The sequence below is a fragment of the Gorilla gorilla genome, chromosome 11, assembly GCF_029281585.2.
Source record: "Gorilla gorilla gorilla isolate KB3781 chromosome 11, NHGRI_mGorGor1-v2.1_pri, whole genome shotgun sequence".
NCBI classification, from domain to species: Eukaryota; Metazoa; Chordata; class Mammalia; order Primates; family Hominidae; genus Gorilla; species Gorilla gorilla.
In genome coordinates, this window is record NC_073235.2 from 38,596,486 (window position 1) to 38,668,114 (window position 71,629).

Consider the following 71,629-nt stretch of genomic DNA (forward strand, 5'->3'; position numbering starts at 1 on the left):
AAATGTAAACCTCATCCAAAACCCTCACAGAAACATCCAGAGTCATGTTTGACCAAATATCTAGGCACTGTGGTTCAGCCAAGTTGACCCATAAAATTAAACTTCACATTAGCTTAAGCAGAAAAGAAATTCACTGGAAGTGTATTAGGGACCTCCCCTGATCCCTAGGAAGACTGAAAAACCTGGTTGGAAATAGAATGGGAACTGACATAGCCTAGGGAGTCAGTACCCCCAACTCACGCCTAACTAGCAAGACTACTACTGCCACAGCCACAGCACCTGCTGCACTGCCAATGTCACCAATGTTGCTGAATCCTGAACCCTCTCTGTGTCATTTGCTTCAAATCCAAAGTCCTGGATAGGAGCATCCAGTTGGCTGAGCCTAGTCCATGTACTGCAGCTACTAGGGGACAAGATGGTGAGTGTGTGACATTTTCAGCATTGTGGTTGGAGGCAGGTCCTACTTCCCACCAAGACACACACTGGGGAGATTCCCAAGCAGAGGAAGGAGACTCAGCTATTGGACAGTCAAAGAAATCATGAAGGTCTACTATATGTATTTCCACTCCTGACCTAACTGAATGTAAGTGTTGGAAGGCAGATATGTAATTTCAAAAATCTCCCCCAGATGATTCTAAATCACTTCCCTTCCATCTCCGCTCCCATCATTGTATGTCTTGCTGTTTTAGAAACGATGATTTTTAACAATTGTTCTCTTCCATTTTCTTATGTCTAGATAACTGTGAAACCATCATCAGGGGATCTGGCTAACAGTGTGAGAAGCTGCCTAATTCTGACTACACCTTCTGACCTCACTCTGGTGTGGACTTGAAGAGGGTGCTCTTGGATCCAAGAACTTGAGACCAACTCTAACTACCTTAATCTATTTATTGACAGTGCATCAGAGCTTGCAGAACCAACCTAATGTGTGGGTTTGGGTGTGGAGAGCAAACACAGTAGTCCTGAAGGCTGGAAAGCTGGTCTTTCACCTGGAATGGGTGGGCTTGGACATCACCTCTGCATTGCTGGCCTGTGGTATGGTCTCACACCACAAGAAGATTTAAGCAACCTTATTAACTTAATAAAGATTTAAAGATGTCGAGCCTGTCCATGTCACTTGCCTGTGCCTTAATTCCTTTGGGTGGCAAGAGAAGACATTTGGCCTCAGGCTCTTCCCCTAAGTTTACACCAAGGGAGAAATCTCCCCAAATAGGAAGGGAAGCCAGATGCTGTACAATAAAAACCAAATGCAAACAAAATAACATAAGACACACACACGCATACACACAAACATCCATGACCTCTCCTCCAGTAAACAAAATAATGAGTGATCCTGTTTCTGTTTTGCGTGGGCAGCCCCTACATTGAGCTGTTTCACCACCTATCTCTGAAATGTAGAGTCTAAACCATCTGACTCTGTCTCTTCTACTGGTTCCTGTTCTTCCTCATCTCCTGTGGTTATCATTAATGCTGTTTACCAAATATCTCCATTTCTACCCCTGTGTGGGTGTGTGATTGGATTATACCTTCTCATCCCCTGGAGGCTGAGTGTGGACGTATGTTTTACACTGGCCAATAAAAGGTGAATGGAAGTGGCTTCTCTGTGCGGAAGCTTCAAGAGCCTGTGCCTGATTTGCCACACTCATTTCTCCCTGACAATCATCACTGTAATCTCGGGAGCACACTTCGAGTTGAAGCCTCCGTCAGCCTGGAGCCCGGAGGGATTATGGTGAGTGAAGGCACCAGCCAACATTCGTACACGTGAACCGGGACAAGAAATAAACCTTTATGTCTTTTAGGGCTTTTTGTTACTGCAACAAAGATTAGATCACTCTAACTGATTGAGCTGATCTGTCCCCTTCCTACTGCCTCCCCTGGACTTTCTCAAGATCTTGCATCTCTGCCCCTCAAACTGCTATCCTTCTTACAGCTTCAGCTTTTACCTCCACACACTAGAGTTTAGCTGCATGTCCTGCCTCAGACTCCCACTTCTAATATCCATTTGGATACCACTATATCTTCAAAATGTACAGAATGGAACCCCTCCCAGAGTTAATTCTTTGTGCAACTTCTCTCTCTTTTTACTATGTCACTATCAATTTTCCAGCCCCTGAATTCTAAATCTGCGAGATCTTTGACTCACTCTCTGCCTTCACTACCCCACCCCCCAATCAATTACCAAATCCTCTTTTATCTTATTTTTGAGGTCTCTTGAATTTGTTCTTAGTGCTACCAGTGCTCTTACCTCCCAGGCTCCTTACAGCTAAGGAAAAGGCACAGGCCTCAATCCACTGTATTTGTTTATTACAGGGCATTCCATAACCAGATACTACAGACTGGCTGGCTTAGACAACAGGAATCTATTTTCTCACAGCTCTGGAGGCTGAAAGTCCAAGATCAGTGTGCCAGCAGAGATGATTTCTCTGAGGCCTCTCTGCTTGGCTTGCCGATGGCCACCTTCCTGCTGTGTCTTCACATGGCCTTTTCTCTGTGCACACTCACCCCTTGTATCTCTTCCTCTTCTTAGGACACCAGTCATATTGGATTAGGGCCCCACCCTTATGGCCCTATTTAACTTTAATTATCTCTTTAAAGGCCCTATGTCCAAATACAGTTCACATTGGTGGTTAAGGCTTCAACATGTGAATTTTGGGAGGACAAAATTCAGTCCATAACATGGTACCAATCAGCCATGCTGGGGCCAGGTTTAGACTCAGGAGCTGGTGAGGAAAGGATACCATACCAGCAACAATGGCAGAGGCCAAGGTCACATTGCTCCTGGTTTGGAAGTCACAACGTGGTTGGCAGCAGTGGAGACTGGTGTAAATTTGCGTTCCAGGCTCAAAAGTTACTCAGAAGTGGTGCATAAATGGCAGTGCAAGCTGACATGCCTGGTGGTAGTAGTTGTGATGATCTTATCAGACCAGTTCTGCAAGGAAGTGGGCACTATTTCTAGAAGTTTGGCTTTAAGGGTATTCTCCAGTCTTCTTAACAATTTTATTTGGCCCTATATCATGTGATGTTTATGATACATGAGAAAAATAATATGGTTCTTGTAGCTTATTTGGTATTAATAATTAGTTATTCAATATGACTCATGTCATGAATATGCCTACAGCACATTTTTAAATAAATGTATTTTTATATCTGTTGAAATCATAGCAGTTCAGATACTTTCAAGAACAAGAAAATACGTTTGTGAGTGGGGTCATCTAAATGTTAGAAATGACTTGAGCAAGTTGTAGAACCTGGGTCTCCCATATCCTTTAAACAAACTCCCTTTCTACCTAATCATTTAGAGTTGAGTTTGCTTAAAATGAAAAAGACTGATGACTAAATTATGGCAACAGGGTCCCAACCTGGTGCCTACACTGCAATTTATCTTAAAAACCATTGTCAAGCATATATTCCTTAATCATGTCCATCTCTTTCCACAAATTCTGAAGGCAACTTGGATTTTTTTTTTTTTTTTAAGGCAAAGTTTCACTCTTGTTGCCCAGGTTGGAATGCAATGGCGCTGTCTTGGCTCACTGCAACCTTCACCTTCAGGGTTCAAGCGATTCTCCTGCCACAGCCTCCCAAGTAGCTGGGATTACAGGTGTGTGCCAGTATGCCCGGCTAACTTTTGTAGTTTTAGTAGAGACAGGGTTTCGCCATGTCGGCCAGGCTGGTCTCGAACTCCTGACCTCAGGTGATCTGCCCACCTCGGCCTCCCAAAGTGCTGGGATTTACAGACATGAGCCACCGCACCTGGCCTTGGATATTATTCTTTCAGCTTTATGACCCCTCAGTTGCAAGTGTCAGAATACCGATTCAAAATAGCCTAAGCAAAAAAAGATTACTTATTAAGCAGACATAGCTATGAAGTCCAAAGGAGTAGATAAAGCTCCAGCCTTTCAGGCGTGGCTGTATTCAGGGGCTCAGATTATGTCCTTAGGGCTGTGTCTGTCTTCATCTCCTAACTCCCTTCGTGTGTCAGCAAAGAGAGACTCTGGCTACTTGAACTTTGAAGGAGAAAGATGGAGGTATCTCCCTCTCAACCTCTCTCTCTCTCCAACAAAACTCTGCATTCTGACTGGTCCTGGGTGAATTTTGTGTTATTCACTGGAACAGTGTCCAGAAGGATGAGATTCTAATGAGCTGGCCTGGACTATGTAACAGGTGCCAAGGTAGGAGAAGTGGGCACGGTCCCACAAGGTCAAGGACAGCCAATTTCCCAAAGGAAAAAAAGTCTCAACAGAATAATTTCCTAAACATACCAGCTTTGGGCACCAGTATATGCTCCACCCCTTGAAATCACACTGGCTAGTTCCCTGTTCTGCCAGTGGGAGGTGGGCTCTGGTGTTCGGACAGGAAAGATGACCCTGGCCTTTCCCAGGAAGAGGCTGCTCTGTGTCTGAGGGAAGCAAGCTTCCTCTGGAGGGATTGTGAGGCTTGTCCTACTGGACCCAAGGCCTGTGTGCTGTAGCTCTGCTTTCCCCTCTAGGTCACTGCTTTTGAAGCTGGATGAGTTCACTTTTCACTAGTGCTGGGAGCATCACCAACCCTTGTTGTCTCTCATGGCCCTGCAGGAAGCCCTATGTGGTCCTTTGACAGCTCACTCCCTGCATCCAGGGAGAATCGAGCCCATTGTTTCAGGGGGTTTCCTTTAGGCTAATCTGAGGAGTGTGAAAGAACCCATTTAGAGAGGCCTGATGAATAAGGACAAAATAAAGATCAAACTCAGGCAAAATCAAAAGCTATTTGTTAACAGGCAAGATGTTCTTCAAAGTCTTTATCAGGAGCAAGGAAGACTTGCAGCATTATGTGGAGAAAGTAGGGTCTGGTTGTGGGGGCATTCATTTGAAGTTCCAAACAGATGACTGCTGGCCCAGCCGCTGGGCTCAGCATTATCAGTAAGTCTCTTGGGTTAAGTGGGCAGTGCTGGTGGATAAGGGTCTGGGAAAAATAATAAGTCATCCAGTAGTAGGTAATGTTTATTGGAGAAACTCTCCAAGCCCTCCTGTCCTTGCACTCACCCTCAGGAAGGAACCCCATGCTGCAAATTAGAGAAACTTTCCTAATCCAGGGTTCCTGGTGTAGGAAATCGAGCTATCCTGGTGTCATGTAAACCATGCAATTACTTTTCAGATGATAAACAAATACACGGAGGCATCAGCTTCCTTAAACCAACACTAGAATGAGAGCATGATGGTGCTTCCAGAGTTGGTCTCCTGAATGTCGGCTTAAATGCCTACCATATGCCAGGTAGGCATTGTGCCCACATGATCTCATTTGATTCTCAACACACCCTAGACTCTTATTTTCTCCACTTTACAGATGTAGGAACTGAGAGAAGTGCATGCAGCTCACTTAAGTCTTCACAGCTAATACATAGAAGAAGTGGGAGTTGAACCCCTGTGATTTGCTCTATCCAAAGCCTGTGTTCCTAATCACTTACCATACTGCCATTCTCACTAGACCCAACAGGGACATCATCTCCTTTTTCCTTAGAAAATGGAATGGAGGTAGTCTCATGCCAAACATTGGTCCTAGATGGAAAGACTGAGGCACACAGAGATTAAAGTGAGATTAAAGTGACTATCATGGTTCACGAAATTGACCATAAAGAATGGATTTTGCTTTCTTACTGTAAAACACAACAAGCTATGTGTCAAACAACAACAGATGTAAGGATGTTGGGGTGGTGGTGGCCGAAAGAGTCACCCAGAAGCCAGAGTTACTCAGGCCCATCAGGTTAATGCATGTAATGATTACTATCAGGATACAGGTGTGTCTTAATATCATTCCTTAAAAGAATGACAACTACTGCCGGGAGCGGTGGCTCACACCTGTAATTCCAGCACTTTGGGAGGCCAAAGCGGGCAGATCACGAGATCAGGAGTTCAAGACCAGCCTGACCAACATGACAAAACCCTGTCTCTACTAAAAATACAAAAATTATCCAGGCGTGGTGGCACATGTCTGCAATCCCAGCTACTGGGAGGCTGAGGCATGAGGATTGCTTGAACCTGGGAGGTGGAGGTTGCAGTGAGCCGAGATTGTGTCATTGCACTCCAGCCTGGGCAACAAGAGCAAGACTCCATCTCAAAAAAAAAAAAAAAAAAAAAAAAATGACAACTACAAACTGTGTTACACAAAACAGTAGCTATAATCCTTGTTACATGTAGCTATTTAAATTTAAATTTGAATTAATTGAAATGAAATGAAATTTAAACTTCCGGTTCTCAGTTCTACCAGCCCCCTTCCGAGTGTCCAGTAGCAGATACAGAGCATTTGCATCATTACAGAAGGTTCTACTGGATGACGCTGCTACAAAACCTCCCTTGACCACACTCCGTGTTAGTGACAGCCCCATTTCTGTTGTTCTTCACAGCAAAACTCTTTGAAAGAGTCGGCTGTACTTGTTATCTCCACTTACTCACCTCCTTTTCTCTCCTCATCCCACTCCATTCAGGCTTTCCACATACCTCACTTGTCTGAACTCTCTTTGTTCAAAGTCATTAATGATCTTCATTTTGCCAAAGCCCACAGTTAAATGTCCTGATCTAGTTCACCCTTTCAGCTGTGTTGGATGCTGTTGATCACATCCTCCTTCTTCAAGCACTTTCTTCCCTGAGCTTCCCAAAGACCCCAGTGTCTTGGTTCTCCTCCTCCCTAGATGAGACACATGGCAGTCTCCTTTATTGTCTTCTGCCTACAAGGCCTATCAATTCTGGGTTCTCCAGGGCTTCATCCTCAGACCGTCTTCCTCAGGTATCCATGTTCTCTCCATGGGTGAACCCAACAGCCAGAAGGTGGAAAGCACAGCACTCAGCTCCCAGGCTTACAGGCCTCCCATTGCTTCTCACGATAACCCGAGTAAAACCCACTGTGGCCCCCAAGGGCCTGCCTGAGTTCGCCTCTGCCTACCTCTCCCTTGCCTCTGTCTCTGCTTGTTTTCCTCTGTTCTTTGGACAGGCCATTTGTTTCTGCTGAGTCTTTGGATTAGAACACTTCCCCCAGATCTTTCAATGGCTGTTCCTTGTCGTCATTTGGATCTTTTTTTTTTTTGAGATGGAGTCTCACTCTGTCACCGGACTGGAGTGCAGTGGCACGATCTCAGCTCACTGCAACCTCCGCCTCCCAGGTTCAAGTGATTCTCCTGCCTCAGCCTCCCAAGTAGCTGGGACTACAGGAATGTGCCACCATGCCCAGCTAATTTTTGTATTTTTAGTAGAGATGGGGTTTCACCATGTTGGCCAGAATGGTCTCAATCTCTTGACCTCATGATCCACCCGCCTCGGCCTCCCAAAGTGCTGGGATTACAGGTGTGAGCAACTGTGTCCAGCTGTCATTTAGGTCTTAACTCAAACATTACCTTCTCAGAAAAGTCATGCTTGACCACTCTAGATACAGCCGCTCTCCCCATTATGGCAAATATATCTTGTCTAATTTTATTTAGTTATAGCATTGGTCACTAATTGAACTTACCTTATTTACATTTTGTGGTCGGTTTTCTAACATTAGCATAAAAGCCCTTTAGGGGCAGAGCCTCTGTCTCTCTTGCTCACCATTCTGTCCTCAATACCTATCACAAGGTTTGGCACCTAGTAGGTGCTCAATTAAACCTTCCTGACCTAAGATATTTGCAGACTGATAATCTGGCCAGGATCAAGGTGGGGATATGACTGTAGCTGACTCCCTTGAGAGTCAGTCAGAGACAGAGGAGGACCCAAGTTATTGGGAAGAGGAGGACTGTACAGTTAGAAACAGAGAGCTTCACGGAATGTGCTTTTTGCCCTTGGCCAGATGAGCATGGCCCGTGTTTTAAACTAATTTCTCTGGTATTTTGTGACTCTACTTATATCTTAAGAATGTCAATTCCTCTTAATATTTTTTTATTTCTTCTTAAATATGTTAACCCAATGTCAGTGTGACTTTTTCCAAACCATTCTTGGGCCTTAGTTTCCCCATCCATAAAGTGATTTGGTTTTTGGTAGATAATTCTTAAACTTCCTCTCAGTATTATATTCTTAATCGCCTCATGTCATTAAAAAAAAAATTCAGACTATATTCTTTCAGGAAAGCCATTTAACAATAATGTGTAAAAGACTCAAAATAATTTCACTTGTAGAACTTTATCCTACAGAAATAGTCAGAAATTTGAACAGAGATTCATCCACAACTATGTTAGTCTTAGGTTTATAAATGATAAGTCAGAAACAACAGTAAGAAAGGCTGAATATATTAGGATACTTATACATGTTTGAATATTATAATGTTGGCATGTATTTGAATATTTAAATACAAATTCCCAGTATCATTGGAAATGAGGATTTAAAAAAAAACGATAATGAGGAAAGATGTTTAGAGTCCAATGTTAAATCATTTATAATCTCAGTCTATAGAACATATATTCATGGGAGAAAAGCTGGAGGAAATATCTCAAAATGTAGCTTGTAATTATCTCTGCATCATGAGATTTGCCTCTTTACATTTTTAAAATATTTGTCATTGTTTTCTAAGTAATTTTCAGTAAATATAGAATACTTCTTGCAGCCAGTGACTTGGCTGAAACAGATTCCAGTACTATGAGTTTAGAGTCAGAAGTCTCGGGTTTAGTTCAATTTATTCAACAAGTATTTATTGAACACCTTGTATGAGTCAGACACTGTGCCATGAGCTGGGGATCACAGGATAACGCAGGGTCTAGCCTAAGAGACCGACTGAAGGCTGAAAATCTGCCATGGGGGTGCTTGCAGCACGGTAGGGGAGCACCAGGAACTGGAAGGGGGTGTCTGGGGAGAGGAATTCACAGGACACAGGGTTTCAGAGACAGCATCCCGAGGGTACACCAGATCCCACTTACTTGCTTGTGATCTTGGATCAGACATTTAACCTCTCATCTCCCCATCTGTAAAATAAAAACACCACTGGTTGCCTCTACTAAAGCAGATGGTGATTGCTGAGAAAATCACATATTGAGAAGGCATATAGAAGGCTGTTGGCACCTGAGAAATGCTATCAGAGGCCTATGGACTTAACCTACAGATGGCAGGAAGGGGTTGTGGAGGGGCCTTGATTTAACGATTAGCAGAGCAGCGAGGCCTGGGGCCAGTTAGATGACAATCCTCTTGTGTCTTCAGTGAGACTGCCACTTCTCCCTTCTCTTAGGTATTCTGAGGTGTGTTATGGCTCAAGGGAAGGGCAAAAAAGCTGATGCTGGAATAAAATGGGGCTCTGTGGGAGATTCTCAGCTTCCACATTGCAGCGTCCCCTCCTACCCTCTTCCTGCTTCAGCTCTGAGAGTGACCTGAAATTGTCACGTTTGATCACCCAGAGGAAACTGTGCTCCCACTGAGGACTTGCTATGTTAAAATGAGCAAGCCCCTGTACTGTCTGGAGTTAGACTGGGGCACTTGTGGGGCTGGTAGTGCTGATGTTCAGTTTGCAGCTGTCCCTGGTAGATTCTTATGTGTCAGTGGCATCCCTCACTGGTTGCAGATCCTGGGTCACTACACATTTCAGAACTAAGGGGAAAGGCTCCAGCTCCTCCTCGAGTGGCTGGATTTTAAACCTGGTTAGATCTGTGTGCTCAGAAAGGCATGGAAACCGGAGATGGAGCCGGCTGGTTTCCTAAAAATAGGCAGATCGGGTGCTTCTCCTGATCATTCTTTCAGGGTGGCTCTGGCTCTCTTCTAGGGTTCGTATAGAGAATATTTGGTTCATTCTCACTCATTTTCTCTTCCCCTCTGTTCTTTCCTCCGCTCTTCCATCTCTTTCCTTTATTCATTTTCAACAAATATGTACTGAGACCTGTTGTGCATCTGGCACTGTGGGGAAAACAAAGTGAAATTGTGTCCATAATTGGTGGGTGCTTGGTCTCACTGACTTCAAGAATAAACCCACTGACCCTCGTGGTGAGTGTTACAGTTCTTAAAGGCGGTGTGTCCAGGGTTTGTTCCTTCTGACGTTCGGATGTGTTTGAAGTTTCTTCCTTCTGGTGGGTTCGTGGTCTCCCAGCTACACACCTTCCTGGTGAGTATTACAGCTCTTAAGGCGGTGCGTCTGGAGTTGTTCGTTCTTCCCGGTCGGTTCGTGGTTTCGCCGGCTGCAAGAAAAAAGCTAAAGACTTTAGTGGTGAGTGTTACAGCTCATAAAGGCAGTACAGACCCAAAGAGCAAAAGAGCAAAAGAGCAAAAGAACAAAGCCCCCACAGCTTAAAAGGAGACCCCAGCGGGTTATCACTAGGGTCTCCGGGCAGTCTGCTTTTATTCTCTTATCTGGCCCCACCCACATCCTGCTGATTGGTCCATTTTATAGAGAGCCGATTGGTCTGTTTTACAGAGAGCTCATTGGTCCATTTTGACAGGGTGCTGATTGGTGCGTTTATAATCCCTGAGCTAGACACAAAAGTTCTTCACATCCCCACTAGATTAGCTAGATACAGAGTGCTGATTGGTGCATTCACAAACCCTGAGCTAGACACAGGGTGCTGATTGGTGTGTTTACAAACCTTGAGCTAGATACAGAGTGCTGATTGGTGTATTTACAATCCCTTGGCTAGACATAAAGGTTCTCCAAGTCCCCGCCAGACTCAGGAGCCCAGCTGGCTTCACCCAGTGGATCCCCCACGGGGGGCTGTAGGTGGAGCTGCCTGCAAGTCCTGCGCCGTGCGCCCACACTCCTCAGCCCTTGGGAGGTCGATGGGACTGGGCACCCGTGGAGCAGGGGGCGGTGCTCGTTGGGGAGGCTCCACCCCGCAGGAGCCCACCCGGCCGGGAGGCTCAGGCATGGTGGGCTGCAGGTCCCAAGCCCTGCCTTGCAGGAAGGCAGCTAAGGCCCCGCGAGAAGTCGAGCACAGCAGCTGCTGGCCCAGGTGCTAAGCCCCTCACTTCCCGGGCCGGCAGGGCCGGCTGGCCGCTCGGGGTGCGGAGCCCGCGGAGCTCACGCCCACCTGGAACTCGCGCTGGCGCGCAAGCGCCGCGCACAACCCCTGCTCCCGCCCGCGCCTCTCCCTCCACACCTCCCCGCAAGCTGAGGGAGCCGGCTCCGGCCTCGGCCAGCCCAGGAAGGGGCTCCCACAGTGCAGCGGCGGGCTAAAGGTCTCCTACAGCGCTGCCAAAGTGTGAGCCCAGGCAGAGGAGGCGCCGAGAGTGAGCAAGGGCTGCCAGGGCTGTCAGCATGCTGTCACCTCTCAAAATGGTACCAGAAATTTGAGATGCATACTATGGAACTTCTGGAGAGTGATGACTGCCAGGGAAAATGGCCAGCTTAGGCTTCGTGAGGATCTTTCAGGTAAGGCTTCATGGAAAAGGGTTCTGTTCAGCTCAGTTTTTTTTTTTTTTTTGAGACGGAGTCTCACTCTGTTGCCCAGGCTGAAGTACAGTGGCGCCATCTCAGTTCACTGCAACCTTGGTCTCCCAGGTTCAAGCCATTCTCCTGTCTCAGCCACCTGAATAGCTGGGATTACAGGCACGTGCCACCACGTCCAGCTAGTTTTTTTTTTTTTTGAGACGGAGTCTCACTCTGTCGCCCAGGCTGGAGTGCAGTGGCGCGATCTCGGATTGCTGAAAGCTCTGCCTCCCGGGTTCACGCCATTCTCCTGCCTCAGCCTCCCAAGTAGCTGGGACTACAGGCGCTCGCCACCACACCCGGCTGTTTTTTTTTTTTTTTTTTTTTTTTTTTTTTGTATTTTTAGTAGAGACTGGGTTTCACCGTGTTCGCCAGGATGGTCTCGATATCCTGACCTCGCAATCCACCCGCCTCGGCCTCCCAAAGTGTTGGGATTACAGGCGTGAGCCTCAGCTCAGTTTTATAGTAGAGTTAGAATCTGGCTATGCAGAAAGAAAGTCCATTCCAGGTGGAGGGAACAGCACAAACAAGGGTGTGGAGGTGGGGACCATGGGATGTGTTTCGAGTAGGGTGCAAGGGGAGGAGCCAGGACAGACAACAGCGTGCCTACCTTCGTTTCTTCTGTTTCTCTCACGGGATGGATAAAACCTTACTCAGCCATGGGAATTCCATTTCCTCACACAAAACCTTCCTTTCCTCCAGTTTTGAAGGAGTAATATCTGCATAGTGAAGCTCTTCCAAAGCTTTTAACCTGCTGGGTGGAGAATTTTGGCATAAAAGAATGACAAAGGCAACACTAACTCCTTCAGTTCAGAGAGGATCTTTCCTTCTAAGTTACAGAAAGCATTAACATCATCGTTAGCAACATCTAGCTTTTTTTTTTTTTTAGAGCCTGCTCTTTCTGTGTGACACTCATAAAACCATTTTCTAATGGCAGTCCCAGACCTTAAGAAGCTCCATGGTACACACCTGCAGACCAACAGGTACCTTGAGAACAGGGCCTGGTATTCTTATAAGTCTTCTGTGGTGCATCATGACAGTTGAGCGATAGCACCAATGAGGACAGATGTGTAGGGACATTTGTTCTGCATAATCTGGGAATAAGAAAAAAGTGGTAACAACCCATTTTCCAGGAAGACAAATTGAGACAAAGCACATGAAAAGCTTCACTCAGTGTTTCTGCCAGAATTTGGCAAGTTTCTCTTCCAAGTTTTGGCCCATGGCAAGCTCTGCACGGCGTTGGCAGGGTGGGGGTCTGTCATGTCTACCACATGGCTGCTCTCCTGCAGTGCTGGAGGATGAGGCCATTTGGAGACAATCACCTTCTGTCTCTGGGCTCTGACATCTGGGAGGTGGACGACCAACAGGCCTTGGCCGGGCCTCCTGGCCCTTCGGCGTGCCGCATGTTTGTTGGAAGCCGTTTTTCCGGAGAAAGCCACAGCAGCGAAGGTCACCTTCTGGACAAATAATTCCGGTCCAGGGGTACCAGATGCAATTGGGAATCTGGGGCAATGAACAAATGCACAAATGACTTTGTCTTCAAAGAAAATAGGATTCGACAGAACTGTGGCTGTCCCTTGCTCAATAGGATTGGCACACTGCAGAGAAGCCACTGAGGGTGGCTTGGTTAGAATCCAATTTTAGTAATTAGTTCTATTCACAATAAGGCGTGTTAATAGGTCCCATGTTGAGCAGGCAGAATCCCCTGTCTCAGGTGCCAAGTGCCAATTAATGAAATCAACATTTATGTCCCACAGGTAAACAACTGTTCTGCATTCATTCTCTTGGAGCTGCAGGCAGGCATTTCCCCCAGTAGGTGCTCTGTCAGATAATAGACCATAAGCTTCAAGAAGACAGGGGTCATGTCTGTTTTGCTCACCACTATATTCTCAGTGCCTGCCTTACCTTTAGACACCTATTTAGATTGCAAAAGCCCCAAGAATTCTTTCCCTCCATCTGTGCTCCCCCTTTGCAATACGACTTTGCAGCTCCTGCCCCTGTGATTTGCTTTGGCCATACTATATGGCAGAAGCTACACAGCATCAGTTCTGGGCCTAGATTTCAAGAGGCCTTGAACACTTCTGCTTTCCTACTTGGACCTCGTGGAGGCTCCATGGGAACAAGCTTGGGTTGGTTTGATGAAGGGTGGGAGACACAAGGGCCTAGTGACCCTCATTGTCCTAACTGACAGTCAGCAAATCTGCAAAAGAGTAGCTGCTTAGATGACCAGTAGCTGACCACAGATGCATCAGTGTAGCTGAATCCAGAAGAACTGTCCAGCTGGGCCCAACCCAAAAGGCCATTCAAAGAATTATAAAGAAAAGAAATTATTGTTGTAAGCCACTAAGTTTGGGGTAGTTTGTTGTGCTATTATTTAAGCCACTAAGTTTGGGATGGGTCTAGTGGCTTATGCCTGTAGTCCCAGCACTTTGGGAGACTGAGGCATGAGGATTACTTAAGGCCAGGAGTTCAAGACCAGCCTGGACAACATAGTGAGACTCTGTCTCTACTAAAAAAATTAGCGGGGTGTGGTGGCACATGCCTGTAGTCCCAGCTACTTGGGAGGCTGAAGTGAGAGAATCACTTGAGCCCAGGAGACTGAGGCTGCAGTGAGCTATGATTGTACCACTGCACTCCAGCCTGGGTGACAGAGCAAGACCCTGTCTCTAAAAACAAAACCAAAAACAAAACAAACCCAAAAAAACCTAACCAGTTAAGCACTGAATATGTATTTGCTGAAAGATGGATGAATTATTGATTACATATCATCCAACTGTAAACAGCTTGCCCAGTCACTGTCATTTATAGTATTGTTCTATGTTTTTCCTAACACAGAAATTGTCTTTTTTGGCTTCTTGGTGTATTTCTTATCTCTCTTTTCAGTATGTAAGTTTTATGAGGATAGGAGGAGATCTTGCCTGTCTGACTCACCTTTAAATTCTTACAGGCTAGAATGGTTCTTGCCACATAGTGGGGTCTCAAAAAAATATTTCTTGAATGAAACAGTGAATGGATTTCATTAATTTTACTTACAGTGAGGCTAGCTAAGCAAAGAGCTTGAGAAGAAGCTATCACATATATTGATTGGCTAAGGTGCCCTTTGCTGTTTGTATACTTTCCTTAATTCCTTTCATTATAAATTAGCACTTACTGAAGCCTGGCATGTGAAAATAAAGGACTTTACATCTGTGGAGATATTGTTATATTTCCTGTCTTCTACCTCAATTCTTAGTATCCTCTTTCCCCCACTCCAATGCCTTTTCATCATGTGCAGTTATGCAAGGGAAACCTTTGGTTTGCTTGGATTTTCTCCATCAAAAACACCACCATCAACAACAACGTCAGTATCATCATCAACAACAACAACAACAGCAACAGCAAAGCTTTGTTTCTAAGATTTCCTTTCTCTTCCTTCCCCTGCTCTCACCTCAGATATTTATCTTGGCTTCTCAGTATTTACCTTTAATGTTTCCTTTATTTATTCATGTTTGCTTCTTAATCTTAGATCCAAATGGGCAGAAAAATTACACAGAAAATGATGGAGGCAAGATTTGCACTTGAAAATCAGAATTCTATTTATTCACTCGTTAGTCAATAATAAAAGTGAAAAATACTCTTTTCTAATCAGATGTACACCTAATGAAATCTTTCTCTTATTTCTCACCAACCATCATTAGTGAGCTAATCTCTAGGTTTTGTAAGGAACAATATACAAAATCAACGTTTTCTTAACACAGCTTCATTTAAAAAAAAAGTACAGCATGAGAAATGAGTGTATTTGGACTCAGGTTGGAGTTTTGTCATAAAATGGCCAAACACAGGATAGGTTTCCTTTTGCCTTTATGGTCAGGGACCACAGCATCTAAACATCAGTTGGAATCAAGAGATGGACCTTGATTTTCCCAGAAGGCTTTTGTATTATTCATATCTGTCGCTCTTCACGTCTAAGGCTGAGAAAAAAAATTAAGTCAGAGGGATGAATGACTTTCTAGCACAGACATTTCAGACAGTTTTGGTGTTGTAACAGAGTGCTGTAGTCATTTTTACTTTAGGAGGGAGATGAGGAGGTAGAGAGAACCTTCCCTTTCACTCCTCAGATTACCCCTCCTGGACAACTGCCGACCTGGCTTCTCCTCCAGCCTGGCTCTGACCATGAGCCTCACATGTCATATGTGACATGAAATATGTGGATGGCAGGGTGCCCATTTCTCAAAAAACCTCATATGGAGGGCTTCAGCTGGGTCGGTTAAATCCCTCAGTTTTTAAAAGACTATGTCTGCTGGCTCTGTTGGAAATTTATGACTTGCTAGGATCTTTCTTTTCTCTTCTTTCCGCATGGGACTTGTGCATCAAGTTTGTCTTCCTTGGTTTTGTCTTTAGCGTTGTGTTTCAAATCAGCCCATGAGGGCACTGATTTCAGTGGGTGAGTGAAAAGAAAGGAATCCAGCTCAAGGCCACCTGCACCTCTTCCTGTCACTGACATCGTCAAAAGGGATTTATTAAGCACTGTCTTGTGCCTGATCTCCTCTGGAGTCTAAATTTATTGTTGAGAACTCTCAGACCTTAATGGGTATCCAAGTGTTTTGGATTCATTTGCAGATGAGGCTTAACAGCGTTTCAAATATTTGAAGATCATGTTCCACATATACTTCTCATGCTTTTATTCAATTACTACCTGTTATTATAGGTTTATAAATTGAGTGCATTAGACTTGCACTTGCTGAGCCAATTTTTATAAAGATCTCATCCAGAGAGTCGATACAGGGAGCGTTTTGAAGTGAACTCTTTTCCTCTGGACTGTACCCCCAGCCATTTGTCCATGTCACGTTTGTCCATGTCATGTTTGTCCATGTCAGTGCCCTGACCCTTGTCTGCATGTAGCCAGGATATCGGATCCTGGAAAACCCAAGGACAGGGATCAAAACGTGGATGACAGGAAGCTCAGCAGGAGGATATTAACACTAATTAGAATACTTTTTCCTGAACACAGATAATGATGGCTTTCTTTGTTCAGCATTCTGGTAAATCCCCTCACTACAGATTTCCATACTCTGAACCAAATCTGAGCATCTGGAGGGAACTGCTGTTATGGCTGAATTAGCCATTCCAATTAGAGAAAGGAGGGAGTCGCCTCTGTGTCTCCATTTCCCAATCATCTGCAATAACTGGATTTCAGGGGGGTTATACAAGCATTCCTGGAAGGAAGAAACATTAACTATGACATGACCTATTCAACATATGCAGAAGTTATGTGCTGAGGAAAGGTAGGGATACGCAGAAGTATTTTGAACTGACACTTAATTTCTGCCCCCCACCCAACTGCACTAGCTCTGCGCTAAATTAATGCCACTTATATCTTGCTTTTAAATAAAAATTTATGGATGACAGCTGAGGTCCTTCTTAGGGTGTTTGTGATTTGGGATTAAGACCCTTAAGTGCTGGGGCAACTCATTAGCTTGTGCACACTACCCACTTTTATGTAGTCAGGAAAGGAAAGGAAAGAAGGAAGAAGGATGCAGTGGGGGAGGGGAAAGAACAAAGGGAAAATAGGCCACCATTTTCAGATAATAATAAAGTTATAATTATTACGATTATGAAATTATTATTATTATTTTGCTGGAGCAATTAAAGGGCTTCCTTTAAGAGTTAGAATATCAAATGCTACCCTAAGTATAAAAGAATAGGCATCTTGGCCAAAATTTAAATTCACTTTGAAGTAGAGTTTTAGACACAATTTAAATTCTAAACCTTGTATTTGTAAAAAATTTTAAGAAAACAATGAAACCTACAAGAAACATTCTACCATGCAAAACCCATTCCTGCAAGTTGGGCTTATTGGGCAGGGATAGGCAGATATGAAGGCCAGTGTGTAACCTTGAGCCCTAACTAAAACCCACATCCCAAATGCTTCCGTGGCAGACAGACTCCTTTCCACGTCCACTGATGATGAGGTGGCAAAGCAGATGGGTCTCCAGTTGCCCTTTCCTGAGCAGACTCCCTGCCATGACTGTCCCCTGCTGGGGCAACCCCTAGGAGACTCTGTCATGGAGAGTCATGTAGCCGTGGGGCATAAGGTGTTCTCAGAATGCAGTTCCTTGTACTAGGACTTGAACCGTCTTACCCCTCACCTTTGGGCAAAAGTGCAAAGGGAGGCTATAGCCCACTCTTTTCTTTCTGCTTCCAGCTCCATTCCACATTTCAGGGGGGTTCTTCTTCCTTAGACCTGGGGACACTCCAGCTGGCACATTCAAGTTCCATTTTTCTCCCCATCCCAAATAACTGTGCCTTGGCTGTTGTTGGGCCTAAGAATGTGCATCTGAATGATGAGATATCAACAGAAGGGATGCAGGCCACTTTCAGACTGTGGCCCTAAAATTGTCCTTTCCCTCCTGGCTGGGACACAGTTGTAAGGGCTGAATGTGCATCCTTGTGATATGTACTGCCCTCAGGAAGGTGACCCAGGGAAGAGGCCTCTGAGGCCCAGACCATGGGTTTAGGGCTGTTAGGGCATGGATTCATGACGTCCTGGGTACTAAGAGCACAGTCTAGAATACCTGAGGCACAGGTTCTGTGTGAGCATTTTCTTGTGATCTCACAGACTCCTCACCAGTGAGGCTACTCTGCAGAGCAGAGGGTCCCAAAAGTCCAGATGTAAGGGGGTTTGAGAGTTTGCACTCTGTTAGCCCCGTATTTCCTGTGAACTGCACAGCTGGGTCAGTGTAAGCTGGTATCTTGCAGTTGTTAAACAGCTTCTTAAAGTGTTCATAAGGATTATCGTGAAAGGAGATTTGTTGATCCTTCCTTGGTACCTTTCTAGAGTTTAATAAGTTCTCTTTCCTCTCTGTGTTGCACCCAAGAGCAATGGTTCTTCCACAGTGCTGAAAACAAATACTGAGAGGATTAAAACCTGGTTAAGACCATCTCTGGTTCATAGCAAACATTTGCTTGTAAGTCATCATATGGCTTATACGATGATTGATCTATCTCAATAGGATTCATAAAGGGGCATTTAAATTACAGAAGAGCTGAATGACTCCAAAGAGTTAAATATTTTTATTTACTCAATAAGGTTTACACTAAATTTAGCATACTTTTCATCCTATGAGTTGAGGGGTTGTGGTGAGGCAGGTAAAAGTCAGTTCATGCAGGTGAAATTGTTTTTATTAACTAAGTCAAGATGGGGCTTTATTTTATTTCTGTGCATATAATTTAGGGTTCCATGGGAAAGTGGCACATAGCTAGATACCTGGAAGGGGGAAATCAATGCAGACTCCAGCTTTGGTATCTATAGAGATTCCAAGGGCAGGACTTCACCTTGTTCATAATCAGAGTCTGATATATAGCAGGTGCCTAATGGGGAACTATAGAAGGAACTGAAGCAAAGGGATGCTGAGTGAAAAGTGAAGTTAGTGGAGCACAGTGTTTCAGTGGCACTCATTGATGAGGATGGTGATTGAATATTAACTTGCAGTCTGTTTTAAATACAGAGAAAACATTTTCTTGTTTCTTTGACTTTAGACTTTTCATGGATAAGTTGGAGATTTGAATCACATAATCTCAAAGGTCCATTTACACCTAAAATGCTAAGCATCTATTCCCAATTATTGTATCTAGAAAGTATTCTATTTGCACCTTAGCTGGTAAATACTGGGTACCCTTTAACTTGGGTACCTGGCTAACTCTATTAGCTTATTGGGAACATGGAATATATGTCATGTGGTCTCCACCCTTAGGAGTTAGAGAGTAAAAATAATACATAAAATGCAGCGAGAAAGCAATTTAGCATTCAACTCTGGGCTGTAAGGGTCAAAGATGACTTCATGAGTGGGGAGCTTTGAAGAATGGAGATAACTTGGGTAACTAGATAATGGGGAGAAATATCAATTCAGGTTGAAGGAAGAGTCTGATGAAAGATGGGAACCAGTTGATATGTTTAGGGACTGAGAATGTGGATATGTTTTTAGAATGGGAAGTAGAGAGAAAAATGTTTGCATAGACAGGCTAAAAACAGATTCCAAAGACTTTGATGGAGCTGGGCACAGTGGCTCACCCCTGTAATTCCAGCTACTTGGGAGGCTTAGGTGGGAGGATCACTTGAGCCAGGAGGTCGAGGCTGCAGTGAGCTATGATGGCACCACTGCACTCCAGGCTGGGCAACAGAGTGAGAGTCTGTTTATTTAATTTAATTTAATTTATTATTATTTTTTGAGACAAAGTCTTGCTCTGTCTCCCAGGCTGGAGTGCACTGGTACAATCTCGGCTCACTGCAACCTGCGCCACCTGGGTTCAAGCGGTTCTCCTGCCTCAGCCTCTGGAGTAGCTGGGACTATGGATGTGCGGCACCACGCCCGGCTAATTTTTGTATTTTTAGTAGAGATGGGGCTTCACCATATTGGCTAGGCTGGTCTTGAACTCCTGACCTCGTGATCTGCCTACCTCGGCCTCCCAAAGTGCTGGGATTACAGACATGAGCCACTGAGCTTGGCCGAGTCTGTGTCTCTCTCTCTCTCTTTTTTTTTTTCAAAAGACTTTGATGTAAAGTAGAAAAAGACAGGCAGTGGAGACACATTATCAGTGTCTGACCCTCGTCTTAGTGTCTCAGCATATTATAATATTGTATACAATGAGCCATCCTTCTGGAAATGCTGTCTGCTCTTGGCTTCCATAGACCCTACATTTTTGGCGTTTCTTGAGCTTCACTGTCTTCTCGGTCCCCTTTGCAAGTTCATCCTCCTCCACTCAGCCTCTAAGAGTTAGAAGCACTCAGGGTTCAGTCCTTGGCCCTGTTCTCTATCTACTGTACTTGATTTAATCTCGATCCCTTTAAATGTCATCTGCATGGTGATAACTCTCAAACAACTATCTCTGGCCTCATCCTACCCCTGGAGCTCCTTAGACTCACATTTTCATCTGCCTACTTCACATCTTCACTAAGATATCCCCAGGAACCTCCCACTCACATGTTTATTATTCCCACTTACATAATGACCCCACTCTAGTTAGGCTGAGGCTGCTGGTTGCCCACCAACATCCTTTCTACCTTTCTTCCTTTAGTAAAAGGACTCCTCAATTTTAGTTTGGTGTATAGCTGCTCAACCAGAGGCTTCACTTCATGCCTCCATTTCAGTTAGGTGTGATTTTGTGGCTAGGCTCTGAATGACGAGATGTCAACAGAAGGGATGCAGGCCACTTTGAGATTGTGGCCCTAAAATTGTCCTTTCCCTCCTGGCTGGGACACAGTTGTAAGGGCTGAAGCCTAACACAGCTAACTTAGATCTAAAGACAGAAACCTTGCACTTATGATGCCAGAGCTGCCTTCCCAGCCCTGGACTCTCTACCTGTGGCTTATTATGTGAGAGAGAAATGTTTCCATCTTCTTTGAGCCACTATGCTTTGGGACCGTTCTGAACAGGAGCTTAGGCTATGCCCCTAACTATCATACCCAGTCTTCCCCACCTCATAAATTTCATCTCCATCCACCTAATTTCTCAAGCCAGAAAGCAGTGAATACCCTATCCTTCTTCAGATCCAGTGTATCAGCATGTCCTACTAGTATTACCTAAAAAGTATGATTGAGATCCATCCACAATCCAAATTCGTGTGCAGCTACTACGTTACCTCCTAACTAGTCACCTCATTTTATTTTTGTCCCCATATGACCCTTCAACTAAGTGCAGCCAAAGACAACTTTAAAACTTAAATGCATCATGTTGTGTTCCTGTTGGAAACCTCTCAATGCCTTCCCATTTCATTAAGACAAAGTCCCAAGTGTCCTGAACTTGATCCTCTATGATCTGGCCTTTGCTTTCTTCCCCAGCCTTACTGTGTGTCACTTTCCCTTGCTCACCAGGCCTCAGCCACAATGGCCTTCTTTCCATTTTAGTTCCTCAAACGTGCCAGGCCCTTTCCCACCCCAGGCCTCTGCTCACATGCTGTCTCTGCGTCTCCATGTCTATTCCCTCATGCTTTGTCAGTTCAGCTCCTATTTCTCTTTCAGGCGTCAGCCTAACTCCCTCTTCCTCAGGTCTCCAATTGTGTTTCATAACAACCTATTCTTTTCATTTATAATACACCGCAATTTATAATTCTACGTTAAATGGAGGCTCTGTTTATGTGTTTGTGTGTGTGTGTTTTGTTGTTGTTGTTTTGTTTTTTTGTTTTTTAGGCAGGGGTCTCTGTCTCCCAGGCTGGAATGCAATGGTGCAATCATGGCTCATTGCAGCCTTGACCTCCTGGACTCAAGCAATTCTCCCACCTCAGCCTCCTGAGTAGCTGGGACTACAGGCATGAGCCACCATACCCAGATAATTTTTTCAGAGATGGGGTCTCATTATGTTACCAGGCTGGTCTTGGACCCAGGATCTCAAGCAGTCCTCCCACCTCAACCTCCCAAAGTGTTGAGATTACAGGCATGAGCCACTGAGCCCGGCCTGTGTTCGTTTAATACCTGTCTTCCCTCCTAGACTGGAAGCTGTTAGGAAAGTGGGGCCATGTTGCTGTTGTTCACCTTCATACACCCAGCTTCAGTAGGGTGCCTACCACATAGTAGTTGCTCAATAAAACTAGTACTTCCTGAAATGAAATAAGTAGTAGAAGAACAAGATGAGAGCAGAGGTTAAGAAAAATAAATCTGGGAGAAATGTGTAGAATGGATTTTAGTTGGATGGATAAATTTCCTATGACTGCCATAGAAAATTCCCATAAACTAGAGACCTTAAAACAACAGAAATTTATTCTCTCACAGTTATGGGAGTCACAAGTCTGAAATAGAAGTGTCAGCAGGGCCGTGCTCTCTCTGAGGTCTCTAGGGGGATTCTTCCTTACCTCTTTTAGCTCCTGGTGCTTGTTGGCAATCCCTGGGGTTCCATGGCCGTGGCAGCATGACTCCCATCTCTGCCTGCTGTCACATGGTGTTCCCCTATGTGTCCCTCCTTTCTTTGGGTCTCCTCTTCTTAAAAGGATACCTGTCATATTGGATTTATGACCTGCATTACTCAGGTATGACCTCATCTTAACTAATTACATTTTCAAAGACCCTATTTCTAAATAAGTTCAGGCTAAGGTTCTGGGTGGACATGGGTTTTTGGGGAAACACTATTCAACGTAGAGTTCTTGGGGTATAAGGAAACCAATTTGCAATCTTGCAGGCTGGAGGTGAAAAAGGCCTGAACTGTGTTGTAGTGAGAATTTAGAGGAAAGGATGAAACCAAGTGACAAATAAGAAATTAAAGACCATAGAATGTTAGGGCTGGAAGAGATCCTAGAGGCTTCCATGTCTAGTGATTCTCAGGTTAGGCTTCTTATGTCCTTCAGATGGGGTGCCTCAGAGGTGGCCAGGAAGTAGAGGGCACAGGAGAGATTTTCCAGGTCTGCTACTCCTTGTTTAATTAGAACAATTATTATTTTATATTTTCCATGTTAGGTATCCACCTAAGATACTGTTTGAAGATCAGTTGTGCTACATATCTCTTATTTCACCATTTAGGAAATTGTAGCCAATTAAACAGTAAGACAGAGATTCAGAAAAAATTGCCTAGTATGAACTACTGGTTTTAAGAATTTGGGGAGAAGGTGGCCAGAGTAGTATAGAAAACTTTCATAAAAGGGACGAGGTTTAAACCCAGTGGCTGCACTTGAGAAATACAGTGAGTAAACAAGTTTCAATTGTCTTTGTTCCTGTAAGCTACAGTTCTTCTGGATGGAGATGTGGGTGTGGCCCGGTCCCTATGGCAGGGGTGCAGGATGAGGTGGAAGGTGACGGGGACCTGCCAGCAAGTTCTTCCTGCCAGGGTCACTCAGCAACACACTGAACACAGGGATGAAGGAGAAGGAAGTGCCTCAGGTGACATCCAGATCCCACAAGTAAAATATGAGGAGACAAGATGGTGTGGTGGGTGGGAGAAAGTGGTTTGGACCCAGATGTGGTTTATGGGGACCCCTTTTGTTTTGGACATTGGGTTTGAGGTGACATTGGAACAGTAAAACTTTGGTAAGTAAACTTGGATGAATTAAGTCATTTTATGTGTCTGTTTTGTAACCTCCATGACCTTTTAATTTCAATGACAGGGTAGTATCTCCCAGGCCATGGTGTCCTCCCCAGAGTGCCCATTTTGGAACATGCATTGTGGAAGTTAAGGAAACATCAGTCTGTGATGGGGACTGTCATCTCCACCTGAATCACACACTGTCTTACTCGGTGGCCTTTCCAGATCCACTCAGGGCCCTTCTAATTTTTGGTTTATACTGCAGTCAAAGTTATCATTTCAAAACACCAAAACACAAACAGATTGTATTAGCCACCCCTGCTTAAAACACTTCCCATTGCTCTTAGAGCAAGGATCAAAGTCCTTGATGTACCTTAGCAGATTCAGGCTAGAGGTGACTGTGTCTTGATTCTCTGGCCTTCCCTGGCACCACTTCTTCTCTGATCTTAGAGATCTGGCCACAGAGTCTCAGTTTCGCTGACTTCTTCCTGCCCCAGGGCCTTTGCACATGTCCTTCATGCTGTCATTTCCTGCACCCCTTACCCTCTCCAAACACGCACTCATTCCTCAGATGCCAGCACAGTTAACATTTCCTTGACCCCTGGCCCACCCCAGTCTAAATCAGATCAGTTTCTCTTTTCTTTCAGAGCCCTATGCTCAGTTTATAAATGTGTGTTTATTCCCCAGGTTATTTAACGTTTATTTCTCCTCTTCTAAGTTTCATATGAGCAGGGGCTATGTATGTTTTGCTGTGTTAAGCACCTAGCATAGCACTTGAAATGTAGTAACGGAATGAATGAATGAGTAAAAGCTCAAACTCCCAATATTTGACTTCTTTAGTTTCCAAACCCTAAAGTTGCATTCAAAAGCACAATTTTATTCTTTGGGCAAACACTACTTTTGCCTATAGAGACATATCACACTTTAACAAAAATGTACACTATAAATTTTATTTATGCTATATAAATATTTGGCAAGTTAAAGTTATATCAGGTGTTAAAAATACATTTCTTTAGAGACCTTGATTTTGGCTGTTAAAGCACTTGCTGGGAGACGTTCCTATGTTTTAAGTATAAAGGAATAATAGATTGTACTGACTTGGAAAAAAATCTCTGGAAAACCAGGTCCTTATATCACCTTTTGGAGGCTGTGACCATTGAGGAGGTGCTGCTCAGATCTCCCATTAAGAAAGAACTTTCCATGGGCCCAATTAGTCGACAATCTCTAGCTGGGAGCACCTCTTTCTGGCAGAGGCGTCTGTACTTGCTCTTCCCAAGCAGCCCCCAGCCAATGATGGAGCATGGTTGAAATCCCAGGGCCATTTCTGCCCAACACAGGACTTCTCTAACAGGTACCCTTTCCTTGGGAGCTCTCAGTTGGGTTGGCCAAGACTTTGTTGGATCTTCAATGTGGTCTGAGGCTTTCTCTTCCCAATCCTGCTTTCTCCCCAAGATCACAGTCTGAAGCCTTTCTCTTCCTAGTCTGCTTTCTTTCCCTTTCCATCTTCATACCTGATACCCTCTCATAAACCTCTTGTACTCCTAACTCTGTCTCAGCATCTGCTTCCCAAAAGATACAATGGATGCAGAGGGCTTCCAGCAATATACTCATGTGACATTAAAATGTTAGAAATTTAATTATTTTGTTTTATTGTAAATTTTCCTTTCCCAGTTCATTCCCTATGAAGATTTTTAGTTTATAGGCCAATTTATAAGGCCTATTTCTGAAATAAAGAATAATTCTAGAAAAAGAGTAATTCCTTTGTGACTAGCCTATAAGCTCATGGGGCCTGACACTGTGTTTATTATTGTCCTATCCCAACACTTGACACATAGTAGATGCTCAATAAATATTTGTTGAATGAATGAATGAATGTATATCTTAACAACAAGGTTTGTTTGGTTTTTTTTTTCCTGCTTATATTGAACAGAAGAGGCAAACACAAGACATACTACAACAGCATTTTAGATGGAGGCTGTATTAGTTTGCTCGGGCTGCCATAACCAAGTACCACAGACTGGGGGGTTTAAACAACAGAAGTTCATTGTATCATAGTTTTAGAGCATAGAAGTCCAAGATCAAGGTGTCAGCAGAGTTGATTTCTTCTGAGGCCATTCTCCCTGGCTTGTAGATGGCCATGTTCCCCTCATGTCTTCACATGGTCTCCCTCTGTGTGTGTCTGTGCCCTAATTTTCTCTTCTTATAAGAACACCAGGCTGGGCACGGTGGCTCATGCCTGTAATCCCAGCACTTTGGGAGGCTGAGGCAGGCAGATCATGAGGTCAGGAGATCGAGACCATCCTGGCTAACATGGTGAAACCCCGTCTCTACTAAAAATACAAAAAAATTAGCTGGGCATGGTGGCGGGCGCCAGTAGTCCCAGCTACTCGGGAGGCTGAGGCAGGAGAATGGCGTGAACCCAGGAGGCGGAGCTTGCAGTGAGCCGAGATCTTGCCACTGCACTCCAGCCTGGGCGACAGAGCGAGACTCCGTCTCAAAAAAAAAAAAAAAAAAAAAAGAACACCAGTTATGTCAGATTAGGGCTCATTCCAGTGATCTCATTTCACCTTACTTATCTCTTTAAAAACACTATTTCCTAATACAGTCACATTCTGAGGTATTGGGGGGTTAGGGCTTCAACAAATGAATTTTACAGGGCGGACATGGTGGGGGCCAAGTCAGCCCATAACAGAACTGCCAGTAAACAACTCTTTTGTGTAAAGATTTTTTTTTGAGATGGGGTCTTGCTATGTTGCCCAGGCTGGTCTCAAACTCCTGAGCTCAGGCAGTCCTCTTGCCTCAGCCTCTTGAGTAGCTGGGACTACAGGCATGCACCACTGTGCCCAGCCTAAAGTGTTTTAACTTGTGTTGGATGCTAATGGAAACAGAAATAAAATACAATAAAACAAAAAATAAAAATTATATGAAATAAAGCAAATAATTAATATCCTTCCTTTAATGTTTAATTTATAGCCAAAGAGTTATATAAGTGTATCTATAAGTATAATGAAGTATAAGACCAAAATCTCTTGATAATTCCAGGTAGACTTGTGATGCTTGACCAGGTAGGTCATACATTGTAACAAAGACACAAATTTCAACTCACAAAAGACCATACACTTGAAACTATGAATAGAAAGGTCTTTACCATGTGGATTTAAAATCTCAATCAAAATAGGTAATACCTTTATCATTAAAACATATACTTTTTAGGAGAATTTATAGTCACATTTGGACAATTTGTTTTTGAGGATAATAATAAAAATTGTTAACTTTTTACTTATTAATATATGAATTTTATTTATTTATTTATTTGAACTGGAGTCTCTGTCACCCAGGCTTGAGTGCAGTGGTGCAGTGGTGCAGTGGTGCAGTCAGCTCACTGCAACCTCTGCCTCCCAGGTTCCAGCAATTCTCCTGCCTCAGCCTCCCAAGTAGCTGGGATTGCAGGTGCATGCAAGCATGCCTGGTAATTTTTGTATTTTTAGTAGAGACAGGGTTTCGCCATGTTGGCCAGGCTGGTCTCGAACTCCTGACCTCAGGTGATCCACCCGCCTCGGCCTCTCGAAGTACTGGGATTACAGGCGTGAGCCACTGCACCTGGCCAATATATTAATTTCATTTTAACTATAGGCAAAATGTTAGCTTTTCCTTTCTAGTCCCTGTTTTCGATCTGATTCCTGAGCCTATCTCAAGTAATAAAAGTAACAGACTTGCAGAATCCTCTCCACAAAGTGAGCATTGGTCTTTTTCGCTGGCTTTTCCCACCTTGGAACCTTGCATATGTGACATGCTGCAAACCACCATTGTTGTGTGCGGCTATATTCTGAGGACTTATTCGAATGAAGGAAGTTCTTCCCCAACATGACATTTCCTTTCTAATACAATACAAAAATGGAATATTTAGGGTTGACCACTTACACATTGTTCCCATTTCAGGCCCCCACACTATTGCCGTCATGTGTGAATGCCTAACCCTTTCAGAGATTTCCGTTAGGGCTTTCTAGTATATTTACTTTCCTGTGGATTTTGAAAGACTTGACCTCTCTGGGAGAAGTGCTTTGAGAAACCCCAGATCTGTATTGCTTCTACTAAAGCCTTAATGGGCTGGTCTTGTGAAGATGGTGCCATGAGTATGTATTGATTTGAAATATGCTCACTTGCCATAAGTTCAGTCTGGCCTGTGGCTGCTCCCACACAGCCCTGAATTGCATTCTCCTATACTTTGGGAATTCTCTAGAATGCTTCCTTGAGATCATGACCTTCAGTTCAGAAATGCTAGACTGCATCAAAGGCACTACTGGGAATATAATGTTAGGATTTCTGCTACTAGTAAACCCTACTATAGTCATGTATTGTTCAGTGACCAGGATGTGTTCTGGAAAATGTGTGGTGAGGCGATTTCGTCATTGTGCAAACATCACAGAGTGTACTTACACAAAGCCAGATGGTGCAGCCCACTACACACCTAGGTTGTACAGCCTATTGCTCCTGGGGTATAAAGCTTACAGTGTGGTACTGTACTGAATACCATAGGCAACTGTAGCACAAGGGTATTTTTGTATCTTAACCCATATAAACATAGAAAAGGTACAGTAAATGCATGGTATTATAATTTTATGGGACCACTATCATATATGCGGCCTGTCTTTGATCAAAACATTGTTATGCAGTACATGGACTCTACTATATTCTAAGTACCTTGAGGGTGATATGTATGTCTGATTTTTTTCTTTAGATATCCTACAAATGCCTATTTCTGTTCAACTCAACATTTATCTAGTGCCTAGTTGGGTCCTGAGTTGATTAAAAAAGGAAAAGGAAGAGACGAGGGTTCTTTCTTGGAGTACTTATAGCCTAGGAAGGAGCATGGGGAGTGTACACTTCTTTCCTCCCTTCCCTACACCTTTTAAAACAACTCAATCAATTCACGCCTGTAATCCCAGCACTTTGGGAGGCCAAGGTGGGTGGATCATTTGAAGGTGAGGAGTTCAAGATCAGCCTGACCAACATGGTGAAACCCCATCTCTACTAAAAAAAAAAAAAAAAAAAAAAAAAAAAAGCTGGGGATGGTGGTGCATCCCTGTAATCCCAGCTACTTGGGAGGCTGAGGCATGATAATTGCTTGAACCCAGGAGGCAGAGGTTGCAGTGAGCTGAGATGGTGCCACTGCCCTCCAGCCTGGGCAACAGAGCGAGACTCTGTCTCAAAAAACAAACAACAACAACAAACCCAAGCCAATTATCTTTTCACTATTCATTATAGTAAGTTTGGAAAATAGGGAGAAATCAAAAGAAAAAAATGTTTTACAATTGCCCCAAAGCTTATTACTTAACTACTGTTGACAACATTTTATCTTTTTAAAAAAATACGCAAAGACTATTGAACCTCTTTCATTTCACACATCGTAAACATTTTCTAACAAACTTTCCTCCCTTCTGTATACCTTTTAAAACAAGCCAATCGGCCGTGCATGGTGGCTTGTTTGAAAAGGTGTAGGAAAGGGAGGAATGTTTAAAAACATTTTCTTTTTAAACATTGATTAAGAAGCCGGATAATATTTCATTCTGTAGATTCACCATAGTTTGTTTCATTCTCATTTTGCTGTCAGATATTTAGGCAAATGCCAGTTTTTTTTTTGTTATTACAAATGTAATACTCAACTTTGTACACAGAATATTTTTAAGATTTAGGATCAGTTTCCTGAAATTAGATGTCTAGAAATGGTCTCTCTGTATCAAAGGGGATGAGCGTAGCGGCTCTGGAGACGTTTGCCCTTGGCTTTGGAAAGGTCTGGCCAGCTTATGTCTGACCAGCAGGGCTCAGAGGTGCTTGGCTCTCTCTGCTCTGGCCCTTGGAACGTTATTATTTTAAAAATGTGTGCTAGTTTGATAAGTAAGAAACAGTGTGTTGTTATTTTGATTTTCATTTATTTGGTTGCTAGTGAGGATGAACATTTCCTCATATTTTTGTTTATCAGTTTTATTTCCTCTTTTGTGAAGGGGTACTTTGAGTCCTTTCTGATTTTATTTACTATTTCCACACATCTTTCTTCTTTTCCACTCCATACGCATGGGGTTTCCATCTGGCCAGGGATTTTTTTCCAGGGCCACCTTAGCCTGGACGCCTTGTCCTCCTTTACTCTGGACCATGGGAACTGAGCAGCCGCTTTTGTGCTGTCATCCAGATATAGCAGAAAACTCACATTTACACAGAAAGCACTTGGCAGTTTCCTCAGCGTCTTCTCACATTCTTTTCATCTGAAACAGAAGCTGGGCCTCTCACCTTGGGAAGAGTGTTCTATAAAGTAATGAATTTGCTTGGAGATGTTTCTAGTAAGAGACAGAACAGAGCAGCCCCTTGGAGATTAATTCTGATATTCCCACGAGGCACCTGAAGGCTAAAAGGAAATAGAATTATCCTCCTTCCTCCAAGAGCTGGGGTCAGGTCCAAAAACGCTTTCTGCACCATTGATTTTTCTTTGGCTTTTGTGGCTCAGCTTGTGGCCGTGAAACACTATTCATTGCCATGGATTATGGCTTTTTCTTTTGTCCTATTTACGGACTGTCTGTGGAGTCACTGCCAAAAGTTGTGATTGGTGATTATCACTTTGGAGGAGCAAAGCTGATGTTGCTCACACCAGACGAAGGTTAATCAGTGCACCTCAACAACTTTCATTAGTGAGACATCACTGCTGTAGCTTCAGGGAGTTATAAGAGAAGGAGATGCCACCTTTATCAGCACTCTGGGAGATGAAAGTGACACAGCTGCACAAAGGTGGATTAAAAAAAGCAACTCTCTTACCCCAGATTGTTCTTTCTAAAATAAAAGACCCAGTAAAGAAGCAAGATTTTGCCAAGCAATATGGAAAACCAGTACCCGGACCCACATTGAGGGTTACCTGTGAAAGCATTTTGTCAATAGTAAAGGTGCCTTATAAGTGGTAGGTATCACATTTATGTGAATAAAGTCACTAGTTCTCTGGGGCTTTCAGTGCCTGAAGCTTAAAGAGTAAACTTGCTTATATTTCGAGTTTCACTTGTTCATTTTTATCAAATTTCTACTATCGCTTAAGCATATTCTAGACCAGGGGTTGGTAAACCACAGCCTGCAGGTCAGATCTGGCCTGCCACCTGTTTTTGTTTTTAATAGCAGAGAAGCAAAGAATGGTTTTTACATGTTTTAGTGATTGAAAAAAAATCAAAAGGAGAATATCTCATGACACATGAAAATTTCATGAAATTCAAATTTCAATGTCCACAGATACAATTTTATTGGGACACAACAGCCACACTCACTTTTTTATGCATTTTCTTGTTACCGTGGCAGAGTTGAGTGGTTGTGCTGGAAACTACATGGCCCTCTAGGTAGCCTAAAGTATTTGCTACCTGGCCCTTTAAAGAAAAAGCTTGGGACCAATGTTCTAGACACTGGAAATACAGCTATGAACAAAACAGACCTATGTAGTCTTTACGTTCACAGAGCTTACATTCAGGTGTAGCTTACTTTAAAAATGGCCCAGGGGGACTGGCACCCTTGATTTTGGCTTTGGAAACCTCAAGTTCTAAACAACTGAGCTAACCTTATATAATTTTAGCCAACATTGGCACAGCCTTATGGAATCTGATTGTTTTTTAATCAAATGAAGTATCTATTAATTAACTATGTTAGACTGCAAAGGTCTTGGTGCTTAAGACATTGAATTTGTTGAGAAAACAATGTTTACAAATTTAAAAAGAAGATAATGCCATTTACAATAGCTTCTTTTAACTTTTCAAAAGCCTTTTATGTGTGGGATCTTCCCATGTCTCAGACTTCATGTGCTAAGAATTTAGGATGGAAAAGCTCACTTGGACTGATAGAAACAGAGTAGGCTTGCCAAAGGAAGTGGGATGTGGTCCAAGATGATGGTCTTGATTTCCTTCTTCAATCCCAGGAGCCTAACAAGTTGTCTTCTGTGAACAGAAGGCCAAAAAACTACCACCAGGGCTTTTTCCCATATCCTACGGCTTGGCAGGACTTTTGCTCTTATCTTCATGACGTGAACAGCTTCCTTTGGGCTGGTAAAGCAGGAAGGAAGATCAGGATTGGGGGCCTCTCACCCAGCTCGTGAGGTGGGCTGGGATATGATACCCCTTAAATGGGGAATGAGTGGGAGTAAGACTGAGAGAAAATTGGGTGGGTGGGTGGAATCTTGGATTTCTTAAAATGTTGGACATTGGAAAGTCTGAGAGGTCTTTAGCTAATTTTCCAGCATGTCTAGAACATCAAAGGACTACATCTTCCACTCTACCGTGAGCAGCTTTCATACTTGCCTGGTCCAGAGTGTTGTTCAGTAAATGATTCAGTAAGTGAATGACTGTGAAAGAATGAAGGAACGAAGGAAGGAAGTCAAGTCATACACAGGAACATTAATCAGAATACTTAGGGCCAGGTGTGGTGGCTCATGGCTGTAATTCCAGCGTTTTGGGAGGTTGAGGTGGGAGGATTGCTTGAGTATAGGAGTTTGAGACCAGTCTGGGTAAGATGCTGAGACTCCCGTCTCTACAAAACAAAACAAAACAAAACAAATAACCCGAGCCTGGTGGTGCACACCTGTGGTCCCAACTACACCAGAGGCTGAAGTGGGAGAATTGCTTGAGCCCAGGAGGTCGAGCCTGCAGTGAGCCATGTTTGCGCCACTGCACTCCAGCCTGACTGTCAGAGTTGAGACCCTGTCTCAAAAAACAACAACGACAACAACAACAACAAAAAAACTTAGAGAATTTTGTGTGCTCCCAGGAATAGGAATTTATGGGTGTTGATTCATTTGCTTATTCCACAAAATATTATGAAGCTCCTACTATACGCCAGGCACAGTGTATCAAGTTAACTTGAAACCCATTTTATTTCAACCACAAATAGTGCAAATCTTTCTAGAATGTCAGTGTCTGCTTTGTCACTTACAAAAGGACAATCAGGTGAGTGTCCGGTCTTCAACCCTGAAGAGTACTGAAGAGCATGAAGGATATTTTTGACTTCATAGTTATTTTCCTGAATATTGGCTAACATCAAGGCAAATAATAAAGTTCCTGTAGTGCTTAGGAAGGCACACTGTGGTGTCAGATGACCTGGGTTCAAACCCAGGCTTTATCACTTATAAAACATGTGACATTGGGCCAATTTTAAGCTTTGTTCTGTGCTTCAGTTTCCCCATCTGTAAAATAGGCAAATAATAATACTTACTGTGTAGGGCTGTTACGAAGATTAAATAGTCAAAGCCCCTTGGTGTGTAGTGAACCCTCAAGGTCAATGTTAACTGTTATTGCTATCACATAGGACTTGACCTAGAAATAGAAAAGATAGGAAGTTTGGACTGAATATATTGAGAATGTGAGGACATCTCCTAGAAGTTGGTTGTCCTGTTTTCATATTTATAGTGTGTGTAGTGGAAAGAACATTAACCCCTTTATTTGTAGTTAAACTTTGCCTGTGCCCTCGCCTGAAAATGGAGCTAGCAATATTGCTGGGACTCTTGCATCTTACATATGAGAGTGACTGGAATTTCAATATACATTACTTTTCTTCAGACAGAGTCAAATACGAGGAAGTAATTCCCTTTAATTAAGAGTGTTGATGAGTTGGGTTCTGGTTAATTGAACTGTAATATGTAAATCAACTTAATAGTGGACTGGCTCTGCCAGATAAACACACAGCACCTGGTGTAGCTTGGTTGAGCACCTTTGTTTGTTTGATTTTGAAAAACTCTGTCCCTTCTGTGACTTCTTCACATTGGGGATCCCTCAACTCAGCCTGCAGCCAGCTTGCATTTTCAGTTGAAAGAAGGATTTTCAGAAGGTTTTAGAAGATTTTAATTGTTGGACTTGATAAAATTGATTTAAATTAATCCAAGCCAGTTTCAGACAGTGGAACAATAGGCTGGTACCTCATCACTCATTTTTTAAATAAAAGGAGAAAAATGGGAAGTGTTCCAAATTGAGTCACAGGCAGTGGTGAGGATTAAATGAGTAAACGTCGTTGGCTTTAGAGAGACAGATATTTGATGATAATTAGAATCCCCAGCATTTTACCATTTATTTTTCTTTGTAGGATGGCTTCCTAGCACAGCCTGTGGCAGCTCATCAGGGAACAAAGAAGAAATGACAGTATCCCTGCCCTTGAGAAGCTGATACTCCAGTGAGAGAAGAAAACAGGCAAAGAGAAAGATGTCACGATGACAAAGTAACATTGAAATGAATGTAGAAGATAACTGTGGGGGTTTGGTAAGGTGGGAATGAGTAGAGTGCATTGAAGTGAGACTCACCCTGGAACCCTGTCCAGTGATACTGTCTTAGTCGGTTCTGGCTACTATAATGAAATACCATAGACTGGCTGGCATGTAAATAACAGAAACTTACGTCTCACAGTTCTGAAGGCTTGGAAGTCCAAGATCAAGACACCAGCAAATTTTGTGTCTGGTGAAGGCCCACTTTCTGGTTCATAGATGGCACCTTCTAGCTGTTTCCTTATACGACAGAAGGTGCTAGCTAGATTTCTGGGATCTCTTTTATAAAGGCATTACAAATTGTGAGGGCTGCATGCTTATGACCTAATCGTCTCCCGAAGACCCTATCTCTTAATACCATCACCTTGAGGGTTAAGATTTCAACATGAGAATTTTGAGAGGACACAAACATTCAGACCATAGCAAATACCAAGCTTTTTATGGATTCATACTATTTCAGAGAATTATACTGGTTGGCTATATCCTTATTTCGATTATTACTATCACCTTAAAAAAGGGATTCTCAACTTTGAGCATTACTGACATTTCGGGCCAGATCATTTTGTTGTGGGGGCTGTCCTGTGTATTGTAGGATGTCTAGCAACATCCCTGGCCCCTCCCCACTAGATGCCACTAGCACCTCGTCTACTACTCCTCCCTGCGCCCCCTACTTCCTCAGTATGATGACCCCAAATGTTTCCAGACCTTACCAAATGTTCCCTGTTGGGCCAGTTGCCCCCGGTTGATGACCATTGTGTTTAAAGAATTCATTTCAACTATTTTATCGGCCCCTAAGGCACCAGCCTCCCTCTGAGGCTGTGTCCATGGGAATGCTATCTGTGGCTGCTTGCGGATCTCTCCAGCACTGACTGGCTAAGTCACACTGGCAGCCATGGGTGAGACTTCCTCAACGTGGGTGGAGCAAATTCCTACGATGCCAGGCTGCAAGGTTGCATTCTGCATTTCTAGGTGTCGGGGATGCCTTGATTATTTTCCAAAGTAATCTAAATTTTATCTCCAGGGATCCTTGCCCCTCCTAAATGGGTATTATCTGGGAATAAGACAGCTCAATTGTTTATGGAGCCTTTATTTAATATTTGACAATATCTAGGAGAAAGTCACAAACACTTAGTTCAATTATTAAAATAAAGCCTGTAGGGTATCTCCCCAAAAGAGTATCCCAGAATCATTACTTTAATTTAAGCATAATTGTAAAAGGGGGCTGGGAAGCCTGCAGTAGGGGGAGATAAATTTTCAAGTGTCATTTTAGGAAAACAAAGGCTTTGCAAGAAAAAACATCCACTTTCCCCCCTAGTTACAGGCTTAATGTTATTAATAAGTTAGATGTCAGATGTATGCTGTTATTGGCAGCATGCATACAATTTAAATATTTTAGCTTCCATTATACAACTGAATCTACATGACTGACCTTCAAGGGCCCCATTCATAAGGGATGAGGAGAGGGAACAATCAGCTACTTCATGCAAGGGCTGGCCAGCAGACTGGGTTTCCCCACATTGTCAGACAAACCACGACACAGGGAAGGCTTTGGAGACGCTCTAACATGGCAGGGTTGGGACAGAGAATGATGGGGGTGGGGGGCACCCTTTTGGGGCAGGGAGAGAGCCAAGGCTTGTTTTTCTTTTGGAAAAAAAGCTATTCCACCTTTGTTCCAAGGGAGAATGAAATATCCATTAAGACTGGTGACACTGGGAATTTTGTTTTGGCTTAGTTCCTTTTGTTGTGACTCCACGGTAAAGGAGAGGAATCTGGGGTAAGGAGGTTTCAAGCCAAGATGAGAAAGAAAAAGCATGCCTTCCAAGGATTTCTTCTATTGTCTCCCGGAGAATAAATATTTATAGAGAGGGTTCAAGTGAAGTCTGTCTCAATGGTTGTGGCTTTAAGACTAAGCCTTTGAGAGAGTGCATGTAAAACTATGCTTAAATGAAGGGTGATCCAATTAGCTTCTCAGGGAAAACCAAGAAACCTCAAGATAATTTCCTATCTGAAATCTAATTGTGTCCTCAAGTAGAATACGAATACCACTTTGAATTACCCCAGATCCATAGATGGCAGCAAAAATGTACAGCCAAATTGGATTCTATTTTAAGTAATTAAGTTATTTCCCTTCACAGGATCTATAATTTGCCTTGAACAAATGTGATTTGCCTCAGAAAGATAAGGCATTGCAATTTTTCCTCCAAAATGGATTTTCTGTGCCAGAAACAATTACTAAAAGTAGACCAAATATTGTCATAATTATATCCTACTTATTATCTGAGTGCATGCCTGGAGTACCCTGTTTGTGTTCCAATGTGAGGTAGGTATGTATGGCTAGAGTTTAGAAATTATCTTTAAATAGAAACCAAAGCTGAAATTTACTCAAGAGCCTGGGGCTTGCACAATGGTCGTGTTAATAGCAACGGGTGGTTACATAAGTCTCCAAAATCTTGTGCAAAATATGAGCAACAGGGAGCTTGCTTCAGTGGACCTTCCTTCTGACTCTAACAAATATTAGTATTAACTTGTAGCTGCTTGGCTGAGTCCTTGAGGAGGTGCTAGGTGTTGCGATAGTTTAAGAATAAAAGTGTTGAGATTTGCATAGAAGATATTACAAGAGGAGTATTTTGGTCATGGTTAATTTTATGAAGAAAACATTCACTTTTGGCTTTCTTTATTAGCAGTTCAGTTGACTTATGCCCAGGTGTTCTGAAGGGCAATAGTAGGTAAGAGTTAAGAGCAAGAGCTGGAACAATAAACAGAATTAGTTCTTGGCTTTGCCCCCTTGAAAGTGCAATGTATGGAAAGTCTCTGAATCTCAGTTCTCTTGTCTGTGAAAAGGGAGTGATGGTTATCTACACTGAGGAGACTGGATGAGGAAAGCACACACCGTCTGGCATTGCACAGACCTGGGTTTCACAAGTGGATGGTGGAGTAAAATCCAAACACGACTGCATACCTTTTCTTCTTTATACATGCTTATCCTCTGAAAGATGACCTTTCATACCAATAGGTGCTGGCTGGCCATTTCTAAACTTCCATTTGAATTTAAAGTGGTGAAGGCTTCAGATTCGTTAAGTCATGTTACCTGGTTTAAAATACAGGATTTGACAGTTACTACATGCCTTTAACCAAGTTACTCAGGCTTTCTGTGCCTCCGTTTCCTTTTCTATAAAATGTAATTAGTAACAGAAGCAGAATCTATCAGAGTTGTGATAAGGGGTAAGTAAAATATTACAATGAAATACCTAGGATAGTGCTTTGCATACCATAAATGTATTACTTTTGTCTTCTACTAGCCAAAAGAATGTCAACAGAAATCAGAACATAACACTAAGTAAGTTTAACATGTACTTTTATTAACAACTTAATACAAGACTGTACACTGTAGGTGCTGAAATCAACCCACTCCTGAAAACTGAAAAACCAGCATTTCTATACCATTTTGGGCTTTGGTTATAAGTGCCATCTTCTACAGCAAAATCACGTCTTAAGAACAGGAAAAACGTTCCACGGGAATGGAGAGATTATCTATGCATAAACAGCTGGGGATCATTTCTAGCTTTACGTGATTCACTACACGCTCTGGAATGTTCAGTTCCCTTTTCTACAGTCCTACCACGAGACATACAGCAACTAAGAACTTGGCCACAGGTCCTGCCTAGACACACATCAATATGAAACAAAAAAATTTATATAAATAAGTCAATTAAACTTCACAAAAACTAAAGAAACACAAGACAAAAATCCAACAAGCAATAAAAACTGTACAATATTGGTCAGTCTTTTATATCTGAAAAATGTGTAACTTAAAAAAAGTTATTTATCGTATAAAAAAAGTCTTTTACATCTGTGTTAGCTGGAGTGAAAACTTGAAGACTCAGACTCAGTGGAAACAGATGAATGTCCACCTCGCTTTCCTTTGGAGAGGATCTTGAGGCTGGACCCTCTGCTCACAGAGGTGAGTGCGTGCTGGGCAGAGGTTTTAAATTTGGCTCCAAGGAAAGCATAGAGGATGGGGTTCAGACAACAGTGGAAGAAAGCTAGGGCCTCGGTGATGGAAATCCACTTGTGCACAGTGTTCTCAAACTCACACCCTTGCTTGATGATTTCCAGGAGGATGAAGGAGTCGATGCTGATCCCAATGTAGTAAGGCAGCCAACAGGCGAAGAAAGCCAGGATGAGGATGACTGTGGTCTTGAGGGCCTTGCGCTTCTGGTGGCCCTTGGAGTGTGACAGCTTGGAGATGATAATGCAATAGCAGGACAGGATGACAATACCAGGCAGGATAAGGCCAACCATGATGTGCTGAAACTGGAACACAACCACCCACAAGTCATTGGGGTAGAAGCGGTCACAGATATATCTGTCATCTGCCTCACTGACGTTGGCAAAGATGAAGTCGGGAATAGTCAGCAGGAGGGCAGGGATCCAGACGCCAACATAGACCACCTTTTCAGCCAACAGCTTCCTTGGCCTCTGACTGTTGGTGGCGTGGACGATGGCCAGGTAGCGGTCCAGACTGATGAAGGCCAGGATAAGGACACTGCTGTAGAGGTTGACTGTGTAGATGACATGGACTGCCTTGCATAGGAAGTTCCCAAAGTACCAGTTTGCCACGGCATCAACTGCCCAGAAGGGAAGCGTGATGACAAAGAGGAGGTCGGCCACTGACAGGTGCAGCCTGTACTTGTCCGTCATGCTTCTCAGTTTCTTCTGGTAACCCATGACCAGGATGACCAATCCATTGCCCACAATGCCAGTCAAGAAGATGATGGAGTAGATGGTGGGCAGGAAGATTTTATTGAAATTAGCATTTTCTTCACGGAAGCAGGGTTCCTTTATGGAGTCATAGTCCCCTGAGCCCATTTCCTCGGTGTAGTTATCTGAAGTGTATATCTGCAAAAGAGGCAAAGGAATGGACATTCACTTCCAATTCAGCAAGCATTAACCCAGTTAAAAAAATTTTTTAAAGCAATTTAAAAAACCAATTCAGGCTTGCTTTCTTCAGGAAATTCTGAAGTAGTGGGCTAACGGCACAAGAGAATTAATGTAGAATCCTATAACTCTCCTCCCCATCTTTTCCCATAGTGACTTCATTATATCTTTCTTTGGTAGAACCAATTACAAAATTCTTTGTTTAGAACAAAAGGGCACTGAGATGCTGAGGGTTTCAAAGTCACATCTTGGCTAACTCCTCTGCCCCGCCCACTAGAGGGAAGAAAAAAAACCTTCCTTAGGAAAAAAAAAAAAAATACACACAAAGAGGCCACTCCCAGGCGGCGTGGGGGGTGGGGTGGGTGCTGCGAGGAGGGGCAGTGATTAACTTTTTGTAAGAAGTTTTTCGCCCAGGGGGGGAAGAGGGGAGAAGGGAGGATCACGGGGGGAGGGCGGGGGCGTTGCAAAGACTCATTCTCCTAAGGCGCAAAAACTTAATTTTCCCACGCCTGCCTAAACACAAACCATTGTGGGCTTCAAGCAACTTGTAGTGGGTAAAGAGAATGCGGTCTTAAAACGAAGGCCCTTCGGTGCTTGGGGTATATTGGGCGGGAGTGTCAGAAAATGAACAAACGGCACCTCCTCCCCCAAGCGGGCGCTCCTCAGGGGTGTGGGTCTCTTGCCATCCTCGTGTTTATCACTTGGCGCGTTTGGGACGTTAGGGAGCGGGGCATTTTCCTGGGTGGAGAAGGTAACGGAGTCTGCACCCGTGGTCCTCGCCCCAAGTTTCATTTCCTCACTCTCCCGGGTGGCTTCCCATTACCCCGCCACTGATCCAGTTAACCCGGCCGGAGGTGGGCAGCTGGAAGCCTCCAGGCGGTGGGCACGCGGGGGGCCGGGTCGTCCAGCCCCGGGCCGCCGCGGCTGCCCACCACACCCACGCCAACCGCCCGCAAGCAGCGCTGCAGGGGCTCCGCTGGGCGACACGCCAGGCTCTGTCCCACAGGGTGTTGGGGAGCGACTGGGCGGCTCCGCCGCGAGCGTCTTTGAATTGCGCGCCGCTGCAGGAAACCAAAAACTCCCTAGCAAGAGGGTTTCAAAAGGTTTCTGGAAACCACCGACGGTTAAACATCACAACTGGACTCGGAGAGAGCCAAACGGTTTCCCCACTTGCACCTGCCCGTCTTCGCGGCGGCGACCTGGCAGCCCAGGTGCGGTCTTAACCGCCCCCGCCCCCCACCCCGTACCCGCTCCTGTCCCCGGAGCGCAAATCTCAGGGCTGGCAGCTGCGCGGTGTCAAAGGGGAGGTCAAACCAATCCGCTGACCTCTGCACGATCCCAAACTCTCGAACTGCAGGACCCACTCGCGGCCGTGGGGAAGAGGCGCGCTTCGGACGGCGGGAAGGTTTCCCCCTCAAACCCAAAGCGCGCGGGCGGATCAACTCCTAGCTGCTGCCACCACTCGATCCCCTCAGAGGATCGGCGCGGTGGGTCCACCCGCCTCTCCCGCCCTCTGCCTACTGTGCTGGGAGACTGGCACAGCTCCGTCGGCCGCACAGAGTTTAACAAACACGCACCCAGTGTCAAGAACAGTCACCAGGCGCTTATCCCCGAAGTTAAAGCCCCGAAGTTAAAGCCCAGGCACGCCGCCCTCCGCCTCTAAATTCAGAGAATGTAACTCGCTCCAAGACATCCCCGCTTCCCCAAGGAAGAGACCGGTGGTCTGAGTCCCGAGGCAGCGCGCACGCCTTCTCTGCACTTGTGCACATAATGTTCTTATGTTTGCAAACAGCGTGCAAGCCGCCGCGCGCGGCGGGACTCAAGGGGGAGACACATGCAGCCACTGGAACGCTCTTTCCAGTCGTTTCTCCTCGACTCACAGAGAAAAAGATTCCAATCCTGCTCCCCCCCCACCCCCCCGCACTATATAGGCATGGTCAAGAAAATTCCTTTCGGTGACCCTTTTTTGGAGTACGGGTACCTCCAATGTCCTGGCCGCTTCTGCCCGCTCGGAGAGGGGCTGCGCTCTAAGTACAAACGTTTGTACATTTATGACAAAGCAGGTTGAAACTGGACTTACACTGATCCCCTCCATGGTAACCGCTGGTTCTGCAGATGCGGTGGCTACTGGAGCACTCAGGCCCTCGGCGTCACTTTGCTACCTGCTGCCGCAGCCAACAAACTGAAGTTTCTGGCCGGGGCCGGACTTTTATAAAAACACGCTCCGAGCGCGGCGCATGCGCCGCTGGGGGCGGGGAGGGAGAAGGCGGGGTGGGGGAGAGGGGCAGACGCGAGGAAGGAGGGCGCAGGGGCGGGGCGGAGAGGTGCGCGGCTTGGGAAGCCCAGGGGACCCTGCTGTTTGCGGGTGGTCGGTAGTGAGTCCGGAGCCGGACAGGACCTCCCAGAGGCATTTCCTAAGTTTGAGGGAAGCGGGATGCGCCTGAAGACAGGTGGGAAGCGCGGGCTAGGAACGCGTCTCTCTGTGGCGCGTCCATCCTTGCTAAAGTGGATGGAATTCCAGACCTGGGAATGCTACAGTAGAGACACTGAGGCCCAGGGAAGGGGAGTGACTTGCTGGAGTAACCCAACCAGTAGGCGGCAATGCTGGAAGTAGGGCCAAGCTTCCAACGCCGTTCCCCGCGCTTTCAGCACACGCAGCCCATTCAGGAGGTAGAATGAGTAAAGATCCTAACTTCGGAGGATGTAGCTATACGTGCACATTCACAGCATCACTAGGGTCAGGTGCAGATAATTAGGAGATACTTTCAGAAGAAGGTAGGATTTGGCATAATTCTGGAGACTGATCAGATGTAGATGTGTATTGCTCAGTAATTTCATAATAGCGGTAACCAATTCGCGAGTAGTGCTTTATTATCCTAAAAGTATGCTTTATTATAAGAGTAATTTAGCGACCAGTACTTTTTGTAACAGATCACTAGGAACTTGCACAGAATCACTCATTCATTCTCACAACACCGTGTGGGTATTGCCATCACAGAGATGCATTTAGTCCGATATTTATAGAAGGACGAACTGCGTGCCACGCACTGTTCTAGGCGTTGGGGATCCAGCGTGAACCAGACAAGGCCCGCATTCGGAGAAACCAGCAAATAAGCCCGGAGAGATGAAATGCCAGGGATGGGCAAGGATTCCAAGCCGGGCTGGAACCCAGGTCTTCGGTCCGCATACTCGGCGTCTTCCACGATTTTGAGCAGAGGACAAGCTTTGGCACGAATCAGAAATTAGGTTGAAGAACTGGGCGGGGCGGAGTGGGGGTGGGGGTCAGACGTTTAAAGCGATCCCAGACTGGCTGAGGTTTGCAGTGGGCGCGCAGACAGTGCTTTCCCCCTCGCGCCACTTCCCGCCGGCGCGGAGACTGGGTGGGGCGGGGCCGAGAAACTGCGTCCGCAGGCGGGGTGGCCGCTGCGGAGATAGCTGGGACCGAGGCGCGTGCGTCGCGACACGGACCCCAAAGGCCCCCACCCCGAAATGGTCCCGAGGAGAGGAATTGCCCAGACTGCACTCTACACACGACCCCTCTTTTTTATATCAAAAGAGGAAACATTTCAGTCTGGAGTGTTCCAGAGGTAGTTCGGAGGCAGGGAACCTTTTCTCTACAGAGCATGACTTTCCCCCTTTGTCTGGGACCCCTCCCTAATGTTGGTGGTTAAAGGTTCTCATCTACTCTGCACTTTCACTGACACAGGAAAGATGATATCCGGGCCGGGAGATGGGACTCTCAGAAACGAACGAGTTAGGACACACACTAATGGCCAGATAAAATCAATTCTAATATTACATTTGTAGAATTAAAAAAAAAAAAAAGAAACTCCAGGTTCTTGGAGGGTGGTGGCTGGAAGAGGTTTCGGAAGCTCCACGCCCCTTCTCACAGGCCTTGCATTACGTATCTCTTCATCTGTATCCTTTATAATATCCTTTATAATAAACGATAACGGTAAGAAATAAAAATGAAAATAAAACCGTAAAAACACTTTTACTTTTTTCGAATCTTTAATAAAACTTAAGGATCTTCATATTTTTATAGACACGGTAGATCCTATCTACTGAAGGTCTAGAATTTCAGAGCATTTTCATGACTTGCTTTTCACAAAGCCTGGTAGTGGCAGAATCAGTATGTTTTATCCTGGACCGTAAGCTGCACCCTACCTCAAAACTCCTCCCTGCACGATGTCTAAAACCTGAAAGGTGAGATCTCCCAAATCTGTCCAAAAAGGGAAAGAGGAGAAAACTCGGAGCAAAATGGTTTGCATAATAAATATTTGTTGATTGTAGGCAGACAAAAGAAAACTCCTTCCTTTATCTGAAGACTCCTTTCAGATCTTTTTAGGGATCTCTACTAAAAGGAAGCAGATAATTAAAAGAACAATGAGATGCTATTTGGTGACTACCAAATTAGGCAAAAATCCATTTTTTTTCAAAGATAATATTTGGTCTCCGGATTTGAAAAGACCAGCTGTCTCTCGCCTGTCACTGATGGGAATGTGGCTTGGGACAGCCTCACTGGAAAGCATTTTCTATTCAGCAGGAACTTCAGAACAGTAATTCCCCTCATAAAAACTTATGCCACAAAGGTATTTGTGGAAACATTTTTTTTTTAAATAGTGAAATGTCTGAACATCCCTACGTAACCACTGTTAGTGGAATAGTTGACAAGATTTTGGTTCATCCACATCTGAAATTCCATATGGACATCGTGAATGTTATTTGTGAAGAATTTTTAGTGACATGGGAAAATACTTATGAAACATTAAGTGCAAAAGGCAGGATTCAGAATTGTGTATATAGTGTGATCTCAGTTATGTTAAAATATGCATTTGGAAAATATAGGGAAGAAAACCAAAATGTTTATAGGCGTTTTCCTTGGTGCAGAATTATATTTGATTTTTGCTTTCTTCCTGGGGTTTTTCTATGCTTTCCAGATTTTCTGTAACAGATATGAATCATTTTCATATTCATAAAAAAGCCAACAAATTGTATGACAAAAAGGGAATCAGAAGACCTCCCTTCATGTATGTTTCCACTTCTAAAGTATCTACTAGATGTGAGACTTTTTTCACAATAGTCCTTTCCCCTTTTCAAGGAAGGCTTGTTTTCCAATGGGCTAATCTTAAACTTCTATTTCCACTGGGCTACCTAAACCTTATTCTCAACTATTCTGTGATGTTCTTTAAAAAACAAACAAAACTCAAGCATTTACTGAGCGCTTGTTATGTGCAACTGACCTCATATAATCCCCTCAATAACTCTACAAGGCAGGTGCCATTACCTTTATTACATGGTAAAGAAATTAGGGTCTGGAAAGATGAGGAACTGGCCTGTGACCCCGGAATGAGGATCTGCACCCAGTCTGTCTGGCTCTGAAGCCCAGGTCATTTGGCATTTACGTACATACTGCTTTGAGTGGCATCCCTTGTGATGTTACTCAACTTTTAATGAGTATATGTCATACTCCTATCCCCCCAATATTTTAGGTTCCTTAAAGTGAATGCCCAGATATCCTCTATCCAGCTAGCCCATTGCTGAACAAATACTGGGCTCCTTAATCTTTTACTGAACCTTTCTTAAAAGAATGAATGACTTTCCTGTGTGGCTCTGGCAACAGAGTCAGGCTTAGGGGCGGTCGGGGATTTGGCAGGGTCCCCAACTTCTCAGGTTGGCTTTAGCCCAGGGAATAACTAGCCTTGGCCACAGTTTGGAGGGGATGCTTACAAATCCAGTGACACAGTGGCAAGCATCCTGCCACCTCCTGTTGCTCGCTCTGCAGCTGGTTGATTTGTGTGTGAGTGTGTGTATCTGTGTGTGTGTGATGAAAAGCTGTACTCTGTCCCTAAATTGGCTTCATGTTAGCTAGGCAGAAAGCTTAGGAACAGACCTTTTCCCAGTGGTGGATGGCAGGAGGTTAGAGAAAGAAGGAGGTGCCAGGAGGAGGTGGATGGCAGGAGGCATTAAAGGCCTTCAGAATACACAGGGTCTTCTGGTTCCTTCGCTGGCCCCTCTCCTGTCTCTAAAAAAATTGATCGCTTTTGTTTCTGAAAGAGGAAAAAAGTGCAAACTTCCTTGACAGTAGTAAGGGATACTTAGAGAAAGTTAATGTTTTCCTAAGTGATTAAAAAAAAACAAAACAAAACGGAGACTATTTCTCAAGGCGCAAGTAATTCTAACACAGGGTTACAAATCTCAAAGAGACAATGGTATCAAATGTCAACTATTTCCAAGCTGGTGTTAGGTGGAACAAATTGTCCCTTGCCTAACCACACCCCGCCCTCTCCTCCTTCCCTAAATCCTTCTGTCTCCAACACCTACAGATGAAAAGTGACTTTGAAAACAAACCCAAACCTTCCATCCTACAGTTCTTTACCAATTTAGGAAATTATTACTGTTTTTTGGGGGAGAGCCATTTTTACTCTAGATTTAAGTTGTATCTTGAATGTTGAAAAGGTCTGCCTTCACTAAAATGGGATGATTAGTGATTTCCATCAACGCTTTATAGCAGTCAAGACTAGTCAACAAATTTCCTACACAAAGAGAATAAACTAGACTAGTAAACAAATATAGGCAATTTAGAGCCATCCTGGTAAGTCATTTAAACAAAACAGCCACTTAATTAACAGTGCAATGATCATTACTCCACTAGTTCCACTGCCAGGAGGATGACTGTTCACAAAGTTTGCTGTGCTCCTGTGGCAGGTGCTTGTATGGCTTTATGGGTGTAAAGAACAGCAGCAAACAGGCTCGGTGCTATTGCCTCAAAAATTATGGTGTCAAACTGGGAAGGAGGGCACTGCTTTAGGAAATAATTGAGTGAGTGAACCCTGTCCTCCATGGAATAGGCTTGTCATTGTTTTCCTTAAACCAGTAATTTATTGGTGGTGACCTCAGACAGCTATATAAAAAGAGGAAGCGCCTAGAGCCCTGTGGACTGTCAAGTTTTATAAAGAGAACTGGGCATCCCATGGCAGAGCCTTGGTGCTCCCAGAAATGTGGTGATCTGATCGCCCATACAGATGGGCTTTGAGATCTTTCTGAGGTCATTCTTCCAAGAATATTATATTAGCAAAAGAACAGGGTGGGAATTACTTGTGTGTGTGTGTGTGTGTGCGTGTGTGTGTATGTGTGTGTGTAGGGGAATCCATACAACGTTTTGCTTGAATTTTCTAAATCTAAAGCTATCTGTCAGCTATCAAAGCTGTGTCTTTGAGATTTGTAAGCTTCTGTTAGAATTACATGCCCCTTGAGAAATAGTCTCCTTAAAAAAAAATAACTTGGGAATGATCTTAGAGCTACTTGTAGGTCTAAGACACCAGTGACAACATCTAAAAACCTGCAGGTATTGTAAATGAGTGAGGCAATAGGGACTGGTGGGGACTGTGGAGAACCAACGGGTGCATGCCCTGTCCTAATGCAGCAACCACTACCCTCCATTGCCCTTTGAGGGAATTTGGGCCATATTATTCACTTTTTTTTTTTTTTTTTTTTTTTTTGAGACGGAGTCTCGCTCTGTTGCCCAGGCTGGAGTGCAGTGGCACAATCTCGGCTCATTGCAAGCTCCGCCTCCTGGGTTCACCCCATTCTCCTGCCTCAGCCTCCTGAGTAGCTGGGACTACAGGCACCCACCACCACGCCCGGCTAATTCTTTTTGTATTTTTAGTAGAGACGGGGTTTCACTGTGTTAGCCAGGATGGTCTCGATCTCCTGACCTTGTGATCCACCCATCTCGACCTCCCAAAGTGCTGGGATTACAGGCGTGAGCCACTGCGCCCGGCCTATTCAACTTTTTTTAAAGAGAAAGTGAAAGTCCTGATTTTTTAATATGAAATCTCTCAACTTAAAAATGTTGGTTCAAAACAAACAAACACAAAAACTCTACTAGCTTCCAGTCTTCCAGTTTACACTGACCTAAGGTGTTGATGATAGCCATCAAAAGAAAGTATGAGACTAGGTATTGTGGTTCACACCTGTAATCCCAGCACTTTGGGAGGCTGAGGAAGACCAATCGGATCACTTGAGCTCAGGAGTTTGAGACCAGCATGGGCAACATGGTGAAACCCTGTCTCTACCAAAAAAGTACAAAAAAATTAGCCAAGTGTGGTGGTGCACGCCTGTAGTCCCAGCTACTCAGGAGGCTGAGGCAGGGAGATCACTTGAGGTTGGGAGGCAGAGGCTGCAGTGAGTCGAGATCGCATCTCTGCACTCCAGCCTGCATGCCAGAGTGTCACTCTGTTTCAACAAAGAAAAAAAGAAAAAAAAGAAAGGATAGGGTTAGGCAGTCAGGAGACTTGGGAGGATGGAACAGACACACATGGACAAAAACTGGCTGCAGAATCCTTTTGGGGTGGTCTCTTTGTCATAATTTGTCTCTCTGAGACTGAAATTAGTTACTTGGGATTTCCAGGTCAGTCCTCCCTTGCGGCACCTAACCGCACTCAGGTTAATGTCAGGGACCCTGAAGAGAATTGACAAGCTTTGTGTGATCCTTACATTCCTCAACCCTTTTCCCATCCCCAGGCCCTATGCCTTCTTCACTGTCTTGATGCATGAGCACTGGGCCTGTCTTTTCTTTCAGTTATTATAGGACAACGTCCTTCAGGGAAAAGAACATTCTTCCTTCTGCTCTTTAAACAGTGGGAACAACAGCAGAAAGGAGGATTGCAAGCCAGACAGAGTAGCTTTGTGGTTCAGAGCACAGCACTGGAGTCTGCTCAGACAGTGGCCTTTGTTGTAATATCATTTGTTTTAATATCCGGCTAACAACAACATTCTACTTTTTGGATTATTGGGAAGATTAATATGATATCTATGTAAAGACTTTAGTACAGTGTGGGGCACTTAGTAAGTGCTTAATAAACAAAACCTATTACTAATATAGGTTCCTATCTCTGCTGCTGAAATGTCTTTCTTGTTGGTAGAGGGCTTTGCTTAACCAGACAAATGGCTTTCTCCACCATTACCCACTGAAATGAGGTAAAGGGAAGTGGAGTCTTAAATAAAGTGTGAAGTGTTCTTACTTTTAATTGTGGTCAGAAGAGAGATCTATGCAATGAGGGAAGGAAAGAGAAGACATAAAGAATTTCTCATACGTGCCTTGAAAGCCCTTCCTGTCTTTGCAGTCTCAGATTCGGGGTTGAAAGGGGTCCTTAATGCCATTTGGTCTCATTATCTTCCATGCATTGGAAGGAGCTCCTTTTCAGCAGGTGGTCCTGTCTCTGGACACTCCTGGGATGGGCAGCCCACCCTTTGGAAAGGAGCAGATCCCACTGCCGGGCAAACCTGATCACTAGACGGTCCTTTTTTTTTTCTTTCTTTCTTTCTTTTTTTTTTTGGCTAGGCACCTGTCTCTCCTGTTTTCTAGCCTCTAAGTGTAACTTAGCTGGAGCTTGACTGGAGGAGACGCCATGAGAGGAAGCCAAGGACCGCGGCAGCCAAAACCATCCTGAGGCTAAAGCAAAAGCCGTGCTTTCCGAGACACTTATTTCTGCAGCCACAGGGATGAGTCTAATGAGAGGCTTCTTTGTTCCATTAGCAAGTCTGAGAAGGGTATCTGGCCAGGTTAGACTTTCTTTTCATAAAGGAAATTATCTCCAAACATAGAAGAGCTGGGGATTAAGTGACTCAGAAGATTTAGTGCTGGACTTTTTAAGGCCTCCTGAGACTTTCAGATATACTTGCCTTGGTGAGAAAATGTGGGGTAACAGCAGCTCTAGGAGCAGGTTAATAAAGAAGGCAATTAACCCCATCTTTGCTTGGTTTTATGTTAGGCAAAAGCAGGTTAAAATGAATAGTTGAAAATGTGTCTGAAGATGTGTGTCTGAATGGGCTTCTTTTTAACAGGTGCCAGTGGCTGCCTGGAGAAAGCATTTCCATATAATCTGTTCACCCCCTGTAACCCCCTCCAATCACAAGCTCAGGCTGTTTCCTGGAATCTTTGTAAATTGGGGATGTTCTGTGTCTGAGCAGCTTCTTTTTAAATGGAAGCCATGAAATTGCTTTCAGTGTCATTTAAAAATACTGAAGTGGAGTGCTTTGGGTTTCTCCCTACTTTGTCCGCTTGTTTATCCTTGTGGTTAACCAGCTGCAGCATAATCTCCTGGCTGTGTTTACTCCTGTCCTATGTGCCCAGGGCTGCCCTCCGCGGCCTGCTTGCTATTTTGAGCCCAGGTGGGGCAGCCCCTTGCGGGGAGTGGGCATCAAAAGTCCGCTTCTGCCCACATTGTCTCTTTTAGGTTGGGAAATTGGCTCACGTGTGGATAATTTATTGCTTGTTTGGGGCAGAGGAGACAGAACGAACTCCACAGAGACACTTTGAACAACGCGGAACAATTTGGATTAATCCTTTCCGCAAACAGGGTTCCATTTGCATGAGGGGATTGCTGAGAGTTTTATCTTGGGTGATAAATGGCAGGCATTCTAGCTCCATTGGTGAGCATCGCCCCCATGCAGGTTTAGATTAGGCTTCTCCAGACCGAAGAGGATTTTTGTTCTTGGCCAGGTAGATTTTCACTTCAGGGTTAGGGTTCAGGCAGCTGGTTACTTTTCTGAGGGGGCTTTTTTTTTTCCTATTGCCTTTCACCCATCTGGGGTGTGCTAAGGTTTTTGTCCCAGTGTGGCAATGTTCCAGGCTAAAAAAAGAACCACCCTCCCTCCTTCAACCAAAGCCTCCTCTGCCAACTTTTCTCACACACGTGTGCACACAAGAGCACGCACACATGAGATCACAACCAACCACCCTAGAAAGCCCAGTTCTCTTGTGTGGCTGAATTTTTTGTTTTGCCTTCTCTCTCCTCTGTCATTTGCCTGCTGCTGTTCCGCACCCTCAATTCTAGAAAGAGGAAATTCTACTCAGGCACTGCCATGGATTTCTCTTTAGGTTTCTACCTAGGAGTTCAGGTGCTGCGGGTCACCCAACTGGCCCCGAAAGTGAGAGGGGCTCACTGGTCCCAGAAGGCAAAGACCTCCTGTGCCTGTTTATGCTAAACCTAAACATTTAATTGATCCTGCTTTCTAGCAGGTCCCAGGAGACTTCGTCAGCCTCTTTCTAGGAAGCACAAATATACAGAAGATATTTCTTCTGACCATTCTCCAACAATCAAGAGATGTTTGTTGAACTCTACTTACTTTCAGTAGTTTGTATTGTGAAAACATGAAGTTGTTTTCCAAAGGTGAAAAAGTATGTTATTCGATCTATATTTTTCAAACTGTAAGCTTCATTTTCTTCTTGAAAATCTGTTTTATCCCCACCTTCAATCAGAGAGAATCTTAGAATGCTGTGGTTTTCTGACCTGTTGTCTGCAGTCTCTGGGCCCATACCTTTGTGCCCCCTGTGAACAGAACAGGCTGTCTTGAATTAATTCTGCAGAAGAAAGAACTGAAAATGCGGGAGTGTGAAGCATCCCTAAGAATCAGAAATAAGCAAAACTCAGCCAGTACAAGGTCTGAAGTTTTTCTCCCACCCTCCTGCTGTCCCACTTTGTTGTAAGTATAAACAGCTCTCCTCTGCTTCTCCTAGCGAGCAAGCTAACGAGGGAAGTGGGTTTTACTGTGCAAGCTCTCCCTTCTGTGTGTTGCTGGGGTGGGGTGCGCTGGGGGCAGATGCGTCTGTGTTTTTTCACCGGCTCGAGGCAGTAGCACAGGCCCTGTAATCTCCCTGGTCCCCCTGTGTCATCTTCCAGAATTTCCATAGAAGCTGAGGCAGCCCCAGCATGCCAGGCTTAGGCTGCCTGGTGATGGACCCCCCCACCACCCAGGGGAGTACCCCAAAGAGTCCCTTGGGTGGTGCTACTCTGGTTCTCTCCCCAGAAAACCTGGCTTCTGGAGGTGAAGAGGTTGAAGGACTCGAAAAAAAAATTCTACCCAGGGAACCATCTGGGCAAAGACTTGGACATGTAAAGCAGCAGGCTGTGCTCTGGAAACTGGAGTAGATGGATCTCTCTGAGCGCGACTTGGTGTTAAGGGAGTAATGGAGATGTCAGTGAGCAGCAAATGAGACAGCAGTGTAAGACGAGGAGCTCACCACACGCTGTGAGGCAGCTATCAGGGAATCCCATTAACTATGTATGTAGCAGGAATGCTGTGAGAACTGTCTAGGGTAATCTATAAGGCTATTTTGTAAACTAGAATAACATTAATTAAAAGTTAATTATCAGGCCGGGCGCAGTGGCTCACACCTGTAATCCCAGCACTTTGAGAGGCCAAGGCAGGCAGACCACTTGAGGTCAGGAGTTTGAGACCAGCCTGGCCAACATGGGGAAACCCCATCTCTACCAAAAATACAAAAATTAGACAGGCATGGTGGCATGCGCCTGTAATTCCAGCTACTCTGGAGGCTGAGGCACAAGAATTGCTTGAACTCAGTAGGCAGAGGTTGCAGTGAGCTGAGATTGTACCACTGCACTCCAGCCTGGGTAATGGAATGAGCAGAATGAGACTCTGTCTTAAAAAAAAAAAAGAGTTAATTATCATAAAGATAAAATGTTTTAATTAAATCTAGATTAAGTAAAAGATGAAGTTGAGCATCTACCCATTCTGGTTTCATAAAGCACAGGAACCAATTTTCAGCCTAAAGACCCCAGCTCTGCTGTGAAAGATGGGGGAGATAAGGTGATTGAGTCTGCCACTGAAGAAAACCAAGGCTAGTGTTGAGTGTTCTCATGATGCCAGGAAGTTTCCTCAGTTCTTCTCCCTTGCAAATCTGGTACCCATACTCTCACATGGCCCGGGATCTATCCCATAGCATTTTATTTTTTCCGTGTATCTTCATGACCTGCTTTCTCCTACAGTGGCTTCTCTTCCTACTCCCTCTTGCCCCTTTTGATTTCCTCCTCTTTTATTTCTGAGGTCTCTTCATTCTCCCCCTTCCTTCCATCCTCCTATCTTTCCTCCTCTTCCTCCCTTCCTTCTCTTCCTTCTTTCCACAAACTATTTTGAGTGCCTACAATGTGCACAGCTCTGCTAGGTGCTGGGAGAGACACTAGATGAATAGCATACAGTCCTTAGCCTCAAGACACCTAAGTCCAGTATGGGAGATAAAATAGGGACATAAAAAACTGTGATATAAGCCAGAGCAGGGTGGGCAGTGCAAGTGAAGTACAAACAAGGCCCAGCAGGGAAAGAGGAGGCCTTTCACATAGGAAAGGCATGTGAAGAATGGGTAGGTATTGATTGGAAGGTATTCAGCAGGAAGGAGGAAAGCCTGACTCAAGTGAGAAGGCATGAATGAAAGGTTGGAGCTGCAAACAGGGATCAGCTAGTTTGACTGGAATATAGGCTGGAGTTCTGTCTGCAGGGGTACATTAGGCCTGAGCATAAATGGTTTTATAGACAAGGCTAAGAGGTCTGGACTTTATTCTATCAAGTAACAGGAAAACTGTGAAGATTTGGGGTTGGAGAATAATATGCTCAGAGCTTGGCTTTAGAATAATTAATCTATAAATGTAGTGTCAAATGAATTGGAACGAGAAAGCTAAGGTGGAGAGACCAGACAGAAATCTATCTGGATAGCTCAGGTGGAAGGTTGTAAAGGTCTGGGCTAGCCACACATGGTGGCAATTGCAAGGCTGCTAATGGGTGGAAGAGATCTTGGAGAACCAGCATCTGGTGACTTATTGATGTGGGGCTGAGAAAGAAGGGGGAGATGAAGGGAGACTGGAATTTCAGCTAAGATGTGAAGAATGGAGGTCAAGGGGAGAGACTATTTCGGAGGGGAGGGGATGCTGTTTAGAGAAAGTCTGAAGGCTTACCCTTGTATTTTTCAAAGTTTGTATGTTGGTTTCTCAGCCACCACCTGCATCTGACTTGTGGGCTTTTGTGCAGCAAAATGATATCCTGTTACTTATGTCATCGAAGTGACTTCATCTCCTGTCACATCTCAAACAACAACGATCGGAGGTGGCAAAACTTGGCAGACAAAAAAAAAAAATGCAGGCTTTGAGATCCTTTCCTTACATTTCTAAGGTCACTACCTGGGTAAGGCCAAATCTGGATTTTAGGGGGAAGGACATTTGTTAGATCAAAGAAATCAGTATGTGGGTATCAGTTAGTGCTGGGGACTTTTTTCTATGGGAAGGAAGGCAGAAGGAAAGAAGCAAGTGTCACAAGAAGCTTAAATACGAGTTCAAATCAACATCTGTGATGTAATAATAGTTCCAATACAATCATGTGTAACTTTTATGGTTAAAGATGAATTACACAGAAAATAAGGAGTTGATAGTGTCCCCCATCAGACCAATAGTATCAGAATGAGCAGGGTTGGGGCTCAGTAGTTCAGATGAGAAACAAGTTGTTCCAACCCAATGTGCCCTGGGAAAGTTTTGCAGGAGAGATGGACTCTGAAGCTGAGCTTTATGGCAGTACACATTACCACTACAGCACCCACTTCCTGGTTGGGCACATTGTTGGAATCTCATACCAAGGCACCCGAAGTTTAAATAATTTCAGGACTCCTTAACTGCAAATATAATTTTTAGCAGAACATTGAAAATAACTTGCTCTAGACTTATACCTTTATCTGTAAATTTTATCACAGTCGTTCTTAAGGAAAATAGGCACCCTTTGCTTCCAGACCTTTGGTCCCTTATAACTGTTGCTTTGCCAAGTGTCCTGGTCTACTTTTGAGTGTCCAACTTTGGTTCTTAGAGTGCAGTTCCAAGCTGGCCCTAAATATAACTTGTTATTATATCTAGGTTCTCAGCGTGTGGCTCCATTCTTCACATCTTAGCTGAAATTCCAGGCTTCCTTCACCTCCTCCTTCTTTCTCACGTCAGTGAGTCATCATATGCTGGTTCTCCAAGATCTCTTCTATCCATTAGCAGCCTTGCAATTCCCACCACTGTGTGGCTAGCCCAGACTTTTAAAACTTTCCACCTGAGCTATCCAAATAGATTTCTGCCTGGTCTCTACACCTCAGCTTTCTCCTTCTCATCCATTTGTTTGTTTTCAGACCCATTTTCTCTTTCCTTCTTGGCCTCAGATTGTGTTTCTGGCCCTTCAGTTACTTACCAGTGGCTCATCTCAAACATGCTCTTCCACAGTTGGGTTTTTGGGTGATTTACTGGAAAGGGGAATGTGGGGGTAAGGTGAGCTGATCACTGACCTTTGACTCTGTCAGGTGGTGCAGGCTGGTTCTCAATCTGTGAGCAGTGGACCCCAAGGGAAGTTATTGTGAAGGGTCTAAATACCCCCAGTGCCAAATCTTCCTGTAGATTGAATATATAATGTGCTACAATTTTTGAAATGCATGTGGATGCTATTGTGATTCATAAAATATGGAATTGGTTTGGAAGTGTCTTGAATTCATAGGAGTTTTGTGTGTGTGTGTGTGTGTTTAAGAATGTTGTTCGGGCCGGGCACGGTGGCTCATGCCTGTAATCCCAGCACTCTGGAAGGCTGAGGTGGGTGGATCACCTGAGGTCAGGAGTTTGAGACCAGCCTGGCCAACATGGTGAAACCCCATCTCTACTAAAAATACAAAAAATAGCTGGGTGTGGTGGCAGGCGCCTGTAATCCCAGTTACCCAGTAGGCCGAGGCACGAGATTTGCTTGAACCTGGGACACGGAGGTTGCAGTGAATCAAGATTGCACTACTGCACTCCAGCCTGGGTGAGAGAGTAAGACCCTGTCTCAAAAAAAAAAAGAAAAAAAAAAGCCAAAAACGAATGTTGTTCGTCAACAGACATTACCACACTACCAGCATGATCGGCTTTCATCTGGTGGTTCATGAAACTTTGTGGTTGTTAAAAGTGATCTTCATGTTCCGCAGAGGAAAGGCAGCCCTAAAGGGAATATAGTTTTTGTCTGGTGCCCAGAGCCTATCTACCCCTACTTGGGCTGCCAGAGAGTGGAGCTTGGGACACGACCAGTGTGGAATAGGATGGAAAAAATATTTCTCTGTACACTGATCACCACACTGCTTGCAGCAGGGAGCTATCAACCGAGAACCAACTACATAAGGGGGTTGTTATTTGTGGAGGAGCTTTCAGGTCCTCTAAACCTACCTCCCACTCTCGGCAGGAATCCCTTATAGAACCTCCCTGTGGGATGAACGTTAGCTTGGCCCTGATCCCTGCATTAACAGGTAGCCCTGTTTACCATAAAGTAAATTCAGATTCCAGGACCTCCACCTTGGTTGTTTCTGATTTGGCAGGGTTGGGGCGGGGCTTTGAGCATTCGCCTTTTCAAATAATGCTCGAGGTGATTCTGATGTCAGCCAGAGTTGAGAGAGAAGATTGTTATGAAAGGACACAAATACCTCATCACGGTGCTTTTTGTTTGTGAAGTGCTCACTAAGGCGTGAACAGCGTCATGGTGGGGCTCCTGCAGGCTTTATATTTATACCCCGTTTCTTATTTCTCACACCCACTCTGGTAGATAGATCCCTATTTCAAAAATGAGTGAATTAGGGTTCAGGGAAGTGAAACCTGTGTGCCGGCTGGGGACTGACAGTTGGAACCCCAATGTACAAATGAAACCAGGGAACAGTGGGTGTGACGAGCACTTGAGGAGCGACAGAGAGTTATGACCTCGAACCCACAAGTGAGACTGCAAACACAAGTAGGTGGGAGCCCAGTGGCAGGAGACTGACACTGCTGGAATCAGGGCGGGAGCAGTGCTGTTTAAGAGCTTCTGACACACTCAGTTCCTCCCTTCATCCTAAGAGACCTGGGCTCACTAGCAGAGGGGCTTTGGCAAGTTACTTGATGGATTAGGGCCTCAGTTTCTTCATCTGTGAAGTGGAGATAATAATAGTGCCTACCTCCTGCTGTGAGTCTAGTCATCAATATCACCAACATTGGTGGTACACCTGCTGGGTACCAGTCCTGGGGTGGGCGTGCTCCTCTCTAGAAGATAAAAGCCCATATAGAGACTATGGTGGAAGGAGCAGGACAAGAGAATCAGAAGCTCACCTCATTCTTAATGTGAAGAGACATTAAGATCAGGAAAGCCAGATGCTTGATGTTCTCTCTCATACCCATAGCAGATGGGTGCCTCACTGGGTTCCCCCAGAAGCTGATGGTGAGCAGGGAGGTGGCAGCCACTTTTCTTTTCTCTTTTCTTTTCTTGTCTTCCTTTCTTTTCTTTTCTTTTTTTTTTTTCTTGGATCTTACTCTGTCACCCAGTCTAGAGTGCAGTAGTGTGAGTATGGCTTATTGCAGCCTTTAACTCCTGGGCTCAAGCAACCTTCCTGGCTCATCCTCCTAAGTAGGTGGGACTACAGGTGTGTGCCACCATGCCCAGCTAATTTTTGTTGTAGAGATGGGGTCTCACTCTATTGCCCAGGCTGGTCTTGAACTCCTGGCCTCAAGCAATCCTCCTGCCTCAGTCTCCCAAAGTGCTGTGATTGCAGGTGTGAGCCACTGCACTCAGCCAGCAGCCACCCATTTCTTACAGCTGCTCCAGTGTGAGGGGGTAACAAAAGGCTGCTTACAAGGCAGCAGCCCAGCCCCCATGTCTCCTGCCTGGTCCCTGAGGAGTGCACATGTGATCAGGAGAGATTCTTCTTTTGGTCACAGGGATCTTAATGATCACTGGGACTCGGGCTGTTTAAGATGTCACTTAGAAGTTCAAATCTACTTCCAGATGGCTTCCAAGCGAGGGATGGCCTCTACAGTGAGGCCAATCATGTGGTATATTCTTACCTAAGTGGGCCTTGCTGCCCTGCACAATGGCATCTCGGCCCATGGGCCAGCCTCGTAAGGTCTTTAAACCTATGACCACCAGGTGATCTTCTCTGGGGAGCAGCAGAACTTCCATGAGTCTGTCCAGGGATCTTATTTAGAGATGAGTCATACTTTTCTACCCTGTCAGCTCTAGGTTGAAGTAGAATGTACCAGCAACAGACTAGGATGACCTCGCAGCTAGCTGTCCATAGGAATACACCTCTTCTTTCTTCCAACCTCTCAGTTTCCTGGCGTTTCCTCTAAGTTAATGTCTTGCTAGAATGGTTTGAGTTGACATTAACTGTCTGCTATGTTTTATGCAGCACATGGCCACCTACTAAGTGGCACTTTCCATTTTGGGTATGGGGAGCAGGGTATATTTTATACCTCCAATCCCATTGTTCTTTATGAATCTTTGTTCCTTCACCCCTCACTTCCCAAATCGATCACTTTGCTTCTTGATTATGATATCCCTGTGGGTGAACCCGTAGATAGCAGAAACTGAGCTGTCTCTGCTGTTGATAATTTTAGCCCTTCTTGGAACTCCTTTCTTTTTGCAAATGCCTACCAGGTGTCCCCAAGTGAGAGATGATACTTGTTTGTTTGGTAAAGGCACACAGATAAGAAGAGTCAGAATGAACAGCTCCAAAAGAGAAGTGGTTTCCTCGGTCACCGACTCACCACATTAAACATTCACCCTGGCTCACTGTCTGAAATGAGTCAGTGGTCCTTTCAGAATTCCCTTTACAACAGTGTTTCAAAGAAATCTGTGACTAAGGTTGCAAATCATTTTTTCTTCACTGCAGCTGACTATTTTGCATTTTCCCAAGGTGAAACTCAGCCTGTCTTTTCAGGTGTTGAGAAAGAGAGTCAAAACTTCAAAGTTGAGGGGGTGGGGGTGCGGGGCGGGGGACCCAGCTACCAAAGGGAAGCCCGAAAGCACTCTTTTCAAGGATAGGAAAACACTCACCAAAGTCAGATTCTAACACTGAGCTGAGTGGTTTGCTATGTGCAGCTTTCTAGTGGCTTGGATTTTTCTTTCCTAATTTTTTTTTAAACCATCATCCTTCTGGTTGCCATCATCCTCTTAGCATTCCTGACCTCCCAGAGTCTGGCCTCACTTGATTTACCAAATATTACCTTCCGGCTCCTTTTTATCAAAGGCCATTGCTATATCCATGGTGGTCTCCTCCCTGACCTCACTTCACACAGATTGCAGCAGTGATTTTCCTTTCCTTTCTTTTCTTTTTTGAGACAGTGTGTTGCTCTGTTGTCTAGGCTGGAATGCAGAGACATAATCATGGCTCACTGCAGCCTCTGCCTCCTGAGTCAAGTGATCCTCCCACCTTAGTCTCTCGAGTAGTTAGGACTACAGACACAGGCCACCATGCCCGTCTAACTTTTTATTTTTTGGAGACAAGATCTCGAGATGTTGCCCAGGGTGTCTCGAACTCCTGGGCTCAAGCCATCCTCCCGCCTTGGCGGCCTCCCAAAGTGCTGGGATTTCAGGCGTGAGCCTCCACGCCTGGGCCAGGAGTGATTTTTCTATGGGAGTTATTATCCACTCATTTCTGCACCACCTTCTGCATTGACAGAAATCCTTTTCATCTTAGAGCCCATTTTCCATCCCATGTCCTGGGTAAAAGCTTCCTGATGGATATTCAGTTCCTTCCTTCCCCAAATGCTTGCTGAGCACTCTGTCCCAGGCACCAGACACAGGGATAAAGGCAGTGCACAAGGCCGACCAGGAACCTGTCCTCATGGAGCTCACAAGGATCCAGACAAGTGCACCTGCACTTATAGTTCAACCTAAACCAAACGTGGAAGGCTTTCCAAAAGAGATGACCTCAAAACTAAGACAAAACAAGTAAATGGGAGTTAATGAGGTGAAGGGGGTAAAGTGAAGTGTTTTGCTTTTCCTTGCACTCATGGTATGAAGCATCTTCTGGCACTCTGTTTTGCATCAGCTTGTGTTGTTTCTATGCTCAATGTGGGCATGCTGTTTGTTACCTTTAAGGTGCTATAACTCTTTGAGAGCCAGAGAGTGTGGTACTTTTCCACTTATCCTTCTCAAGTTTTAGCACAGTATGGTATAGTTTGCAAGGAAGGAAAGTAGCATTTAAGGAGGGCCCATTGTGTGTCTGTCACTTTGTGTGCAAGAGGTAAAAGCTACTGTGTTACTGAAAGGAATGGGAAGCCATACGGTTAGGGCAGTGCCACAGGCTGGAAATCAGGATAGTGGTTGTATTTTTGTCTCCACTGCTGAGTGGGTGTGTGATTTTGGGTGAATCTCTAAACTTCCTCTGGGCCTGACCTGATTTCCTCATCAGTGGAATGAAGGGATTCCACTCCAGCATCTTCCAGCTCTGTCATCTACTTTTTCCTGTGGCCTTGCAGGCCATCTGGTTGTTGTTGAACTGGTGGGAAGACAACTGCAGAAGTCAGTTCAGGGGTTAAATCTGGAAACCCAATGTGGAAATGAAACCGCAGCCCTGAATACATTAAGTGCTGGGTTAGTTGGAGACTAAGGAAAGAAAGTCCCTGAGGAATGAGCCCATGTGAGCTTTAGCGCCTCTGTGCCCACTACCTGGAGCCCCCAGTGCAAGCTATCAGCCAGGGAGGAACAGTGTTTGCTCGGGCTTTGCTCTGTGGGCATGCAGAGCTTCCACCCGGCAGCATCTACACCTGCGGTCTTGTAACCTAGCTACAGAAATAGCAAGTATGTGCGCAGAAGGCAAGTTGATGAGCTAGACAGTGGGTACAGACACTTACAGCAGAACTTTGGTGCTGAAAACACCTAGTTCAGGACATCATGTACTAACTCAAGGGTGCCTCCCCCTTTTTGTCTCTCTTAAATTTTTCAAAACAGGAAGAAACTTTTCTTCAACTGCAGGCACCAATAACCTATGACCTTCTAGAGAGATCATTTTGGAAACCATCTAAGAAAGCTACCCTCACTGAGGGGATGCTAATCACTCTTTTCCCCTCTCCCCACAACTCCCCACCCTCCTTTTTTTTTTTGTAACTCTGGGCTTCTGGCAACAGTTTGGAAGGTTGGCACAAGGCCATCTGAAACCACAGTGGGGTGTTAGGTAATCTGTTCTCATTAAAATGCTGCTCTGTGGTTTAATTTTCAACGGTTTCTTTGCAGCTTGAAAACACACGTACTATATTTTTTGAGGTAAGGAGAGATGGCTGTTACAGAGGCAAAAAGGCGGGAACATGGGGTGCCCCTAAGACACTTCCTGGTATGTTTCCAGAAAAGAAACAGCTGCTTTCATTCTAGAGGGGGCAAATTGAGCCTAAGGCAGCACTTACGGAGCTTCCTGGACATAACTGACTCTGGGGACAAATGCTTCAAACACATCTGAAAACTCTCCAGATTGAAAGGATCAAATCATATGACCATTCCCTCACTTAGTCATTGAATTGAGCACTTTTATTGACTGTCTACCAAGTGCCAGGCACTGGGAGACATTTCAAATCACACCTGAGGACAGAGAGACAGAAGCCACTGCCCAGTAGGAGATCACCACCAGGTGGTTGATGACAAATAGGGCGGTGCAATATAGTGGGGTAAGCAAGCTGCTTGTTTCTTCTCATCCTCACCTTCATGGAATTCCCACCTTTTGAAGTGTATCAGTGAAGATAGCAAACTAAAGCCCAGGGTTATCATTTCTTTCTAAAAAAGAGAATTGCAACACATTCAAATGCTCTCATTGCCACAAAAAGGCCTTAAGGTTGCCAAGTTTTGAGTTCAAGCTTTAGATGAGTTGCATTCTGTCATGAGCAGCATAACCTCTGTAGGGGTGGTAGGGTGTAACCCCTTTCCTACCCATCATAAGGGTTACAGCCAGTACTGCTATAACAAAAGACAGGTTAACAAGAGAAAAACATAGCAAATGTATTAATCAAAGTTTATATGACATAAAAGCCTTCAGAAATGAAGACTCAAAGACCCAGAGAAAGCTGTTTTTATGCTTAGGTTTAATGAAGAATGGACAGCGGGTAGAAATGTGATTGGAGAAAGGGTATGGTGTAATGGTGATAGACTGAGGGGGATATCCAGGGAGGCTGTCTGTTCAAATTCTTCTTGGCCTCTCTGTGCCGCATTCCCTCCTCCCAGGTATGGGGGCAGGACCCCTCCGGAATGAAGGCCTTCAAAGGAGAAGGGAGAGAGTGACCTTTCTGGTTTTATGGCTTGCTTTAAGGGAGAGGGGTTCTATTTTCTATGATCTGCCTTGGGGAAGGAGAATTCTAGTTTGTATGGCTCACTTTGGGGGAGAAATGAAGAGAGGTGGAAGACAGGAGGGGAGGAGAAGTTCAGAAAGACTTTGCTTCTGAGGTCTTCCAATCTCCTTTAGTTCAAAGTACTCAGTGTGCCCAAGTGCCATGCTCTGGGTTGCTGCATTCTAAGTCCCAGAACCACTAACCAGCAAGACTAGGGTGCCATCCTCATGCTGATAACAGTGGGTAGTTCAGACAGTCTTCTAGGAACTGTCTCACCTCCCCCACAACTTCCCCCTTCTTTGTCCCAACCTTCTTGACTGACTCATTCCCACCTCACACAGCTCTGGCTCTGTGACCATGACCTTCGTCCTTAACTTGGCCACTCCTGCTCTTTGCCCCGACCTTCTTGACTGACTCATTCCCACCTCACGCAGCTCTGGCTCTGTGACCATGACCTTGGTCTTTAACTTGCCCATTCCCAGCATCTTGGCTTTCTTCCTAGTTCTTCTCTTTGGCTCTAAGCAATGCTGAGGCTCAAGGAACCTAGGCTAACCCCTATCTCTCAGGGTGACAGAAAAGCTCCAAAGGATGATGTCCAGGTGCGACGAAGATGGCCCCCCAGTAAACTGAACTAACCAAATTCAGCCCCAGGCAAGTTGGACAGGGCAATTTTGACCCAGGTCTGATTTGAACATTACTAACCAGATGAGCATTTTAAGTCATACTGATTCCAGTAACAGGTGAAAATTTTACCTGTTCCAATAAAGGACTAAAAGAAACCCATCCTTGGAACTTTTAACCCCTCCAACATTTTTCTTTCTTTCTTTTTTGAGACAGGGTCTTGCTCTGTTGCCCAGGCTGGAGTGCCATGGCATAATCATAGCTCATTGCAGCCTCAACCTCCTGGGCCAAGCGATCCTTCCACCTCAGCCTTCCAAGTAGCTGGCACCACAGGTGCACACCACCACACCTAGCTAATTTAAAAAAAAATTTTTTTTTAGAGATGGTATCTCCCAGTGTTGCCCAGGCTTTTCCAACATTTTTCTTTCCTCCTGTCTGTCCTTACTCTTTGGGCCAGTTTCTCTCTATTTTTTTGACAGTGTTATTGTATGTGTACTAATGGAGAAACATGCATAGTTACTTTGGGTCTTTGTTTTGAGGGACTCAGGGCATTTCAGTTTTCAGAAAGCATCCACAATGGGTTAATATTGACAAGTGCCTCATTTTCCCTCTCCTAATCATTAACTATTTGGCTCAATTGAGACATTCGGTCAGGGTTCCTTAAAAACATTTTTAGATAAGCATGAAGGCTTTTGATTTTATTTAAAATCTTCTCATTGGTGGACATTTTTTGAGACAAGTCAAATTTGGTGACACTTAATGGAAGTATTTTATATATAGATGCTCCTTGACTTACAAGGGGGTTACATCCTGATGAAAACCCTAGTATGCTGAAAATAATGGAAGTCAAAAATACATTTAAAGGATAAAATGTTTGATGGCCACTCCTGGCTTGCTGCCTTCATGCTGGGAAATTCTCTGAGTTTCATCTCAAGACTAATTGCCTTCCTCCTCTTCTCACTGGAAGCAGGAGACACAAATGGACTTTTTGTAGACATGATGGTATTTGAAAACACAAAACACAATATCCAAAAAAAAAACACTGACCACTTGGTCCACTGTAGAGCATTGGTCACTGGCCCTGCTGATTGCTTGGCTGACTGGGAGCTGTGGCTCACTGCTGGTGCCCAGCATCATGAAAGAGTCTCTTATTGCATATTGCCAGCCCAGGAAAAGATCAAAATTCAAAATTCAAAGTATGGGTTTCTACTTAATGCATATTGCCTTTTCATTATCACAAAGTCATAAGTCAAGCCATCCTAAGTCGGAGACAGTCTGCCCCAAAAGGTGAGTGAGGAGTGAGCTGGTCTGATTTATTGTCAGAATTTGTCAAAATATTGACATTAAAGCAGGTAAAAATCAGTGTGGTTTTCTTCGTGGAGGGTTTCACTTTGACTTTCAGTACTGTATCTGAGGGTTTGATGAACCCAGAAATGCAAAGTGAAACTTGGGAGTATCAGCGCATTTCAAGCCAAACAGACCTCTATGAATGAAAGTTGAGTTCCAGTTGAGCTTCTTATCAACATAGACCATTTGTTAGATGTCACCCTCTTCTCTTCATAAAAAAATATGGTCCCTTGTCTCAAAGGAACTTGTTTTTAAAATAAGATATATTGTCAGCCACCAAATAGCATGGCATTTTCTAACTCTTCTCCTCAAAGTTCCGTGCTCTTCTGGACTACTTTATTTTTATTTATTTATTTATTTAGACAGGGTTTCACTCTGTCACCCAGGCTGGAGTGCAGTGGCATGATCTTGGCTCACTGCAACCTCCACCTCCTGGGCTCAAGCGATCTTCCCACCTCAGCCCCCCAAGTGGTTGGGACTACAGGTGTAAGCCACCGCGCCTGGTTAATTTTTGTATTTTTTGTAGAGACAGGGTTTCACCATGTTGGCCAGGCTGGTCTCAAACTCCTGAGGTCAAGCAATCATACACTCACCTCGGCCTTCCAAAGTGCTAGGATTACAGATGTGAACCATAGCACCCGGCCTGGACTACTTTATTTAAACTAAAGGTGCCATCTTTTTTTTTTTTTTTTCTGTTTTATTATTTTGAGGTTCTACCTTTGGAGGGTGGGTTGTAAGATCTTCCTGCCCCATCTTCTGGAAGACTGGAGGAAGGGGAGTAGTGAAGGCAAGGCTGGTAGAGCCCTTTCCCCCAACATTATCTCTTATATGGGTGGGGGCACATGGTAAGGGTGCCCCCTGCCTCCTCCCTTGGCTGTGACGGTTCTGGGAAGCAATGTAAAGGCCAGACGGTGTGAAGAAAGGGAGGCCTTGAGCCACCAAAAACACATTCTTCTATCTTGACACTTTTGATATGCTAGGTTTGAGTAGATCAATAAAATAGTGTGATGGAAAGCCACCAGTGTATTTCTCTTGGTGCACATTCAACATAGCAAATGCTTCATTCACTCAGGCTCCGGGAGGTTTTGTGTAAAAGTAGAAAGGGTACAGAAGAACCTTTTGTTTTCATAATACTTTAAACAGACTTAGTGTTCAAGGTGAAATTCGGGGTGTATGTCTGTGCAATGAATGTGACCCTTAGGTCTGTAAATCCTTGGAGTCTGGGTACCTGAGTCTGAAAAGGGTCTTTCAACACCGCCTCCCACCCCGCTTCCATTGCTTGCTTACAGTTGTTAAAGTTTAGCTGAGGCAGGATCAAAATCAGTGATTGAATGGCAAGGTGCTATTGTCCTGGCTCCGCCAGAGAGTTTACACATACTCAGAATATTAGACGTGATTGACAGAGGGGTGTGTGTGTGTGTGAATCAAACCCCTTGTTCTGTTTTGCAGTCACAGAGAATCCTTTCCTTTTGAAATCCAAGAAGGTCCCCTTCTCTCAGCTTGTGGAGGGAATTAGGCAGCAAATAACCTGAACATTTTTTTTTATAATCGGCTAAAACTTTAATTGATGTAGAGTTTATGAAGTGTGTAGGAATTTCAGGATGGCTTTTTTTTTTGCCTATCTTTCAAATGCAGCCACCTGTAGAGGGGCATTAGTTCTGATAGGTGTACAGTCTTCCCTAAATCCTCAGATCTGACCTTGGTTATTGTTCAAACTTTACATTTAAATAAACCATAAATTTATTTTGTATAACTAGATGATATTAAAAGAAAACTGGCCAAATGATCAAAGCCGTTCTGTCTCTCTTTTAAAAAATAATTCAGAACAGAATCCTGCATACAGGTTAGGATTCTATGAAACAAAGACTTTGTATGTGACTTGCAGAAATGATTGTGCACATAGTCTGAAAGCCTTTTAATGGCCTCGAATTGAGGAGTCTACAATCAGGAAGGGCCAGGTGGACCTGAGCTGGGATGAGTGCTTTCTTGGCAGGGAGCCCATTCTCATGATGAAAGCTGGGAAAATTTGCCGGAGGAGAGTAATCCAATGATACGAAAGGATTAGGCAGGCTTACATTTAGCAAACTGTAAACCATGAATGTGAATGCTGCACCTCTTCCCCACTCAGACAGCTGCCTTGCTTATAAAATAGAGCAACCATAATTAAATAAGAGGAGAAACTAAAGAGAGAGGGTGGGAGGAAGGAAGCGCCGGGTGTTTCAAAATGATATCGTGTGCATACAAACCAAGTTTGACGGCATTAAGTAATTCCTGGTCAGTGCTAACGAAACACTCCCCAGCATCACTCCAAAGACAGGTAGAAACTTTGAATCTACACAGACTCCAAGTTCACCTTCCACTCTTTGCTCGTATTGGTCCAGCCACTTTTCTTCGCTTCTGATTACTTAGCTATTAATGCCATTAATTAAAACCTGCCTTGCTTTCAGATGTATTATGAAGCTGTTTGTAAAATGCTGTGAAGGCAACTTGTTCCAAGAGCCATTAATTCTGGTAAGGGCCATGTCAGCTTCAGTTATGTGCTCATAAATGCAAACCCAACCTGGTCAATAATCTCCAGGGATGGTCTAAATTGCACAGCTGGCTTTTTAGAAAATGTGTGCGGAGGAACATGAAAAGATTGTTGAAAACACCCGAGTAAGGTTAGATAATAAATGGAACTATACTGAGTAGGGGGAGGGCAGAACAAAGAAGTTATTATTGAGCATGAGGTATGTACTGTATTCTACAAAGGGGTGATTTAGGCTGGGTTAACAAGGTATTTGGGAGGAGGTATTAAAATAGGAAGGCAGCATAAAGCATAATAGGTTTGACCAAATAAATTCCCAGCAATGCCTGCTTCAGGTCCTCTTTCTTTCTTTTGCTGGCTGTCCTACTGTCATCACTACTTGGGAGGATCGGGGAAATGGAGGTGGAAGGTGACTCCTTGAGTTACCAGTTTGTTGGGCCTATGGACTTTCACTTAGGACTTTTTTAGAATATTATTTCACATACTGTATTTATTTAATCTGTAAACCATATTCAGATAATAAAACTAAGTAGATAATAAAACGAACTCACTAGTATGCAGGCTTTCTCATATGATGGATGAGTAGGTACACGATGGATAAATAAATAGATGGATAGATGGATAAGTAAAGCCTTCATTCATCCACTTATTTAACAAATATTTAGTCAATAAGAACCATGTGCCTAACATTGTTCTAGGTGATGGAAATGTGGTGATAAAGAGACATGGTTCTTGTACTCAAAGAGCTTTATCTTTTAGTGGGGGAGGCATGCAATAAACAAGTAAATATGTGGACGTGAAAGTGACAATAAAGAGCTACAGAGACAATAATACAGGATAATGTGATAGAAATGGACAGAATAATTAGATAAATTTATAGCCTAACAATAGAGCTCCAAGTAATTTAGTGTTGTGGTCTTCAATCTTGATTTTAACAACAGAACCTACATATTTTTTCAGTTGAAAATACATATCCTATAGGGAAACCTCAATAGAGACTAGAGGTAAAAGCATATTTGCCCTAGTTGTTGTGTAGAGGGGTGTGTGTGTGTGCAAGTGTGTGGGTGTGTTTGTGTGTGTATGGTGGTGCCAGAGCCCTCTCCACCAGTTTAGGTACATTATAACAAATTGATTACAAGTTGTATCTGTCGTAAGAGAAAAATAAGTTAAAAATTAAGTGGTAATTGTTCTGTTGCAATGGGGTGGACAATATTGCTGGCAGTCTCTCATGAAGACATCCATAATCTGTTTGTGTCATTCACTTGACTCATTGATCAGGGTCTGCACTAGGTCAGTTTTTATACTTATTGTTTCTTTTCATTTTTAAATATTTTAATTTCTTTTCCTATTTTTATTAAATTAGAAAATCGTATCTTGCATTTATGAAGGTTTGAGGAAAGGCACATATATTTGGTTCTGGATAGTTTAGTCTCTGGATTTCACAGATCCAGAAATTATGGCAAGGGCTCTCTCTAAAGACCACATTCAGAGCTTTGTCAGGTGCTCAGAGGATGAGCTTATCACATCAAATGGGGGATGACTGGATGCTGCACATCAGGAGATAACAGCAAATGGATTCCTAATCTATTCTTGGGTTCCATTTGGCTCTGAAAGTATTTATTTGTGTTTTATTACCACATTTAGGTGTGTTTTTAAATACATAAAATAATACATAATAGGTTTTCCTCTCCAACAAGTGTGAAAAACCATTAAATGCTGGGAACAAATCAATTTTTTATTTTGTATTTTTGAGCTGTTTACACCATAGTTCAGCCTTTAAAAAATCCCTTTATCTTATCCTTTTCATGGCCATGCAGGTTCAGTGTGTACAAGATACTGACTATATCAGTGAGATATGCCCTTATAGCAAGTCACGTGAAACCATAGAAATGACCATGAAGAAATTGTTTTTTATCTCATCTCTCATTTCAAAACCTCCTTCCTTGCGAATAGCCAAAATATGTCACTATCTATCAGTGACTGCAATTTCCTCATGTTCCTAGCTGTCACCATTTCCTTTGTGGTGGTGGGTGCTGTGATGTCCACTGCCCTGATCCCCCTCCAGTAATTAAAAATGTATTCTCCCCCATCCCCAAGTTGCTGGACATGCTTCTGGAAGACAGCTCTCAGCTGTCAGTGCTCTCTCGGGATGCCTGGGCTGAAGAAAAGTGCCTCAGCCAAGGTCACATCTCCTTCCAGGGGCTGACTGATCATTGTGAAGCAGAGAGGCCCAGCCCCCTCAGCCCAACTCAGAGCACCTCCGAAGGGTCATCCCCAGTCAGGAACTCCTCCCCACAGGGCTAGCTTAGGATCTGATCACAGCTCAAATTTTCCCTCTGACCAGTCTTGCTTCCTTTCCCTCCTTTCCATAGGTGTTAATCCAAGAAGAAGCCCTAAAACACATCCTGCATGTTGGGGAACCCAACCTGTGATAGCTGGCCCCAGAAAAGATAGGATCAAGCACTCGCTGGAATGGGATTTTAGGTCTAGGTCATGAACTGTCTGGTGGTAATGAGGCTCCCATCATTGGTGGTAGGTGAAGCACAGAGAGCCCCTGGCTCAATGTGGCAGTATAGCTACTAAAACTTTTGCCGGCCAGGCATGGTGGCTCATGCCTGTAATCCCAGCACTTTTGGAGGCTGAGGCGGGAGGATCACTTGAGCCCCGGGGTTCCAGACCTGGGCATCATGGAAAGACTCCGTCTCTACAAAAAACACACAAATTAGCCAGGCATGGTGGCACATGCCTGTAGTCCCAGCTACTCGGGGCACTGAGGCAGAAGGATCACTTTAGCTTGGGAGGTCAAGGCTGCAGTGAGCAGTGACCGTGCCACTGCACTCCAGCCTGGGCAACAGAGTGAGATCCTGTCTCAAGAAATCCCACAAAAACACACAAAAACCTTTTGACGGTAGTGAACTTGGATGGCACAAACCTGGAAGAGAATGTGATAGCTCATGCAATGTTTAGGCTTTTGAGAAGTATGGTGGAAATGGGAACTTTAAGGAGAGTGGAATTTGGTGGCTGTAACTAAACTTTGCTCTGGAAAAAGATTATGAAAAGCTGAGCATGACTAACTGGCAGTTAAAATCTAAGTTTAAAATCCAGACAGTCTCTTTGGTAGCATATGAAGAGGCTTTTATCTCCTTCAGCGGGAGAAAGAGCCAAGGATCAGGCTCAGGATTTAAGTAGAAGAGTTGCCGAGCTCTAAGGAAGGCTAAAGTCTCAACTGAGGCTGGTCTACTATTACAAAGTTATGGCCTTAGTTGGGAAAGAGTAGCCTTTTAGATACAGGATAGGGACATCTGGGTTAATGCATCCAAAAATCTTGAATCCTGAGATTCACCTGAACCTTCTGAACCTGAAGAAGTGGCCTATATCTCCCTATCAAGAATGGTGTTCCCTTCTAGCTTAAAGATGATATCGAGGTTTCTCCCTGCAGGACATGTGCTCCTTCCTGGTAGGATCTCCCCTTTCCTTTCTTTTGTCCACTAGGTCAATGATTAGGGCTAAATCATAACATAAGCTGAGGACATGCTGGTCCTTCCCAGAGAGGGAAGGGGCTATGCTCCCCAAAGAACTGCAGGACCAGCAAGACCCAGAAGAGGACTGGATTCTGAGGATGTGGGACTGACGAGGGCAGATCATATATTTGATAAAAGAGAGGTTATTGATATGGGAGTTCTCTCCTGGAATATAGGGTTTAACACTCTGGGAAGAACTCCCAGGGAATGGTACAAACACATTGGTAGGATGGCTCCTGGAAGCATGAAAATGTGGTGGTCAATATTAATTGAGGCCAAAATGACAAAATTTTTGTGACAGATGGTGGAAGAAGGAATTAAGAGGCTTGGTGAAGTGAGCACATGAGAGAGGATATACTACATAAAGGTGAAAAACCTTCGAGATGACTATGTTCTACAGAAGGGCCAGGAAGACGCATCATTGACCACTCCAATAAGGAGTGTGCTGGAGAGGGGTGCTCCAGCATTGCTAAGAAGCTCATTGGTGTGGCTCCCCTGTATCCCCGGCCTGACAATAGGGAGGTGCTGTTACAGAACTGAGTTCACAGATAACAATGGGGATCATAGGAACCCAAAACCATAAGAGGCCAGGTGGCAGCATTACCTGTCAGAAGCCAGGTAGGTACAACTATTGTAATGAGCAACGAGGTCAAATGGCATCCAAGAGGGCCTGACCTGTAGATGGTTATGAAGATAGTTAATAGAACTCAGTGTCCCTAAGGGCAATATAGGTGGCCAGCCTATGAAAGTACTGCTGAAGAGAAATCATGGGTGGATGACCAGGAGACTGAGTGATGTTGCCACAATAAAATTCATGATCCCTTGCCCAATTTCTGGACCTGAGTTAGTCTTTGGACCAGGAACCCTTTGACTGAAGGAGAGTTCATGTCCCCAGGAGGAAGTATCCTGAGACACTATTGTAAGTCTGTTTATAAATGAGTCTCCCAGTCCTTCCCCCAAAGGAATATATGACTGTATATTCTGATACTTTATGTTGTGGGAAGGGGAAGACCCAAACATTTTTGAGAACTGCTGGACTCAGTGTGAGAGACTTTAGGACACTGAAGACTTAAACCATCATCATAGGCCCCCTCCTAGAGTGGGGGTGTAGGGAGGTAAGGTAATGAATAAAGTCCTGGCTCAGTTCTGGTTCACAGTGGGTTCATTGGATCTGTGGACCCACCTGGTGGTCATTTCCCTGGTTCCTGGAAGTATAACTGGAGTAAATATACTTGGTAGTTGGTACAACCCCCACAATGGGGAAATTGGCCCGTGGGGTAAGAGGTCAAGCGAAAGTAGTGGGCAAGGTCAAGTGGAAGCCATCAAAGTGGCTTCTTTCCATCCTGCCCACTGGCAAGATAGCAAATCAAAAATAATATTGCACTCTAGGGCTGGGGGAATGGCAGATATTAGCACTACTCTTAAAGATGCAGGGTAGGAGTCTCCATCAGAACTACATTATTTTTGAGATGGAGTCTCGCTCTGTCACCCAGGCTGGAGTGCAGTGGTGTGGTCTCTTCTCACTGCCAGCTCCACCTCCCGGGTTCACGCCATTCTCCTGCCTCAGCCTCCCGAGTAGCTGGGACTACAGGCGCCTGCCACCACGCCCGGCTAATTTTTTGTATTTTTAGTAGAGACGGGGTTTCACCGTGTTAGTCAGGATGGTCTCGATCTCTTGACCTCGTGATCTGCCCGTCTCGCCTCCCAAAGTGCTGGGATTACAGGCGTGAGCCACCACACCCGGCTCATAACTACATTTAATACACTAATCTGACACCTGAAGACAGCAGATGGATCCTGAAAGATGATAGCAGACCACTGCAAACTCAACCAAATAGTAGCCCCAATTGCAACTTCTTTTTTGAGCAGAATAACATGGCCTTAGATATCTGATATGTGGTCACTGGTCTGGCTAGTGCTTTCCTTTCCAACCCTATTGGAAAAAAGGATCCAACCCTATAGGAAAAGAGTGCTCTGACTTGGAAAGGAAAAGGGTATCCATTTTCAGTTTTGTCCCAGGGCTATGTTAATTCCCCTGTCCTCTGTCATATGATAGTCTGAACTAACTGGCCATCCCAAGGAATATCACTTTGGTCCATTATATCAATGAAATCATGTTAATCAGATTCGATGAGCAAAAAGTGTTCAGTACTGTGGATACCTTGGTAAGACACATATACTCCAGAGGGTGGAAGATAAACCCTACAAAATCCAGGGATCTATCACATCAGTAACATATTTAGGGGCTACTGTTCTGGGACCTGCCAGGATATTCCCTCAAAAGTAAAAGGACAAATGAGTGCGTCATGTACCTCCACCACGAAGAATGAAGCACAATACACAACTCTTGGTAGGCTACTTCTGGTTGTGGAAGCAGCACATTCGGTATCTGGGAGTGCTGATCTAGTCCATGTAGCTGGTAACATGGAAGGATGCCAGTTTTGACTGTTGCCCAGAGCAGAAAAGGGCTCTGCAGCAGGTACAGGTTTGGGTTATACTGTATGACCAGGAAGACTCTACAGTATTGGAGGTATCAGTGGTAGGAAAAGATGCCTTGTAGAGTTTATGGCGGACCCAATAGGAGAATTATAGTATAGACCGATAGGTTTCTAGAGCAAGGAAATGCCATCTGTAGTGAAAATTACATCCCTTTTGAAAAATAGCTTGTGGGCTCTACTAGAGACTGTGTGCTTAATACATGGCACACCAAGAATTGCCCCAAATGGGCTGAATTCTGCCAGGTTCATATGGTTGGGAAGGCCCAATAACAGTATATAATAACATGAAAGTGGTTCATCCAGGGCTAAGCATGAATAGGACCAGGGGGCACAAAACAGCTATAGAGTCAGGGCACCCAGAGCCCCATGTCACCCACTATGACTGCATCAGTGTCCCTCCCTCAGCTCACTTCTGTGATTGCAAATGGATCCTTTATGACCAGCTGATGGAAGAGGAAAAAACCCTGAGCTTGGTTTGTGAATGGCTTGACTTGGTATGTGTGTTTAAGCTGAAAATCATGGTGGTTGCACAACAGCCCTTCTTGGGGCGGCCTTGAAGGATGTAATGAAGGAATATGCTCCCAGTGGGCAGGGCTTTGAGTGGTACACCTTTGTGTGGAAGGAGAGGTGGTTCAGAGGTTAGAATATATACTAACTCAACATCAGTGGCGAATGGCTTGGCTGGCTGTTCAG

General features: G+C 44.4%; 1 protein-coding gene and 1 long non-coding RNA gene across 4 annotated transcripts; one reads left to right on the forward strand and one right to left on the reverse strand.

Moving 5' to 3' along the window:
• The first annotated feature begins 10,420 nt into the window (after window positions 1-10,420).
• Window positions 10,421-35,463, forward strand: LOC129532059 (uncharacterized). The gene is made up of 2 exons (XR_008677655.2): window positions 10,421-11,280; window positions 33,411-35,463. It is a non-coding gene; the product is annotated as an uncharacterized lncRNA (long non-coding RNA).
• A 1,460-nt stretch (window positions 35,464-36,923) lies between these two features.
• Window positions 36,924-40,762, reverse strand: CXCR4 (C-X-C motif chemokine receptor 4). 3 transcript variants are annotated; one of them, XM_063694798.1, is made up of 2 exons: window positions 40,604-40,762; window positions 36,924-38,484 (listed from the first exon to the last, which is right to left on the reverse strand). In XM_063694798.1, the coding sequence occupies exons 1-2, from the start codon at window positions 40,616-40,618 to the stop codon at window positions 37,441-37,443; spliced, it is 1,059 nt and encodes a 352-aa protein (XP_063550868.1). In that variant the 5' UTR covers window positions 40,619-40,762; the 3' UTR covers window positions 36,924-37,440. The 3 variants fall into 3 exon arrangements, with proteins under 3 accessions (XP_063550868.1, XP_055236063.1, XP_063550869.1); XM_055380088.2 differs by lacking the exon at window positions 40,604-40,762 and adding an exon at window positions 39,163-39,482; XM_063694799.1 differs by lacking the exon at window positions 40,604-40,762 and adding an exon at window positions 39,049-39,064.
• Window positions 40,763-71,629: the final 30,867 nt, after the last annotated feature.

What these genes read in the sequence shown, in the direction of transcription:
- CXCR4 (XM_055380088.2), bottom strand. Translation starts at nt 39,315, where the DNA reads ATGAAACTTGGGGCGAGGACCACGGGTGCAGACTCCGTTACCTTCTCC. An exon ending in GCGCCCGCTTGGGGGAGGAG is followed by an intron (nt 38,485 to 39,162) that starts GTGCCGTTTGTT and finishes CCTCTTTTGCAG; the next exon opens with ATATACACTTCAGATAACTA.